This window comes from Manis pentadactyla, chromosome 6 (genome assembly GCF_030020395.1).
Source record: "Manis pentadactyla isolate mManPen7 chromosome 6, mManPen7.hap1, whole genome shotgun sequence".
Classification (NCBI taxonomy): Eukaryota; Metazoa; Chordata; class Mammalia; order Pholidota; family Manidae; genus Manis; species Manis pentadactyla.
The window spans coordinates 144,572,652-144,644,740 of record NC_080024.1 but is presented as its reverse complement, the minus strand read 5'-3'; the positions used below and the strand labels follow the sequence as shown (position 1 = coordinate 144,644,740).

At 36.9% G+C, this 72,089-nt stretch overlaps 1 protein-coding gene across 1 annotated transcript; it reads right to left on the bottom strand.

The window, feature by feature from the left end:
• Positions 1 to 26,294: 26,294 nt before the first annotated feature.
• On the bottom strand, positions 26,295 to 58,509 carry LOC118907770 (glutamate decarboxylase 1-like; the record flags this gene model as incomplete). Its single annotated transcript, XM_036876720.2, is given in 14 exon segments — positions 26,295 to 26,468; positions 29,140 to 29,229; positions 30,056 to 30,163; positions 35,192 to 35,341; positions 46,420 to 46,455; positions 46,457 to 46,499; positions 46,602 to 46,662; positions 47,421 to 47,541; positions 48,076 to 48,130; positions 49,335 to 49,414; positions 51,115 to 51,230; positions 51,562 to 51,674; positions 55,928 to 56,018; positions 58,251 to 58,509. Coding segments are annotated over 14 exon segments (1,497 nt in total), but the record flags the coding sequence as incomplete, so codon positions are not given.
• Positions 58,510 to 72,089: the final 13,580 nt, after the last annotated feature.

Sequence of the window (72,089 nt, the reverse complement as noted above, 5' to 3'; positions counted from 1 at the left end):
CTGAAGCAGCAGGGGTTCATCTGACAGAAGAGGCTACACGCTATGCAGAGAGGTTTGGGAAGGCAGGTCTCGGGGGCCAGGACACTTAGCCGAGGAGCCAGAAACACCAGGCTTTACAACTAAGGACCAAGCTCCAAACTAAAGGAAATGTGCCCTTGAACTAAGTTGGAAACTGAAACAGATCTGCCATGGTAAAGAATAAACCCAAGCCCTACAAGATCCACTAACCTAAGGGGTTGTCCGCACAAAACCCAGCAGGCTTTAAATGAAGATGACATAGTCCACTCTCCTTACATGTCAGAAGCCTTGAGGAATTCAAATTCATTTATGAGGATTGCAGTTGAGAAAGAAAACTATTTGAATCAGTGCTGAGTTTACCTTCTCAGTTAAAGCCATAGAATCTGAAAAAAATTGAGAGCCCACGATCACTCACCCAGTCATCCAATCCCTAGGGGAGTTTAGGTCTTACGTAACAATTACAATCTGAGTGAAGCAACCAGGGAGCAGTATAGGCAAAACACTTTTGTTTTGCCAGGTCTGGGTGCTCAAGGTACAGAATTTGAGGAACAGAGATGGAGGAAGTGGACAGGAGAGTTGGAGATTCTGGGTTGGAGAGGATATTAAGGAGCGGGTTAGGTTGCAAATTGGAAAGATTATTCTGAAGTCTTATTGCCCTTTTCCAAATGCATGGGAGGGATGCAGATAATTAATTGGTCAAGTCGTCCTTACTCTTTCCATGGAAATATTGTCTAAGCCCGCCCTTTGCCCATTTTTAACTGACCATGCTAAAGCACAGCTCTTAGAATTTCCCGGAGGGTAACAAGAAATCACTACTCTTGCTAAGAAAATGATTAAATCAGTTTTGCTTCTTACTAAATCCCCACTTAACTGCCCTGGTCAGTTAGTCAGCAAACACTCAGAAGGTTAAGAGCATAGAGGTTAAGTAAGGTGGTGGCTTTGGCTACTTCAACTGTGCCGAATGTGGAAAAGATGGTTCGGGAAGTCAGCAAGACCAGCAGTGACTGATAAACCTTGATAAAGGCCTTCTATTCAATACACAGTTGGAGTCCAGCCAGGCCAGTTTGCATTCTTTTGGATGGAACCCAGTATACATGTACTGTTTTCCCACAGGGATGTTTGAATTTATGGGCATTTGCCGTAATTAAGTGAGGATGGATTGGAAACAACAGCATTAAGAACCAGTTAGTGCATTACAATGATGATATCATAACTGCCTCCTGGGAGGAATAAGCCGGAGGGTTAAGAACTATAGTCACCTATCTAACAAATGCAGGCTGACTGATAAATCCAGCTAAAATTCAAAGCACACTGAAATTCCTGGGAATTACATGGGTTAGAGCAGCCAGGGACATTACCTTTTGCTGATTAAGGGCACAGGTTGTGATTTCAAAGCACGTATCTGGTGGCTTTGTTTTATAAATGAGAAGACTGACAGTTAGAAACAGTTAAGTTATAGAGGTAATTAAAGGCTGAGGAGGGGCTAAAGTTCAAGTTTTCTAAGTGAGGTTTAACTTTCTCAACTATACCAAATGAATTTTTCATTTGTTTAAATGATGAAATGCTTCAATCACATAGAAGTGGAATTAACAAGTATCCATTCACCCATCATTTAGATGAATAAACCTTAATATTTTTTTTACATTTGTTTAGGTATACTTTCAGAAATGTAACTTTCCATATTTTGTTGAAATGCCGTTTTAACTATTTCTCACCTCCCTCTCTGTCAAGAAGGAAATGATTAATCCTGAAATTGGTGTGTATCCTGCTTGCCCATATTTTTACTTTTTTATTACGTATGTGTGAATTCACATTTTCAGTTCAAATCACTGAGCAATTTGTTCATCTACTCCTGTGCCAGTACCCCAGTGTGTGAAATACTGACTTATTGAAAAAACTCGAGTTTTGCAGAAAGTTTTGATCTTCTGTAGGGCAAGTTCTTCTTCCTTATCCTGGGACTTCAAACGGATGTGGCTATACTTGGCTCTTTATTCCTTTTATAAGAAATTTGAAATCAAGCTGTGAAATTTTGAAAAATAAACAAAAAACACCCTGTCAATAATTCAATCGAAATTACTTTGAATTTAAGATTAAGAGAGCACTCTGTTTTAAGATATGAGTCTTTTTTTAGGTGAGCGTATATTCCTAAATATGATTTGATGGCATTTTGTTTATGATATACACCTCAGTGTTCACAAAGGAGTTTGGTATAAAGTGTCAATGTTTTTACACTGTTCTCTTCTGGTTTTAATTTAAAGACTACATGTATAAAATAGATTGGGGTGTCTCTCTTTTTTTATTCTGTGATAAAGTAGTTTGTGTAAAGTTGGGATTGTCTGTTCCTTGAGAATGTGTAAAACCCTCTCTGCCACCCCAGGCCCTGAGGTCTCTATTCTTAGTGCAGCAAAGTTATGGAATCAGTCCTTTAATGTTTTCACTTGCTTCTATTTTTCTATTTTTTTCTTGAGAAACTTATGGTAATATATCTTTCCAAACTCTAGCATTGGTTTTTTTCTTTGAATTTTATTATGATTTTTAAAATATTTATAGACTCTATATCTGATACCCTGTTTCATCTCCAGTATTAACTTGAACTCCTAAGATTTCATTCAGCACTTTGCCAGAGGTCTGCTTCACTTACTAAGAATATCTGGAGGATACTTCATTTGATCAGAAAATTTCATTTTTTTTTAAATATTAAACTCATGTCAGCGATAGTTTTGACCTCTAGATAGAGACAGATTATACACCTTTCAGACTCATTTAGACTCACTCAGACGCAATGTAGACTCATTCTTCATACCTTCAAAATAGAAAGACATTTTCCTAACAAGCTCCTCTCACTGTACTTAGTTGAAATCAAAGATTGGAGTGAGGTAGCTCGTGGGAGGTTCTTTCACCTGGTCAAAATAATTCAGAGGAAAGAGATCAAGGGTGCAGCTCTCCCATGAGAAACCTATAGTTCTCAGGAGCCCACAACTAAGTCAAAAGCGAGGCAGAGACATATATATCTGGGGAGAGATTCCGAAGTAAGAATACAGAGAAATATAGGAAACCTAAGAAGTGAGTCTAGAAAAGAACTGTGGATGAAGCTACCCACGCCAAACTATTGGAACCAAATACACAAGCAGCCGACCGTCTGTGAGAAAGATGCACTGGCAGAAGAAGGGCCAGCTTGCACGGTGGAATGTGCCTACCTGGTGGTTACAATGAGCCTTGGGCCCTCGAGCATTTATAGATGTGAAGTGGGCTGAGAAAACTGCTCATCTGCAAGGAGGTCATATTCTACAAATTGTAACTTAACTGTGGCAAAGCAGACAGTAGAAAAATAAAGGTCTCCAAATGGCAGAGCCAAGGACCCTGGAGAGCAGTGGACTGGGGAGTCAGACCAAGGAACGACTTTGGGGCCTAATCAAGGGATATCCCTGTGCTCATGGAAGAAGGTCCTCCTGATACTTTCACAGTAAGATGTTTAAATTGCAATGTGCTGGTAACTGATAAGTACCCCCCTCTTTACTCTTTCTGAAACAGACTTTTACAGTGGTAATTGTATCCCTATTTTATCACTCTGGATTTTTTCAGGACAGATGACTGGCCTTTGATTTCATTATCTCTGGATCAAGAGACATCACACCTGGTTCTTGTTTACAACTGATAGCTTATCACTCCTCAGACTAAAAACCACCACATATTACCTAACAATTGAGAACTTTGATCTTGAGTCTGTAATGTAACTGGGGTGTTTAATTACCTTTCTGGAGATAGGGTATGCATATTTTGCTCAAAGAAGTGAGATACAGTCAAATTTGGTGACAAGATGTTCAGACATGGTAGTAGTTAGTGTTATTGAACACATATTTCCATGCTTTTGCTTTCCAGACACATGTTAATTTTGTACTTATCTGCTCTTTTTGAGATTAGGCATTAACCATGTAACTTGGTTTCACCAACAAACATGAGTAGAAGAAATATGCAACTCCTCCAGGGAGCTTTAAGATCCCATGCGTGATTTATCTCTTTTCTGCTACCACAGTGCCCATTACCAGATAGTGGTTTTTCTGTGACCTACAACATTAGGGATATTGGTTGTTCTATCAGCCTGGGGCCTAGATTAAGGACTTGGAGACCAGATACCCAAATAATCTGCAGCAGAAATGTGGTATAAACAAGAAATAGAACTTTGTTATTATAAGCCACTAAAGTTATGGGCTTGTTTGTTATCATAGCATAACCACCTATCCTATCAATGGAGATATTTGGCAAGATATAAAGCTGTAAGAGTCAGCACTGCTGAGAAGTTAAGGGCAAATGGAAATTCTTATAACTGTCTTAAAATGTTACATGTTCTTTAATATACATTCAAAATTTGAGTTCGTGAAAATTAACTTGCTTGTCTATTAACATATTTATGGAAAACTGCAAAGAGTTCTGCCATGGAAGATAAGTATAAGACTAGCCATTAGCCTATGTGAAGGAAACTTCCAGGTTAATCATGAAGGCAAATAGTACAAAACTAGTAAAATAAAAATATTTGCATTAAGATATTAAGTATATTTTGATTCAAATCATTTAGAGGGTCACATTAATTTATAAGGGTCAGAATGAAGAGTCCATAAAAATTGTTTTGTTTTTTAAATTATACTGTGATTTTTCTAAATGGAATACAGTAGTTGATCCAAAAGTAATATAAGCTCCTGAAAACAGCTATGGCTCCCTGCCACATACATCCGATGCCATCTACTGGATAAAATAAGTCCATGAGTAACAAGCTGCTATTATTTCTAAGGGGAGCAATGAATGTGCGAACCATTAAAAAAATGGTTTTAGTTGTAGCCAGAACAGCCACTGTACAAATCCCAGGTGAGTCCATTCCTTCAACTCTTCCCAGATGAGAAGTCAATCTTCTTACAGCTGAGCTTTAGTCTATGGGGTCCACTAACTCTTCATTGTCACTTGCCTGGTCCTCCATCAGGAGAGAACAAACACTCTGAGGCCACCTTACCTGGTGAATAGAGTTACAAAGAGGAGTGAGCACTTTCTTACTCTTTCCTGCACCTGAATAAGTCAACCTCTTATTTCTTTTAAGAAGTAGCTAGTTTTACGTTTTCTCAAGTTAGTTGATACACTTTAGTAGACCATGGGAAAATAAAATAGGCTATCTGCAATCCCAGTAACAGAACTGGAAGTCATTTACATTACATCTGCAAGTATCCTTATGATCATTTTTGCTTATATTCTACAGTTTGACAAATCTCATGCTTCTTTTTGAGTAAGGGAGAGGTATGAGTAATGTAGATTCTGCTACTCCCATTCCAGATGAATTATTGTTTCTCTCAATATCATAAGGCCTTCTTAAACAATCACATAGTTTTCTACTTTGAACCTATATCCAAATATCATAGATCATAGTATTAACAGATAAAATGCTTAGATAATGAACATTTTCAGCAAATTGGATACTTTATTTAGGCTCAAAGTAAATACTTGATCTTTAATCAGTCATTATTGTATTCAATATATTGTATACAGTAAGTACATAAATTCATTCTTTCAAGAAACCACCCAACGTCTTGACGGCTATTCTGGGGCTAGAACTCAGTGAGGTGAGACTTTTCTATTTAACTTTACTGGGTTATAAACCAGTGATTTCACTTTAACTGCATTTTAGAATCCCTAGGATGATGCCTTTATAAAAATACCAGTATTCTGATCACAACGTCAGAAACTCTAATTTCATTTATCTGGGGTGGGTCCATACATTTGCATTTTTAAAAAGCTTCCCTGGAAAATCACTGGATTGTGTCAACATGCAGGGGTCATGACCCAGAGTTAAAGAACCACCAGAGACAAAACAAGATTTGAACACCCAAAACACTGAATTCCAGCCAAGTAATCTTTCTCTAATAGCACACTATAGAAAACTGCTGAATGATTGCCATAAAAACTTTAGCAAGACAACATGGGGAAATTAATCAGATAAGGTCACTATATTTAAAAATTCTGATTTTGCTTCATGATACATCCACCTAAAACCTTCGAATTTGGGATATTAAATGACTTGTTTAGGGCCATAACCAGTTGATGAAAGAATCTACCCTGATTTTATATATGTATAGTAATTTTGATATAAGTATAGTTATATACTATATTCTGTTTGTATTAAATTATTCTGCACCCCCTTCTCTGCCATTTCTCTACTGTGAACAGGGGATGAGAAATGACATATGCTGTATAAAGAAATGTAGAAAACAACTCTAAATTCGACTGTCTTACAGTATTATTAAAACCTTGAAATATTACCTTGGTACAGCTGACTGAGTGATACTCATTGATATACTAGGCTTCATTCTCCTCCTTTTTTTTCTTTTGCCAAGAAAAAATAAATCATCCTTATTTGGCCCAGAAGAAGTTGCTGTCCAGTGAAAGAGCCAGTCTGTCAAGCATATCATTTCAGTGCAATGTATTCAGGGTATCATTCAGTAAACATATTGATTGTATTCTTGATGCTCATGTCATTAGCACAGGTTATAGAGTGGTATTGCAGAGATAGTCCCTGTCCTTGTGGCACTAGTAGTCTAACTGAATATGAGAAGTGTCTGTTATTAAAAGAGGCATTATTATTATTATTATGAACAATTCTAAGGAGTCACCCACACCCGCAGCCACAGATATGTACGTAAAGACAGAGTTAGGCGTCACTGCTCAGTGAATTGTCCCCACAGGCCCGCTGAGCAAGAACTTTATCTTCTGCTGCAGATGAACAAACGTCAGAACTATCAACCTGGTGATAAGTGTGTACTGGGCACAACAGTGGTTTCCTCAGTGGAGAGTATTGTGGAAATTGATGTGGTGGGATTGGATCAAAAGCAAATGGTTCACCAGGGCTTGATATCATCAAACTTGATGGGATGGTTAGGAAGAAAGCTTGCTCTGAAGAACTCACACTGACCTTGTGGAGCAATCTGTTGCACTCTCATTTTTTATTAGCTGCGCTATCCTGTCAAACATGTAATTTCTAAAGAGCCATTGTTAATAGTTTCTCTATTTCCCCCATCTCTGTTGTCATGGCAACAAATAAAAGACCCGCTGAGAAATCAGTCATTTGAAATTAAGGAGAGGAACTCTGATATAAACTTCTCTATTTTTCCTTGCCTGAGAGGAATCAATCAGAAACCCATTAAATGGGAATTTATGAAACACTGATTTGGCCCACATTTTTGTGACTCACTATTTCCATGCTTCCAATCATCTGTCAAAGTAGATGCTCAGATCTGCCAAAGTATAAAATTTCCATGTGGCTCTAGTTGTAAAGCATAGGCTCTTTTAATTACATTTGTAAAATCTCTTTCTCTCTTTGATTTACGTCTAATGAGCATGTTCAAGTCAACTATGTGTCTCCATATATCTGATCATTAGTGATTCTACTATGAAGGAATACCAATCAATAGATTTGGGTGGGAGGGTTAAATTTTGTTTTTTATCAATAAAAGCAATTACAGATGTCTTTTCTGCAAACACAACGGAAATGGCATCTAAAATCCAAATGACTTCTTGGATGATACATTTTTGGATTCTAACATTTCTTGCATCTTGAGGTTTTTGCCTATAGAACAAAGTAGACATAAAGTCCATCCATGTTATAAGCCACAACAATTAACATACCTGGTGAAAGAACTATAACAAACATAGTGAATCTCCAAATTTCAATAGCATAGTAGCAGGACATTTTTTAGATATTTATTGGTGCATCATATTTTGTAATTCCCAGTTATCTCTAGTTGACCCTCTAACTATTGAATCAAATCATTGTATTGTTTCAGAGGCAGGGAGAGTGAAACCTAGAACAAAATAGTGATTACTTTGCCATAATTTTGCAAATCATCATTATTTTTTTAAGTTACAGACAGTAAAATGTCCTTTCGGTGGCATACAGTTCTATGGCTTTTGACAAAGGGATAGACTAATGTAACCTGCCATTACAATCACTGTGGAATAGTTCCATCACCCCCAAATTCCCTCATGCTGCCCCCTTAGAGACAACGCCTCTCGGCCCACCACCTCCAACTACTGGGAACCACTTATATGATCTTGTCTCCATAATTTTGCCTCTTCCTACAATTCCTGTATTCTTTCACTTAGTAAAATGTATTTGAGAGTCATCTGTATTGTTGCAGAAATCATTAGTTTGTTCCTCTTCCTTGCTGAGAGTAAACAATGGATTATATACCACAGTTTGGGTATCCATTTACTGGCTGAAGAACATTTGGTTTGTTTCTAGTGTTTGGCATGAAGAAATAAAGCTGCTATACATAAACATTTGCATGCTGGATTTATAGGAATATAAGTTTTTATTCCTTCTAGATAAACACCTAGGAGTGTGGAACTTGCTGGGTCTTACAGCAAGTCAGTGTTTAACTTTATAAGAAAAGTTAAAAGTGTTTTCCAATATGCCTGCAATATTTTGCTTTCCCAGAACAATGTATGACAGTAACAGTTAGTCTACACTCTTGTCAGCAAAGGTAGGATGATGAATGGAGAAAGCAGAAATATTTCCAAGAGAAGAGGGCTGAAAAACAAGTGTTTCATGTCTTGTTACGTTTGAATTCTCCTAGAAAGTCCAGCACCCCTAGCGTGGTGTGGGAAAAGTAGCCGAGATTTTCCGGGTCTGTGTAAGTACTTACTGGATACAGGAGTACAGAATTATGGAGCCTACCAATAACTGGAAGCATGTCAGTGTGAGAGCCAATACAAGCAGAGGAAGTCAGATCAAACAGAATGAGCAGAGCCTAGAATATTACATGTCAGCCACACCCCATGGCAGAATAACATAATATTGTCACCACTAACTAAGAGCACCTCCAGAATAAGTAAAACCAGAAGGAAACTAATATATTAAGCTTTTACCTGGAAGTGGCAATATTAAATTATTAAATTAGAGATTGTGTTTTCCATCAGCTGAGGAAATGGAGTACAAGAACAAATTAAAAGAGTTACATCATACAACACACATTTACGACTATGAAATTTCATATTTCATAAAATATCATCACTTCTGGATAATCCATAGTAACTGAAGACAGGACAGCGAGGATGGCAGTGCTTAGCAGGGTAAATGTGTGTCAATGGTTATGGTTTACATGGAAAAAGCAGCTCTCTGGTGGTTGGGATATGGTCCTGCGTGGAAGCAGGAACTCAGATAATTTGAGGTTACAAAAATTATTAATTTTGTCTATTAAGATGTCTGTGTGATGAGTCTTATCTTCTTATTGCTTATCAGTCTCTTGTTAGGCCACATGAAAGTGGGATTTCCTCCCTTCCATTTTGTACAGGAGTAAAGAAACAATGATCAAGTTTGCGTATCTGCTTAATTTTATCAAGAAATTGGCAAATTAAGTAAAATTCACATTCTATTACTATGTGTTTTTAGGATTATTTAATGCAGTTATGCATGCAAATGACATAATTCTGGCAATGAGTAAAGGACTATAAAAGCACACGCACAGCCACTTAACAGAGACAAGGCATGGTGCAGGTCACCCAGCATGCAGTGGTCACAGTGGATGGTGGCAGAAGGAATTCACATTACCAAGGCCCATGTCACAACTGTGCTGAGGATCCTCTTGTACTTCCAGTTGGCTGAATATGAGGCCACTGTTCCTCTGCCATGCTTCTGCTACCAGAGAGCCCCTTTTGCATGTTTGACACACTGATCCTAGACAAGCACCCGAGAACCCATTTCAGTAGATTCTGTACTGATCCCAAAAGCACTTCTCTTAAAAGCTTCAAATAATTTTGATTTGAAAGAAGGTTGGGAAGCATTGTGCCAGATACTGAGATGTATCATGAAATTCTCACTTGCTAAGGAGCTGGGTGTTAAGGGAAATGAAAAAACACAAGTTGAACCTTATTTTGAAATTTATGCATATAATGTGTTCCATTAACCTGCTCAAGGACTTTCTACTCAAAGATCTTCCAGATATTATTTAAACTTTTCTAGCTCTTGAAAATGAAAAAAAATCCATAGGTAAGTTCAAATTAAAGCCAAAATAAATCACCACTTTACTCATATTAAAATGTCCAAAATAAAAATACTGAAAATTCATAGTGTTGATAGGGGTACAGAGCAACTGGAACTCTCATGCATTGCTTACAGGAGTACAATACAGTGTAGCCACTTGGAAAATGGTTTGGTAGTTTCTTAAAAAGTTAAACATGGGAGTGGGGCCAAGATGGCAGCGTGAGTAGAGCAGTGGAAATCTTCTCCCAAAACCACATGTATCTATGAAAATATAACAAAGACAACTCTTTCTAGAATAAAGACCAGAGGACACAGGACAACATCCAGACCATATCCACACCTGCGAGAACCCAGCACCTCGTGAAGGGGGTAAGATACAAGCCCTGGCCCGGCAGGACCCAAGCGCCCCTCCCCCCAGCTCCCGGCGGGAGGAGAGGAGTCGGAGCGAGGAGGGAGACGGAGCCCAGGACTGCTGAACACTCAACCCCAGCCATCCGGACCAGAGCGCAGACACAGTGCATGCGTGGGGTCCTAGATACTAGGGAAACAGGGCAGCAGGACCGGTGAGCGGGTACCGGAGGCCAGCACCAGAGGGCAAAAGAAAAGCGAGCGGCCATTGTGTTGTTGTTGTTGTTGTTGTTGTTGTTTTGTAGTGGCGAGTGCTTTTTGGAAGTCTTAAAGGGACAGAGACCCCAATACTAGGGAAACAGGGCAGCAAGACTGGCGAGCGGGTGCCTGAGGCTAGCGCCAGAGAATAAAGAAAAAGGAGCGGCTATTTTTTTTTTTTGGTCCTTGTTGTGTTTTGGCAGGTGCATTTGGCAGTCTTAAAGGGGCAGGGTGGGACACTTAGTTCAGGGGTAGGGAATCTGGGGATCTATGGGCACTCTAATCCCCTGGGCAGCAGGGAGCACAGAGGCCCCTTAAGGAGATAAATACCCTCACGGCCGCTCCCCCTCCAACGCGACTCCACCACTTTGGAGCAGCTGCCTGAGCCAGGCCACGCCCACAGCAACAGCGGAGATTAACTCCATAGCAGCCGGGCAGGAAGCAGAAACCCTGTCTGCACGCAGCTGCCCAGCACAAGCCACTAGAGGTCGCTGTTCTCCCAGGAGAGGAAGGCCACAAACCAACAAGAAGGGAAGTTCTTCCAGCCATCACTCGTCCCAGCTCTGCAAACAATTCCTATCACCATGAAAAGGCAAAATTACAGGCAAACCAAGATCACAGAGGCAACACCAGAGAAGGAGACAGACTTAACCAGTCTTCCTGACAAAGAATTCAAAATAAAAATCATAAACATGCTGACAGAGATGCAGAGAAATACGCAAGAGATATGGGATGAAGTCCGGAGGGAGATCACAGATGCCAGAAAGGAGATTACAGAAATGAAACAAACTCTGGAAGAGTTTATAAGCAGAATGGATAGGATACAAGAGGCCATTGATGGAATTGAAAGCAGAGAACAGGAACACATAGAAGCTGACATAGAGAGAGATAAAAGGATCTCCAGGAATGAAACAATATTAAGAGAACTGTGTGACGAATCCAAAAGGAACAATATCCGTATTATACGGGTACCAGAAGAAGAAGAGAGAGGAAAAGGGATGGAAAGTATCTTGGAAGAAATAATTGCTGAAAACTTCCCCAAACTGGGGGAGGAAATAATCGAAAAGACCATGGAAATACACATAACCCCCAACAGAAAGGATCCAAGGAGGACAACACCAAGACACATAATAATTAAAATGGCAAAGATCAAGGACAAGGAAAGAGTGTTAAAGGCAGCTAGAGAGAAAAAGGTCACCTATAAAGGAAAACCCATCAGGCTAACGTCAGACTTCTCGACAGAAACCCTACAGGCCAGAAGAGAATGGCATGATATATTTAATACAATGAAACAGAAGGGCCTTGAACCAAGGATACTGTATCCAGCACGACTATCATTTAAATATGATGGAGGGATTAAACAATTCCCAGACAAGCAAAAGTTGAGGGAATTTGCCTCCCACAAGCCACCACTACAGGGCATCTTACAGGGACTGTTCTAGATGGGAGCACTCCTAGAAAGAGCACAGAACAAAACACCCAACATATGAAGAATGGAGGAGGAGGAATAAGAAGGGAGAGAAGAAAAGAATCTCCAGACAGTGTATATAACAGCTCAATAAGCGAGCTAAGTTAGGCAGTAAGATACTAAAGAGGCTAACCTTGAACCTTTGGTAACCACGAATTTAAAGCCTGCAATGGCAATAAGTACATATCTTTCAATAGTCACCCTAACTGTAAACGGACTTAATGCACCAATCAAAAGACACAGAGTAATAGAATGGATAAAAAAGCAAGACCCATCTATATGCTGCTCACAAGAAACTCACCTCAAACCAAAAGACATGTACAGACTAAAAGTCAAGGGATGGAAAAACATATTTCAGCAAATAACAGCAAGAAGAAAGCAGGGGTTGCAGTAATAATATCAGACAAAATACACTTCAAAACAAAGAAAGTAACAAGAGATAAAGAAGGACACTACATAATGATAAAGGGCTCAGTCCAACAAGAGGATATAACCATTCTAAATATATATGCACAAAACACAGGAGCACCAGCATATGTGAAACAAATACTAACAGACCTAAAGGGGGATATAGACTGCAATGCATTCATTTTAGGACACTTCAACACACCACTCACCCCAAAGGGTAGATCCACTGGGCAGAAAATAAGTAAGGACACGGAAGCACTGAACAACACAGTAGAGCAGGTGGACCTAATAGACATCTATAGAACTCTACATCCAAAAGCAACAGGATATACATTCTCCTCAAGTGCACATGGAACATTGTCCAGAATAGGCCACATACTAGCCCACAAAAAGAGCCTCAGCAAAATCCAAAATACTGAAATTCTATGAACCAATTTTTCAGACCACAAAGGTATAAAACTAGGTATAAATTCTACAAAGAAAACAAAAAGGCTCACAAACACATGGAGGCTTCACAACATGCTCCTAAATAATCAATGGATCAACGAACAAATTAAAATAGAGATCAAGGAATATATAGAAACAAATGACAACAACAACACAAAGCCCCAACTTCTGTGGGACGCAGCGAAAGCAGTCTTAAGAGGAAAGTATATAGTGATACAGGCACACTTGAAGAAGGAAGAACAATCCCAAATGAATAGTCTAACATCACAGTTATCGAAATTGGAAAAAGAAGAAGAAATGAGGCCTAAAGTAAGCAGAAGGAGGGACATAATAAAGATCAGAGAAGAAATAAACAAAATTGAGAAGAATAAAACAACAGCAAAAATCAATGAAACCAAGAGCTGGTTCCTTGAGAAAATAAACAAAATAGATAAGCCTCTAGCCAAAATTAAGAGAAAAAGAGAATCAACAAAAAATCAACAGCATCAGAAACGAGAAAGGAAAAATCACGACAGACTCCACAGAAATACAAAGAATTATTAAAGACTACAATGAAAACCTATATGCCAACAAGCTGGGAAACCTAGAAGAAATGGACAACTTCCTAGAAAAATACAACCTTCCAAGACTGACCAAGGAAGAAACACAAAAGTTAAACAAACCAATTACGAGCAAAGAAATTGAAACGGTAATCAAAAAACTACCCAAGAACAAAACCCCCAGGCCGGACGGATTTACCTCGGAATTTTATCAGACACAAAGAGAACACATAATACCCATTCTCCTTAAAGTTTTCCAAAAAATAGAAGTGGAGGGAATACTCCCAAACTCATTCTATGAAGCCAACATCACCCTAATACCAAACCAGGCAAAGACCCCACCAAAAAAGAAAATTACAGACCAATATCCCTGATGAATGTAGATGCAAAAATACTTAATAAAATATTAGCAAACCGAATTCAAAAGTATACCAAAAGGATCATACACCATGACCAAGTGGGACTCATCCCAGGGATGCAAGGATGGTACAACATTCGAAAATCCATCAACATCATCCACCACATCAACAAAAAGAAAGACAAAAACCACATGATCATCTCCATAGATGCTGAAAAAGCATTCAACAAAATTCAACATCCATTCATGATAAAAACTCTCAGAAAAATGGGAATAGAGGGCAAGTACCTCAACATAATAAAGATCATATAAGATAAAACCACAGCCAACATCATACTGAACAACAAGAAGCTGAAAGCTTTTCCTCTGCGATCGGGAACAAGACAGAGATGCCCACTCTCCCCACTGTTATTTAACATAGTACTGGAGGTCCTAGCCATGGCAATTAGACAAAACAAAGAAATACGAGGAATCCAGGTTGGTAAAGAGGAAGGTAAACTGTCACTATTTGCAGATGACATGATACTGTACATAAAAAACCCTAAAGACTCCACCCCAAAACTACTAGAACTGATATTGGAATACAGCAAAGTTGCAGGATACAAAATCAACACACAGAAATCTGTGGCTTTCCTATATACTAACAATGAACCAACAGAAAGAGAAATCAGGAAAACAACTCCATTCACAATTACATCAAAAAGAATAAAATACCTAGGAATAAATCTAACCAAAGAAGTGAATGACCTATACTCTGAAAACCACAAGTCACTCTTAAGAGAAATTAAAGGGGACACTAACAAATGGAAACTCATCCCATGCTCCTGGCTAGGAAGAATTAATATCATCAAAATGGCCATCCTGCCCAAAGCAATATACAGATTTGATGCAATCCCTGTCAAACTACCAGCAACATTCTTCAATGAACTGGAACAAATAAATCAAAAATTCATATGGAAACACCAAAGACCCCGAATAGCCAAAGCAATCCTGAGAAAGAAGAATAAAGTAGGGGGGATCTCACTCCCCAACTTCAAGCTCTACTATAAAGCCATAGTAATCAAGACAATTTGGTACTGGCACAAGAACAGAGCCACAGACCAGTGGAACAGACTAGAGACTCCAGACATTAACCCAAACATATATGGTCAATTAATATTTGATAAAGGAGCTATGGACATACAACGGCGAAATGACAGTCTCTTCAACAGATGGTGCTGGCAAAACTGGACAGCTACATGTAGGAGAATGAAACTGGACCATTGTCTAATCCCATATACAAAAGTAAATTCAAATTGGATCAAAGACCTGAATGTAAGTCATGAAACCATTAAACTCGTGGAAAAAAACATAGGCAAAAACCTCTTAGACATAAACATGAGTGACCTCTTCTTGAACATATCTCCCCAGGCAAGGAAAACAACAGCAAAAATGAACAAGAGGGACTATATTAAGCTGAAAAGCTTCTCTACAGCAAAAGACACCATCAATAGAACAAAAAGAAACCCTACAGTATGGGAGAATATATTTGTAAACGACAGATCCGATAAAGGCTTGATGTCCAAAATACATAAAGAGCTCACACGCCTCAACAAACAAAAATCAAATAACCCAATTAAAAAATGGGCAGAGGAACTGAACAGACAGTTCTCCAAAAAAGAAATTCAGATGGCCAACAGACACATGAAAAGATGCTCCACATTGCTAATTATCAGAGAAATGCAAATTAAAACTACAATGAGGTATCACCTCACACCAGTAAGGATGGCTGCCATCCAAAAGACAAACAACAACAAATGTTGGCGAGGCTGTGGAGAAAGGGGAACCCTCCTACACTGCTGGTGGGAATGTAAATTCGTTCAACCATTGTGGAAAGCAGTATGGAGGTTCATCAAAATCGTCAAAACAGACTTACCATTTGACCCAGGAATTCTACTCCTAGGAATTTACCCTAAGAATGCAGCAATCAAGTTTGAGAAAGACAGATGCACCCCTATGTTTATCGCAGCACTATTTACAATAGCCAAGAATTGGAAGCAACCTAAATGTCCATCGGTAGATGAATGGATAAAGAAGATGTGGTACATATACACAATGGAATACTACTCAGCCATAAGAAGAGGGCAAATCCTACCATTTGCAGCAACATGAATGGAGCTAGAGGGTATTATGCTCAGTGAAACAAGCCAAGTGGATAAAGAGAAATACCAAATGATTTCACTCATCTCTGGAGCATAAGAACAGAGGAAAAACTGAAGGAACAAAACAGCAGCAGAATCACAGAACTCAAGAATGGACTAACAGGTACCAAAGGGAAAGGGACTGGGGATGATGGGTTTGTAGGTAGGGATAAGAGGGGGGAGAAGAAGGGGGGTATTAAGGTTAGCATGCATGGGGGGGTGGGAGAAAGGGGAGGGCTGTACAACACAAAGAAGACAAGTAGTGATTCTACAACATTTTGCTATGCTGATGGACAGTGACTGTAAAGGGGTTTATAGGGGCGACCTGGTATAGGGGAGAGCCTAGTAAACATAATATTCTTCATGTAAGTGTAGATTGAAGATAACAAAAAAAAAAAAGAAAGAAAGAAAAAAGGGGGATTACTCCCTGATAGGATAAAACTAACTGCAAATCAACGATTAATGTATGCTTTAAATATCCTTAATTTTGATCACTTAAAGGGTGTCAGATGATCGGCTATGGAGGTATACTTTTCTGATAATATTCTTTTCTCTTAAAAAAAACAAAAAAAAGCAGTTCGTGTGTGGTGACCTCCAATGAGTTCTACACAATGGTATAAAGGGCAGATCAAAGTGTGGGCAAAGGGTCTGTTTGTGTTTATACAGAGGATCAAAGACTAATTTGGCTACCCAGAAAATGAACTAAGATACGATGTGAAGGAGAACTTCCAACATCAGCACTCTCTGGAAGAGTCATACCAGAAGATGATCATCAAAAAATCTCAACAAAGATCCAGGCGATGCTGCAGTTGTAGCTGCATTCATCCCACCAGTTCCTGGACTTGCCATTGGAATGAAGAAGGAGATATCTAAGCTGGCCTGTGCATACAGTAAAACAACAAATTTGACTGGATCTATACTGTTGGAACTCAACCAAGAATTAGGAGAAGTGCAAGTTGCAGTGCTCCAAAATCTTATGACTACAGACTATCTACTGTTAAAAGAACATATGGGATGTGAACAGTCCCCAAGAATGGGTTGTTTTAATTTGTCTGATTTCTCTCAGACTGTTCAAGTTCAGTTGGACAATATCCACCATATCATAGATAAGTTTTCACAAGTGCCTAAGGTGCCTAACTGGTTTTCTTGTTTTCACTGGAGATGGCTGGTAATTATAGGTCTGCTTTGGTTATGTAACTGTACTCCTATTATGTTAATGTGTGTGCACAATTTAAGTAGTAGCTTAAAACCTATACATGCTGAAGTTACTCTACAAGAAGATATGTCAAAGAAATAATCAATCTTCCCATGTTTTCTTCCGCCTGCTACTTCTATAGCTTTTCTTCTTCCTTCCTAATTACAACCCTTAAATAGAATTCGTGCCTCAAATCGAATTTACCTAGTATCATAATTCTTCCAAGTGGTAAAGATACCTCAAGACAAATGCTGGGCATAGAAGCCACAGGGCATTAATATGCAAAGAAGTAAAAAGATAACCTTTTTAAACAATATTGCCTCTCTCTCACTTACCAACTTTACATTTCCCCGTATGGCCCCGGAAGATGACTGGTTAGCCAGAGACGGGTAAGATTCCTCAAGGGCGAAACAACCTAAGACAGGCACAGTCGCAGGGGGCCATCAGGTGAGAAACTGGGGATCAACAGAGGTGAGGCTTAGAACCTCACCCCCCCTGTTTTGAGAGAAATCTTCTGCATCCGTGGATGTTTTGTTGCCCTTGTCTAGTTTGGATTAATACTTAGTCTATTGGCACACACCTGATCATCTACATTTGCCCTCTTACAGCACTAAGCTATGTTTTCTACCTTTATCTTGTATCTACCTACCACTTCAGCATTTTATTTAAAAAAAAAAAATAATAATAATGATAAGGGAGAAATGTGGGATTCACATATAAATCAAGTATAAAAATCAAACTAATATTCATATTTGACCTGATTGTTTACAGTTCATAATGTGTGATCAAAACCGAAAGTTTCTGTGATGACTGTCCTTGTACTGTTCACCATGTAAGAACTTATTCACTATGTAAGAATTTGTTCACCATGTGAGAACTTGTTAGTTATGCTTCAGAAGATTGGAGACTGACGAGAATTAGGCTTGGGGTGGATTAATGACTGTGCATTGAGCATTGACTCCCCTATACAGAATTTTATTGTTGTTAATAACCATCTGATCAATATGTATGAGAGATGCCCTCTTAAAAAAAAAAAAAAGTTAAACATACACATATGACCCAGGAAACCCACCTCTTGTTATTTACCCTAAAGAAATGAAGATTTATACTAACAGAAACTTCTGTAAAAAAAAAAAAAAAGGCATTTATATATTACACGGGTATGGCAAGCTGCTTTTTTATTTATCTGTTCTATTATTTTTATATACATGTAGATACATGGTCTTTACTCCTTAGTGCTATTTCTTAGCTACCTCCAAAATCAGTCTGGCTTTCTTTCATAAAAAATTTTTGTTGCAGTTAATGAGTAACTTCTGAGGATCTAATGTACAGCATGGTGACTATAGTTAATAATACTGCATTATATACTTAAAAGTTGCTAGGAGAGTAGATCTTAAATGTTCTCACCTTATACAAAAAATGTAATTATGTGATGAGGTGTTAACTAACCTTATTTTTTCATTTCTTAATATACGTGTATCAAATATCATACTGTACACTTTAAGCTTATACAATGTGATATGTCAATTATATCTCAATAAAGTCTGAAAAAATTGAGGTTTCTTAAATAACAGTTGTATTGAAGGCGAATTTGATTGTTATAATATTCATCTTTTTAAGTGAACAATGAATGGTTCAAAGAGTTCAAAGAGTTGTGTAATCATCACTATCTAATTTTAGAACATTTTCTTCACCACCAAAACAACTGTAGCCACTAGCAGCCATTCCCTGTTCTCTACTTTGAAAGCCACTTTTTCCCCACCTGCTGGAAAACACATTTACTTTGTGTATTTGCTTATTCCACATGGTTCATCTAAATGAGATCACATAGTATGTGGCCTTTCATGCCTTGCTTCTTCCACTTAGCATAATACGTTCAAGATTTTTCCATGTAGTAGCATATATCAGCTCTCTATTTCTTTTTAATACTGTTCCATGAAGAATTCCACCATTATTGTACCATATTTTGCATATCCATTCATCAGTTGATGGACATTTGAGTTGTTTCCATTATTTGGCTATTATGAATAATACTGGTATAAACATACATTATTCATAATACTGGTATAAACATGTATGTTTATAAATTATGTATGTTTTCATGTATATATATGTTTGCATTTCTCTTGGTTATATACCTAGGAGTGGAATTGCTGAGTCATAAGGCAATTCTATGTGTAAGGTTTTGAGGATATGCCAAATTGCTTTCCAAAGTTGCTGCACCATTTTATTTCCCCACCAGCAACACATGAGGATTCCAATTTCTCCACATCCTCATCAACACTTGATATTATCCATCTTTTTTACTTTAGCCATCTAGGTGGATGTGAAGTGATAGCTCATTATGGTTTAATTTGCATTTCCTTAATAGCTAATGATTTTGAACAACTCTTAAGGAGTTGTTCAAAATCACTGGCTATTTATCTTCTTTGGAAAAATGTTTGTTCAAATGCCTTTCCCATTTTTATTTGGATTACTCGTCTTTTTAATATGGAATTCTAAGGGTTCTTTATATATTCTGGACACAAGCCCTTTATCAGATAGATGATTTGCAGATATTTTCTTCCATTTCATTGGTTGTCTTTTAACTTTTTTGATGATCAAGAAACACGAGTTTTTAATTTTGATGTGGTCTGATTTATTTATTTTTAAAAATTTCATCACTTGTGCTTTTGGTGTCTTTTCTGAGAAACCATTGCATAACCTCAGATCACAAAGGTTTACTCTTGTTTTCCTCCAGCAGTTTGATAGTTTTAACTCCTATGTTTAGGTCTTTGATCCATCTTGGGTTAGGTTTTGTGTATGGTGTGAGGTAGGGGACCAACTTTATTCCTTTCCATATCCAGTTGGATACCTGGTTGTCTCAGCATCATTCATTAAAAAGAAATCGTCTTGGCATCTTTGTCAAAAATCAATCGACCATAAATGTAAGGACATTTTCCTGGACTCTCAGTTCTGTTCCATTGACCCATGTGTTGATCCTTCTGCCAGTATTGCATTGTCTTGATTGCTGTAGTTTTGTAATAAGCTTTGAAAGAGGAAGTGTGATTTCTCCAACTTGGTTCTTTTTCAAGATTATTCTGGCTATTCTGAGTCCCTCACTTTTCCATAAGAATTGTAGGATCAACTTGTCAAGTTTTGCCAGGAAAAAAAAAAGTCATCTGGGATCTTGATAACGACTGTGTTGCATCAGTTGAACAGTTTGGGGAGTACTGCCATTTTAAACATATTCTTTTAATCATGAATGTGGATTTATTTCTATTTATTTAGGTCTTTAGGTTCTTTCAGTGATTGTTTTACATTTTTTCAGTGTACTTGTACTTTTTTTGTTAAATTTATTTCTAATGATTGGATTGTTTTTGATGTTAGTGTAAGTGGAATTATTTTTAAATCTCATTTTCAGATTGTTAATTGCCAGTGTATAGAAATGAAATTGTTTATGTTTTGATATTGTTTTGTCTTTAAATACTTATAAATCTTCATGCTTCCTTTAAACAAAATTGCCTTCAGTATCTCTGTATCCCACACTTTTATTTGAATTAAGGTAATACAAATACTTTTTAAAGATATTAAGAAACCAATAAATAAACATTCATTCATTTGAATAAAATGCCTGCAATATTTTGACATATTTTCCTATGCCAATTTTAGTGTGTGTAAATCTACAAAGCACATACCATTCCACAGAAAAAACTTATATTTCTGTGATTTTCATAAAATAAGTTCTAAATGTAACAATAAGTGGTTAACATTTAGCCAGGTCCAAAAAAAGTATCTGTACTTGTATGTGATATAACTTGGTGTGGACATACAAATATACAAATCAATTACCAAATAGTTAAGCTCCTCTTGGTCCCTGCCATATACCAGGTCCTGACTAGGGCCCTGCATCATAATATTCAGTTAGGAAGTTTCTACCTATAATGTCCTTGGAGCTAGAGGGTGAAAGGTAAGCATAAAACTAAAAGCAAAATGATGCAAAATTGCTCCTCTTACATAATGGAAAAAAATTTCACACAGAAACATTCTTCACTTTGGAAAGCCAGGAGAAAGTAGAGCCCAAATTTACCAAAGCTATTAAGCAACTCTATATAATTGACATTTTCAAATTTCTGTCATCTTATTTCCTGAAGGCATTTAACTTTCAATACAGAGTCACTATAACAAAAAAATCAAGTGTGGTTGAATTAACATAATAAATCATCTGTTCAAAGGAAGTTTCAATTTATAACAGTTACTGAATGCATTTGCTGTAATTATACAAGGATCAATCCATAGGATATGAGAGGGGCTTGACTACTGATGATTTTCAAAGTTATCCATAAATCACTGAAACGGAGTTTGTGCGCTAGTGTTTACTGTGTTGAATGATGTTTTTGCACTTTTAATTATGCCAGTTATTCCTTGAGATATGTGATTTGGGCAAAGGGAATTAACACAAACTATGAATTATGTCATACCACCAGCCAATTAACACAAACTATGAACTATGTCATCTTCACTAAGCCAAGGATAATTTGGGTATGGCTCCACTTCTATTTCTATTTAGCTTTAAATGATTTGAGAAATGGGAATAAGGGAGCTGAGACCTGGAAATGCTGTGTTTACTATCTGTGAAAGATTAAATGTGTCATGAAATACTCCCAAGGGACCACAGTGGTAAAATGCTCCCAGATGGGATTGCTGGATTGCCAAGGGAAAATTTGAAATCATGGGTCATTTCCAAGTACAAGCTCCAAATACATGTGAGGTCTCTGCAGCCAGGATTATTCAGTCTGCCTGGAAATACAGGACCAATCTTAGCCAACATAACATGCATTGTTTTGACCCAAGTGCTTTGCTTGCTGCCTCAAAAATTTCTGAGTCTCGAATTAATTTTTCCATTCATCTCTTTATATTGGTAAACAGGGAGTAGGAGCCTCAAAAAATAACCTTTATTCTTGCTGTTATCTCATTAAGAAACAGAACAAGCTAAAATAAAATAAATTATGCCAAGGTGATTTTAAATGAGAAAATGGCTATCAAAGGTTAAGTTGTCTTATTAGCTATTATCACATTATCAACAAATGTTTACATAAGATTTTCATTATGCAGCTAACCAGTGACTCTAACTTAGGAGACTGTAGAACCCAATTCAATTATTTGTTTTTACCAAAATAGAAATAGGAAAAATATTTATAGCCTTCCAAGGACCTGTAACCTCATAAAATATTGCTAGAAGCTATTGTCCAGAGCCAACTTAGTGATTTTATATTAAAAGCATAGTAAGGTTTGCAACTAGAGGTGCCAAAGCTACTTCTTTAAGACAACAAAAAGTCATTCTTAACAGGAAATTTCAGAATACTGAGCAGAAGGTGGAAGATGGTAAGACTGTTAAATACCCAAAGAACTGCTGAATTTAAGGCATATCAGTGTTCTTTATAAATGATTCATTGGTTTGAGAGTGTATGGATATGATTTAACGGATTATCTACTATTCCTATATATGGTTTAAATAATATATCAGCATAACCACTATCATAACTTTATCAAGGAAGCTTCTAACAAAGTTTTTCTAGGTGAAAGGAAATGCCATGTGGGAGTGAAGATCAGAAAGATGTAATGGCCTTTAGTTGTATTTGTAACAGGATAGCTATCATGGGGACCTAGAGATAAGAAGTCTCACATGATATTGGAGGAATAAATTCCAATAATCTTGCAAAATATTGGTTTGTACCCATGTTCCATAGTGGGGGTTTGGGTTAGGAAAAAGAATCAGGAACGAGGAACCTTGGGCTGTCCTTTGTAGGATAGGTACACTTTTGATGGGAAGACTTGAATAGCATTCAGATGAGAGCCAACAATGAGGGTGACAAGTGAGGCAGAGAGCTTGGCTGGGGCTGACACCCCGAACTCCTGCTGTGGGCTGGTGGCCAAGGGTCTGGCTGGTTGGGCAGAATGAACATTAAAAGCTGTGTCATAGATGGAAGACTCATGTCAAAGCCAGACACTTGAGGGGAGAAAATCACTCTCCAATCAGAGAGTTAAGGGACCAAGTGGGATGAGAAAAAAGCCAGACAGAAAATTGAAGAATCCAAGGATATAGAGCAATACGATTCAGCAAAAGAGAGAGTGTTTAGAGTCCAGACCAGTGCCCCAGTGGCTTTTCCCTGTTCAGGGTCCATATCTGTAGGGCTGCACTGGAAAATGTAAGGTTCACGTAGACCAGTCTTCAAGCATTCACTCCATCTCCTGGGTTAGATAATCACCGAGATAATTCACAGGATCTGACTGTCAAGTCAGAATCGAACCAGAGATCTTGTCCAGTACGAAGCTTTACTAAGAATTTCACAGACATAACTGGGAAGCACAAAGCAGGGGGAGGTTTGGAATTGTCAAATAGTTCCCCAGGTCCTCTTTTGCTCATTCAAGAGGTTCTGTGACCTACATTAACATATGAAATCTCAAAGTAATGTGTAATGCTACATTAATTACGCAGAAGGGAACTTACTCAGTTATGAAACCTCTCCACTGTATACTCAGATAGTTACATAGCTTATGTGAGATTTTCCAGAGAGCTGAACCCTATAAATCCATAAATTCCAGTTTGTTTACTCTATGCAAAATAAGTGGACTAATGACATTGTGCTCATATGCATCTTGCTTTTGGTTTTCTGTGCTTTGAAGATCTAACCTGTCTTTCAGGCTAGAAACTTCAGGCTCTTTGAACTTTTCTTTATCTACCAGTGCATTTTGGAGATTTTACTTCCTAAATAGCTCTTAATTCTCTACTGCCTGGTGCTGCTAGTCCCTTATCCCTCCTTGGTTTATTGCCATAGCCTGTATAACTAGTGTTCTCAGATCAACGCTTGCTCCTCGTCTCATCTATCCCTGAAACTGCCTCCAAAAATCGATGTCCATATGTTGTGCACAATTCTATGGTAGTTCGTTGAATTGAAAAAAAAAAATTCTAATACATTAATAAATTTTTTTGGTCTACCCCATTTTGCCCTAAGTTTTGGAGATTCTCTGCTAGTAATTTCTGCTGGTTAAATAAATGCTATTCATTGTTTTAAAAATATATTGTAATATTTGGGGGAAAATTTCAAAAGAAAAAAATGAACTTAGTAAATCTCTTTAAGAATTTTATATTAAGTTATTTCAGCAGCAAGACTCTTTTTACAGAATTCTTATAAGTTACAGAAGGTAAATTCAAACATTATTTCATGTAATACAAGGCTGATGCCAGACCCTTGATTGAGAGAACAGACATGGGAACAATGGTTCTGTGCCAAAAATAATTTTGATTGACCAAGAAATAAAAAATAATCCAAGTTCAATGGGGGAAAGGCTGACCTAGGTTAATGAATATTATCTTTTCCTTAAATGTCGCAAACTTTCAACAATGTGTAAAACAGGTATCCAAATAATTAAAATGCTGCAGACCTCAATAAAGGAATACTTCTTATTAGGTTCCTTGTGATTCACAGGGCACCACTGAATAAATCAAATTTGTGGATTTCTAGAAACTCTACAAGATACACTTACTTAATTCATAGACGTATATTGGAAGAAAGCACTGTTTAAACTAGTTTATAAAACCACTGAATACACAATTATATTAAAATGGTATTATGATTTAGTATATTCTTCTTTCAAAGTGCTTATTAAAAAATAAAAGCAATAACTAAAATTGTGAATATAGGGACAAAGAAACTTAAAAGAGCACTTATGGTAAGGAAATGTTTAATCTGTGATAACTTTCATGTAATGATAGGCAACTAATGATAGGCAACTATGAATAATGCATAGGGAAGACACAGGTTTATGTTTCTGACAAACCAGATCACATTTGGAATAAACCTTCCTGTCTAGAGCAGTAACTCTTATCAAAGGATACACTGCACTTAGACAATTAACTGCTATTCCTTATATTTCACAAAAATGCAGCCTATCAAAGTCGGTAGTTTTAGATTTCCTCTGAGAACATGAAATGTCTAATTTATTTGATAGAAGCACAATTAAAAATAATTTCTAGCCCAATTTGTGTGTCTTTATTTCTAAAATATGAAAGTTCTCCCACATTTAATTTGAATGAATGCAACATAGCTTGGAAAACAGAAAGGTACAAAGTTCTCTGTATTGGAGAACCATGACAATATTTAATTGTACCCTGAATGATTAATAAAGAACTTTAATTTTGCTTAGTGTATTTTTTTTAATCTCTGGATCTGTTTGACATAGGAAATGATTAAATATTCAGGACTAACATTAATTATACACTGAGCCTCTACAGGGCCAAGACTACAGGTTTCTCACTGGGTACATGCTTCTCTTTGTCCATTTGTGGAAAGTATATTGTTAATAGGCTATAAAGGAGATATACATATGTTTAAATTCTTTCCTTCTTCATATTTTTCTCTAAATTCAATCCTATATCTCCTTCCACCTTTCCTATCATGAGACACTCATTTTTAAGATTTCAGCTTTCATTGAGCTTATAGAATCATTTGCTTTTTTCTATATCTAGAAAATTTTTTTTTCAGCTCTATTGAAGTATAATTGACAAATAAAATTATAGGATGTTTGAACTGTACATCATGATGATTTGATCTATGTATACATTGTGAAAGAAAAAACCTAACACATACAGAGTGATTCAAATTTTTTAAAAATACTAAGTTACAATCGTTTTTTAATTTTTTAAATTAAATAACAACATTGTGAAAGTCCACAATGGAACTTTCCCTAACTTTATAAGATGAGGAATTTTTCTCTTTCTTATTTACTGATGTATTCTAAACCCACCCAGAAAAGTACCTGACATTTAATGATTTTCAGCAATTTCTATTAAATAGCAAGTGCATGAATAAACTTGAACCTATCTATCTATTTACTTATGTTCAATGAACTGGCTCGCCTCTCCTCATCTTAGATAGCATAGGATAAAAGAGAATAGAAGTTCTAAAAGAGAGGCTATCACATAGTATTCCTTGTCATCTACAGTAGTAGATTTTTTTTAAGTTAGCATTTACATTTGTTCACATTAAGTATTATATTGAAGTTCATATTGAAGTATCATAAATCCTTCCTAAGTCTTTCAATTTCATCAATAAGGTAGTCAACATCTGTTTGTCTTGTGGCAGGATTAAAAAAGATCATTCGAAAAAAATTTACTTTGTCCCCACCTGGCTGGTAGCTTATCATGGTTGTGCCTTCCTCTAGCGTCTGTGCTTCAATCAATGGAGCAATCTGTGTGTAAGTGCAAATACTATTAAAAGGGGATTTTCAAGTATACACACTTCCACATTCTAGATGGCTACATAACCACCCATCAGTTTGAAGCAAACTGCAGGACACATAAAACTATCAGGCACAACTTTTATAAAGCGGCTTAGTATGGAAAAAACCCCAGCATTCTCTGTATTCATACTGTGGCTCTCATTACTCAGCGATTCACAATTACCAAATGCATAAAATACTGCATGTATGCTAGAATGCATTAAAGAAAGTTATGTGACATTTTGCTTATTTTATATAGCAATCAAATAGAAGTATCTGGGAATGAGGTAAGATAAAATAGGGAATAGAAAAATAGCATATTAATGAAATAATAACTTTCATTATTTGAATTATATATATATTGAGGCTTTCTACCAGGTCACCTGTTTTGCATCAAAACAGAGTTTCTTCATAAATGTCAGAGACAAACTCTGCTTCATTGTCCTGTGCAGCTCCTAAAACAATACCATGCCTGTAGCCTTGTGCCATATTTGTATATTATTATTATAGGGCCAAGTGGCACTGAGACATGGGAAAGCCAGAGGAGAGCATTCTGTAGCTACTCAACATGCTCTCCTTCTCGAAACTTCTGCTTCTGCATACAGTTTACTTTTAAAACACTGCAGATGCCATCCATTACTTAACTTTCCCTTTATATAATGGCAGGGCAGAAGCAAATGTTTACATATCACCTTTAATCAGCATTTCATTTCATGTCTTTCCTTATTTAATATTTTAATGAATCAACATGACTATAAAATAACAAATATTAGTTATTGACTGCAATAGTTTAAAAAACTGTTTCATGGTTCCCCCTTGCCTTTCATCAGGAACATGTGCAGAGTCCTAAAAGGGACCCTAAAAGGGACTGTTCTCTGGTAGATAAGCTGTGTGTACCTCTAGGAACCAGCTTGCAAGTCTGTGTAAATGCACCTAACTCACTGTCAGCTGGTAGTAATTAACCCTAGTGAAGGATAACACTTATGTGTCTAGAAAAAAATTAAGAGCTTCACCTAATACTCCCCTCAAATCATAAAATATTTAAATAGGGGGTATTATGACAAGCAAAACAAAACAATCTCTATTTTCTCTCAGCACTTATGAGCCCAGTGACATTTTCTGATATTAAAAGTTGATAGTATTATGCTAAGTGAAATAAGCCAGGCAGGGAAAGACAAATACTATATGATTTCATTTCTATGTGGAATCTAAAAAAAGACAAAGCAAAACAGAAATAGCCTCACAGACACTGAGAAGGCAATGGGTGATTCCCATGGGGAAGGGGTTGGGGGTGGGTGGGTGAAATAGTCGAAGGGGATAAAGAGCACAAAATCTCAATCATAATATAAATTAGTCCTGGAGATGAAATTACAACATAGAGAACATAGTCAATAATACAGCAATATGTTTGTATGTTATCAGATAGTAACTACACTAATTGGGTTGAGCATTTAATAATGTAGATAACTGTCCAATCATTATGTTGTATACTTGAAACCAATATAATATTGTATATCAACTATACTTCAATAAAAATAAAAGTAAGAGTTGATGCCCTTAAACACTGATATCAGATAGTTTTTGTTCAACATATCCTAAGGCACCTCACATTACCTAAGTGGTTGTGATGTTGGTATAACTCAAAAGTAAAATATATATATATATATATATTTTGATATATTCAAATTGTTGTTGACCCATGAAAAGAATACAGGTTCGAACTGCACAGGTCCACTCATATGAGGATTTTTTTCAACAAATACTGTATGGTACTATAAACGTGTTTTCTCTTCCTTAGGAGTTTCTTAATAACATTTTCTTTTCTCTGGCCTTTTTTGTAACAGTACAGCATTTCATACATATAACATGCAAAATATGTGTTGACTGTTTATGTTATTGGTAAGGCTTCCAGTCAACAGGAGGCTATTAGTAATGAAGTTTTGGGGGAGTTGGAAGTTAAAAATAGGTTTTGAACTGCATGGGAGGTCAGCACTCCTAACCACCACATTGTTCAAGGGGCAACTATATATGATGCCTGCATAAGATAGGTTAAAAACTTACAATAGATGTATGTGATAAATAATATATAATGGTAGTTATCTTTAATATATATGCACCATTAATATATCCTGTTTGTTATGATATTCATTTGATATTTTTGTTCAGTATTGTTCCTCAATCCGTAATAAAATCTCTCTCAAATTTTTGCTCAGATGACCTTATAATAAGTATTTCACAGTCTGTTCTACTGCTCTTAGGAACTGTAATTATTTATATTCTAATCTTTTCTCCCATTAAGCCTTCTAGCAAACTCAAGACTGGGATGCTGTCTTATTTGCTTTTATACCTCTAACTCTTATTGGAACACCTGACAAATATTAACTGAAAAATTAAGCCAAGGGTAGGAAACTCAGCTTGCATATTAAGCATTCAATAACTATTTTCCCATTATATAAATTACAACTGGATTAACTTGCAAATAATTGATGGGCTGAGATTTCACTTGCTCCATGCAAGTATTAAGCCAGTGGCTTAGGACCACATGACTGCATCCACTAACCAATCACACTAACCAGACACATTATTTAAAAGACAATATCAAAATGAAAAACAACACACACACACACACACACTGACTTACCTTTTGGAGTTCTTGATCTCTTTTAGAACCTTCTGGAATATGTTTAAGTCTTGGTGGGAAGTACCAGAAACAGACATTGGTGAACTCAGGCTAAATTCAAGATAAAAATTTTACAAGTATCCTTTAAGCCTTATTTAACTCCTTAGTGATTTTACAAGTATCCTTAAAACCCTACCTAATTCCTAAATAAACGTTCATTTCAGAGAGGAAAACAAGCTATCAGTGGGTGTATAGTATTGAAAACAAACTCCTTTACTTCTAATTTCCACTTAAGACTGTGGAAGTCTCACAAAAATTAATAGAGTCAGAGGGAGATAATTTAGAAGATAAACATCGCACCTTTGCTTCCTAATTGTTACTTTGGTTAGCCTGACTTCATACCATTGGATAATTCACTGGGCCATGGAAAGGAATGTGGATATAATGCTAACAAAAATCTCAACTTTTTTCATTAGTATCTACTTAGTGCCTTAATAACAATTTTTACCACAGACTATCATGTAAATTAAAGCCCACTTTCTCTTATATCACCTACTATACACTAAACCCAACTGTATATTCTACCATATAAGAAAAGACCTAGGAACAATTAAATTACTCTTGACTCAGTACCAGAGAAATCAGAAAAGCAGTCATAACCAAATAGTTTTAATTTTGTCTTAAAAATGAAAAGATAGAATATAATCATAAAATTAAAGGGATTTTTTGGCCCCTTGGCTTATAAGACATAGAACTTAAAAGGAAAAGCTTTTAAACCCTAAATGATTTGCATTTAGATAAAATAAAATATTTATACTAATATTTAAGAATGCTTTTAAAATTATCTCAGGTAAGATTAAGGTAAAATATTCAGCAAAGAAAGTATAGATCCATTAAACTATCTTTAAAATAAAACAACAGCTAAAAGAGTCCTTACCTCTGTATCACACACAAGCTTAAAGTTATCTTTTTTCTTTAAAACCTTATAAAAGTATTTTGCAAGTTCCATATAACTGTTGATCTGTGCCTCAAAGCCACAGATTCCCTGTGACTTAAAAAGAAAATCAAAGTTTCCATTCAAATAAGCTCCTTTAAATTGCATTGAAATTTATTAAATGTATTTAAATGTACTCAGTTAAAAAAATAATATGTGATTATCTTACCTGTAGTAGGAGTTATCTATTATCACTGCAACTTTATTTCCAGATCTTCAACCTTCTTTGACCCCCTACATCTTGAACTTAAAGCCTGATACCTAGCCTTTCTAAGCTTCAGTTCCTAGATCTACAAATGTTTGCTAAATATTTTGACATAAATTTTTTATCTGTCAATATGTAGAGCAAATTTTTAAAAATTTTATATAATGTTGTGTGGAGTAGGAGAAATACTACACATAAAGCCCTTGGCATACTTGTCGGCATGGTGTATTTAAAAATTAACAACTTTTGGGTTTCTGCTATATTCCAGGCTTCAGTTTAGAGCTTTGTACACTTTAATTTACTCTTAGAAGGACCTATAAGTTGGTTAACTGAGGCACAGAAAAATTGACCGTTTCTCCATGCACCTCCCTTCCCTTGATGGTTTCTGCTTGTCTCGTGGCTCTAAGTACTACGTGTACAGGGGGATGACTCTCCCACTTATATTTTCATGTGAGACCTCATTTCTGAACCTCAGACTTCTATATTTAATTGCTTATTCAAATCTCCACCCAGATGAATAACAAACACCGCAAAATGACATGTCCAAAACTCAACTCCTGATCATTGCTTACAAACTTGTTACTCGCACAGTCTTCCCAACCTCAGTAACATATCAGTTTTATCCCTCACATGCTAAAGCCCAAAATACCAAAGTTTTCTTATCCTTGATCCTCCTCTTTTTCCCACCCTCCACATTTAATATTTTAGCAAATTCCATTGGGTTTACCTTTAGAATCTAATATATCTTAACCTATTCACTGCCACTATGCTGGCACAATTGCCCTGTCCTGCATTATTGAAATTGCACCCTACCTGATCTCATTGCTTCTGTCCCTACACCTACTGCACGTGCTGGGGATGTACATTCCCAGTTATTCTAAGCTTGTGTAGTGTAGCGCCTTAACAACCAAATGAAGTAAGTACTTCAGTGTATCTTAGTACTTCAGCCTTTGCGATCAGCTGGCTGCATGAGCATGCTGCCTGCACTATCACACAGGGCCCCGTACTCAGAAGGGTTTCATGCTTAATTTAATTCCCCGCTATGGCTGTCCTGAAATTTAACTTGAATTTGAGTAAGTGGAGTCCAGTGGGATAATGGATCATGTGTGTGAGCTAAGGATTTATATGCAACATACATGTTTATCATTCCTTGCCACCCCATCCCCTCACAGCCTTTGCAATGCTCAATGAGCTCAGAATTCCACTGGTCATGTGATGCATGGGCGATCAGGGACTCCCAAGTACAAGGTGAACAGGGCACATCTACAGCTGAGTAAACAGTGATGGTGACACCCCCAAGATGCCACACTTTCTGTTTAAATCAAATATACACATGTATCTTCCATATATATATATATATATATGTATAATTGTTATATTTAAGATGTTGCATATTAGATATACAATTTCAAAATGTGTTAAAAAATTGCAATTATAAGAATATATGGTTCAAAGCAACAACTCTCACAATTTTAAACAAACATAATTTGGAAAAGGCAGTTAGTCTTTGAAATGTAGCAATAACTAAATATCGATGGACAAATTTCTTGTGATAAGCACTTGATCATCTGATATCATGCCATAAATTTTTCTCTGAGAGCAGTCTGGTTTAGGGGTACGCTATAAATAGTTAAAAAGGAAAGAAGAAAAACTTGCAAAAAACTTCATAGACATTACTGGTGATGAATGCTCCTACTGTTGATTCTGAAGAAATGGGGCTAAGGATCATGGAGGTAGTTGCCACAGGGTTTATTATCCATAAGAGATTTCCATATAGAACTTTTGGTGGCATTCGTGCATACTGAACTGGCAATGAAAAATATCAATACATGTCCATATTACAAATGCATCTTTAAGTTTTGTCAAAAAACTGCAAAGATTGAATATTAAAGATGATGGAACTTCTGGTCCAAGCTTTATTGGACGCTATTAGACCACGTCCTCCACAAGCTGAAATGAAGATGAGAGTGAAGATGCAAGGTTTCTTAGGGGAAGTATCTATGTGACAGACAGTGGGAAGGAGCCAGTTAGACTGGGACAGATGTCAGACTGTGTGAAGGGGAAAGGCAGGCAGAGTGGGAACAGAAGCTTCCTAGACTGCCACGCAGTTGAAGGAAAGTTCAGAAAGACCACTGGGGAGTCTTCACACTAAGTCAGCTGTCACAAGAGTTTTGTCTCTCAGGAATGAGAATGGCTTAGAAGCCCTGCCATGCTCAGTTATTGGCCAGGAGAAAATTTGGAAAACACAGCCTCAGAGCAAATGCAATTATGAATTTAAGAGAAGCATATGGGGTTTTTGGACAATTAAGCTCCCTATTGCATTCCATTGGCCAAAACAGATTCATTTTATGAATCTACAACCCGTCCAACTGATGGAGAAAATCCATCCAAAAAGGGAGCTTCTGCATTATATTTACTTGTGCATGCATAATCTTATATTATTATATGATTTTCTTCTTACTTATTTTTATAATCTACCACAGTATTTTATGGAATTAATTTTATTTATAGGAACTATGAATTTCATAATGATGGAGCCTTTTCAGGCATCAATGAAGTATTTATTGTGTAATTAGAACAAATGAGGACAAAGTAGATTTTTTAAAATTTCTGTCCTCAGGCTTGGATCTTAATGCCCATTATTGTAAAGAATGCTGGTGGAGGCTCCCATATCAAATGTTTAAATATTAAATAGTTACATATTGTGCTAATAAACTTGCAAGTTTACTCCTTTTCAAGCCTGTCGTGGCTATTTACCTGAACCTAATTTCCAGGGGATAGAAATGGTTTTTTAATGGGAAACACGTTTCCCTTGCATTGCATACTGAGCTTTTGTGTAATCATCTGCTGCCATTGACAGGGTAATAAAATCTTTATCTCCCCAGAAGCAACTGCTTTCATTCTATGGTAGAGTGGGATAGAGACCTTTCTTTCCTATGCCAAAAGAAGATTCCTTTGCATTTGGAAGTGAACACAAGCTCTCTCTCTTCCCTCTACCCACAGGCCCTGTCTCTCAGAGTGGGTGTGTCGGCTCTTACATGAGATTCCAGTTTCCTAATTTCAGGGTCCCTCTCCCGTAGTGTAAGTCCCCTTGCAAATGTAGGGTGATGTGACCTGCCGTCATCATGTTGCTTGAAGAGAGAAATGGGTTTGGAGAATTGACACTGAGATATTCTGTAAGTAAATAATTCATCTCCTCTGGAAATCTTATGCTTACTGCAGGGATGAAATAAATAAATATGGGTACTAAAAATTCATTGCTCAAGTCTGTTTTATAAAAGGCCAAATAAGATGGTCCAGCTATACGACTCTGGCGGTCTGGCTTTATCCAGGTTAAACTTGCTCATTTGTATCTGTTGAAATACAGGTCATAGCCCACCAAGTGCAGAATAGAAACAACTGAGTCAGTTATAACCAGCCTTCTTTCAATGAGGTAGAATAGAATAGAAAATATTAGAGCATATCATATAAGGTTTTTTCTTGAAACTTGTTTTAATCACCTTGTGTATGTGCCTGGGTGTGTTATTGAGCCACTATAGAAAATGTATTTCTTACTATAGATTGTGTTAAAAAGTTTGAATGCCACTCCTTTACTGCACAAAAGAATATATGAACTATACAATTTTTCATAATGCTTTATATATATGTATTTCTTTTTTAAATGTTTTGATACTTGTTGAGCATTTGCAAGTTCAAGGATAAACCTTGGGACAAGCATCTAGGTGTATATACTCTGATGAAGACAGGTTTATGGGCTTTGATTGATGGCTAAGTTGTGGGAGAATGACTTCCTCCTAAAAGGCTGAGGAAGTTCATGAAAATATTTACATAAATAAAATTGGCATAGAATCAGCTTGAGGGATATTTGGATTATTGGTAGTGAAAGATCTACACACAAGTTTGAGCTTTGTGTTCGCAAAATTTTGAACTTTGATTTTTAAAGCAAGTTTAATGAAATTTCCCAATTGGCTAGTTAACATTTTTCAGGAAAAGAACTTACAGAATGCCTATCTTTGAATAAGGAAAATTATCGGTGAAACCTCCAAAATGAACTAATTGCCAAATGTCTTCCTGAGTAATTGATATTCCTGTATCAAAGTGTTGGCTATACATCAGGTTATTCCTGAGTGACTTCAATGAAAAGTGGTGTCTCTGATTTTGGAGTAGATTTCTGACCAAACAAACAAACAAAAACGACTTCAAATTAAATAGATAGCAGTGTCAGTAACATATTAAACAATGCTGTTAGTTCATGTCAAAGATTTCATCTGCACAGAACCTGATGTCCATCTTTCTATAGGAGATTGGGAAGGGGATGATAGAAATAGCTTCCTAAAAGTGTGCCAATTATTTAAGCTAAAAATTATAAATATGGGGCAGGAGAAGGGTACAGAACATGTCCTACTGTTGTCAAAATCTTTGGGGAAACTGTATCTGTTGATCTTGACTCTAAGGTAGATTGAACATTCAGGCAATAAATAAGTGTTCACATCTGAGACTCTATATTAACTTCGAGTAGCTCTGCCTCTTACCAATTCTAATTACTAGACAGGAAAAAGTAGTTTAAAAAACTTTAAGTTTTGAAAAACTGCAAACATATTTATATTCCTAACAGATTGTTACTCTTGTAATTTCATAGAACATACAGTGATGGTGGAACATGCCAAATTGTTTTTCCACCTCAGAATTTTGACCTGGGATAGCAAGCTTACCATTTGCAATTAGAAATATAGTGGTTTCCTTGAATAATTTTTGGGAAAATAATGGGGTTAGCATTTGGAAAAAGACACCTAAATAGAGCTTTTAAAAATGGAATAGTCTATGTTTTGTATCCAAATAAATAGGACCTAATAAATGAGATGACAGATCCCTACCTTTACTTTCCACATTAACCATAGTTTAAAGATATCAACATGTCTGCCACACTGAATGGTTTTATCCCCAGTGTCAAAGTCAACATCATAGAGTTTATCGGGCTGGAAAAGATACCCAGCTTGCATCTGGTTGCATGCTTCTGGAAGACCCTAAAAAAGGAATAATATACCTGCTATGTAAATCATATACATTTCAATAACAAATCACAATTATTTATTTCAAGTAACTTAACATTTCTACTCTACATGCACTTTTAAATAAAATTTTGTTTATTTTATATAGAAATGTGTTACTTTCTCATGATTTTAATACATTCAGTTATTCTTTGTATTTATCTAGAACAGAATGGGGTATAACTGGATTAATACCTGTCTGTTTTTAACTTTTCTTAGAAGCATTGAAGTTTTTGTTGTTTTTTTGAAATTATATAACTGTCACATGTTGAAGTTAATGAGAAGTGAGTGCCTAATTCACTTTACCTAAACTCTCCCATACATCAACAGTATACATGCCAGTCAATAAAATGCTCTGATGGCCACAGTAGGTAGAGAATAAAACAACCCATTCATTTAATTTTGTGCTTTCCTAACCATTTCTTCTCATAAAAGATATTGAAACATTCCTCCTCAGTGCTGAAGAATGAAGAAAACATTTGCTTTGGATGGTTAAGAATCACTAGAGGAAAGAAATGTTTCCCATCAGGCAATGAAAGAGAGGCTTTGCTAAAAGGGCATGTGCTGTTCAGCCTAGCAAAGGATAAATCTGTGCACAGTGACAAGGAACAGTTTAAATACATACTGAGCATAAGTATTTGTACAAGAAGTGAATTACAATTTACTTAATATGTGTTTATTATATACTGAACACTTCACAAACATTATATAATTTGAACCTCACAGAAAACTCATAACATAAGCACTATTATTATATCATTATCATTTTTATAGATTGGAAACACTGGTACTGTAACACATGAAGTAATTTTTCAAGGTCAATATCTATACAGGGATGAACTTGGGATCTGACAAAAGAGCAGTTTGTCTTGAATTTGTAGAAATCCAACTTCCAAAGGAAAAAACTCACACTCTATTTTAGGAGAGGCTATGGACCTGGGGCAAGCAGCACAGTGTGTTGGTCAGTCCTGAAGTACTGGGAGAAAAAAGAAAAGGTATATACACAGACATATAGGTATGTGTATCTTCGGTGTTCTGTTTGCACATTTAATTATTTTCTCTAGTCTATTTCAAACTCTCCTTTTAATTTTGTGTTAGATAAGAGTTGGAGACTATTTAAAATATTTTAAGACAGGGGATCGGAAGATGGCGGCATGAGTAGAGCAGCGGAAATCTCCTCCCAAAACCACAGATATCTATGAAAATATAACAAAGACAACTCTTCCTAGAATAGAGACCAGAGGACACAGGACAATATCCAGACCACATCCACACCTGCGAGAACCCAGCGCCTCACAAAGGGGGTAAGATACAAGCCCCGGCCCCGCGGGAGCCGAGCGCCCCTCCCCCCAGCTCCCGGCGGGAGAAGAGCAGGCAGAGCGGGAGGGAGACGGAGCCCAGGACTGCCGAACACCCAGCCCCCGCCATCCAGGCCAGAGCGCAGACACAGTGCATGTGTGGGGTCCTGGATACTAGGGAAACAGGGCAGCAAGAACAGTGAGCGGGCACCGGAGGCCGGGCGCCAGAGGACATAAGAAAAGCGAGCGACAAATTTTTTTTTTTTTCTGTTTTGTTTTGGCGAGTGCTTTTTGGAAGTCTTAAAGGGATAGGGACCCGAATACTAGGGAAACAGGGAGGCAAGACCAGTGAGCAGATGCCTGAGGCTGGCGCCGGAGAATAAAGAAAAATGAGCAGCCACCTTTTTTTTTTTTTTTTTAATTTAAAATTTTTTTTTTTTTTTTGTGGTCGTTGTTTTGTTTTGGCGGGTGCTTTTCGGAAGTCTTAAAGGGGCAGGGCGGGACACTTAATCCAGAGGTAGGGAATCCGTGGATCTCTGGGCACCCTAACCCCTGGGCTGCAGGGAGCAGGGAGGCCCCTTCTGGAGATAAATAGCCTCCCAGCTGCTCCCGCTCCAACGCGACTCCACCACTTTGGAGCAGCTGCCCGAGCCAGGCCACGCCCACAGCAACAGCGGAGATTAACTCCATAGCAGCCGGGCAGGAAGCAGAAGCCCTGTCTGCGCGCAGCTGCGCAGCACAAGCCACTAGAGGCCGCTGTTCTCCCAGGAGAGGAGGGCCACAAACCAACAAGAAAGGAAGTCCTTCCAGCCGTCACTCGTCCCAGTTCTGCAGACTATTCCTATCACCATGAAAAGGCAAAGCTACAGGCAGACAAAGATCACAGAGACAACACCAGAGAAGGAGACAGACCTAACCAGTCTTCCTGACAAAGAATTCAAAATAAAAATCATAAACATGCTGACAGAGATGCAGAGAAATACGCAAGAGAAATGGGATGAAGTCCGGAGGGAGATCACAGATGCCAGAAAGGAGATCGCAGAAATGAAACAAACTCTGGAAGGGTTTATAAGCAGAATGGACAGGATGCAAGAGGCCATTGATGGAACTGAAACTAGAGAACAGGAACGCATAGAAGCTGACATAGAGAGAGATAAAAGGATCTCCAGGAATGAAACAATATTAAGAGAACTGTGTGACCAATCCAAAAGGAACAATATCCATATTATAGGGGTTCCAGAAGAAGAAGAGAGAGGAAAAGAGATGGAAAGTATCTCAGAAGAAATAATTGCTGAAAACTTCCCCAAACTGGGGGAGGAAATAATCAACAGACCACGGAAATACACAGAAGCCCCAACAGAAAGGATCCAAGGAGGACAACACCAAGACACATCATAATTAAAATGGCAAAGATCAAGGACAAGGAAAGAGTTTTAAAGGCAGCTAGAGAGAAAAAGGTCTCCTATAAAGGAAAACCCATCAGGCTAACATCAGACTTCTCGACAGAAACCCTACAGGCCAAAAGAGAATGGCATGATATATTTAATACAATGAAACAGAAGGGCCTTGAACCAAGGATACTGTATCCAGCACGACTATCATTCAAATATGATGGTGGGATTAAACAATTCCCAGACAAACAAAAGCTGAGGGAATTTGCTTCCCACAAACCACCTCTACAGAACACCTTACAGGGACTTCTCTAGATGGGAGCACTCCTAGAAAGAGCACAGCACAAAACACCCAACATATGAAGAATCAAGGAGGAGGAACAAGAAGGGAGAGAAATAAAGAATCATCGGACCATGTTTATAATAGCTCAATAAGCGAGTTAAGATAGACAGTAAAGATAGTAAAGAAGCTAACCTTGAACCTTTGGTAACCACAAACTTAAAGCCTACAATGGGAATAAGTACATACCTTTCAATAATCACCCTAAATGTAAATGAACTGAATGCACCAATCAAAAGACACAGAGTAATAGAATGGATAAAAAAGCAAGACCCATCCATATGCTGCTTACAAGAGACTCACCTCAAACCCAAAGACATGCACAGACTTAAAGTCAAGGTATGGAAAAAGATATTTCATGCAAACAACAGAGAGAAAAAAGCAGGTGTTGCAATACTAGTATCATACAAAATAGACTTCAAAATAAAGAAAGTAACAAAAGATAAAGAAGGACATTACATAATGATAAAGGGTTCAGTCCAACAAGAGGATATAACCATTATAAATATATATGCACCCAATACAGGAGCACCAACATATGTGAAACAAATACTAACAGAATTAAAGGAGGAAATAGAATGCAATGCATTCATTCAGGGAGACTTCAACACACCACTCACTCCAAAGGAAAGATCCACTGGGCAGAAAATAAGTAAGGACACGGAAGCACTGAACAACACAGTAGAGCAGATAGACCTAATAGACATCTACAGAACTCTACATCCAAAAGCAACAGGAAACACATTCTTCTCAAGTGCACATGGAGCATTCTCCAGAATAGACCACATACTAGGCCACAAAAAGAGCCTCAGAAAATTCCAAAAGATTGAAATCCTACCAACCGACTTTTCAGACCACAAAGGAATAAAACTAGAAATAAACTGTACAAAGAAAGCAAAGAGGCTCACAAACACATGGAGGCTTAACAACACGCTCCTAAATAATCAATGGATCAATGACCAAATCAAAATGGAGATCCAGGAATATATGGAAACAAATGACAACAACAACACTAAGCCCCAACTTCTGTGGGACACAGCAAAAGCAGTCTTAAGAGGAAAGTATATAGCAATCCAAGCATATTTAAAAAAGGAAGAACAATCCCAAATGAATGATCTAATGTCACAATTATCAAAATTGGAAAAAGAAGAACAAATGAGGCCTAAGGTCAGCAGAAGGAGGGACATAATAAAGATCAGAGAAGAAATAAATAAAATTGAGAAGAATTAAACAATAGCAAAAATCAATTAAACCAAGAGCTGGTTCTTCGAGAAAATAAACAAAATAGATAAGCCTCTAGCCAGACTTATTAAGAAGAAAAGAGAGTCAACACAAATCAACAGTATCAGAAACGAGAAAGGAAAAATCATGACGGACCCCACAGAAATACAAAGAATTATTAGAGAATACTATGAAAACCTATATGCTAACAAGCTGGGAAACCTAGGAGAAATGGACAACTTCCTAGAAAAATACAACCTTCCAAGACTGACCCAGAAAGAAACAGAAAATCTAAACAGACCAATTACCAGCAACAAAATTGAAGCAGTAATCAAAAAACTACCAAAGAACAAAACCCCCGGGCCAGATGGATTTACCTCGGAATTTTATCAGACATACAGGGAAGACATAATACCCATTCTCCTTAGAGTTTTCCAAAAAATAGAGGAGGAGGGGATACTCCCAAACTCATTCTATGAAGCTAACATCACCCTAATACCAAAACCAGGCAAAGACCCCACCAAAAAAGGAAACTACAGACCACTATCCCTGATGAACATAGATGCAAAAATACTCAACAAAATATTAGCAAACCGAATTCAAAAATACATCAAAAGGATCATACACCATGACCAAGTGGAATTCATCTCAGGATGCAAGGATGGTACAAGATTCGAAAGTCCATCAACATCATCCACCACATCAACAAAAAGAAAGACAAAAACCACATGATCATCTCCATAGATGCTGAAAAAGCATTTGACAAAGTTCAACATCCATTCATGATAAAAACTCTCAGCAAAATGGGAATAGAGGGCAAGTACCTCAACATAATTAAGGCCATCTATGAAAAACCCACAGCCAACATTATATTGAACAGCGAGAAGCTGAAAGCTTTTCCTCTGAGATCGGGAACTAGACAGGGATGCCCACTCTCCCCACTGTTATTTAACATAGGATGGAGGTCCTAGCCACGGCAATCAGACAAAACAAAAAAATACAAGGAATCCAGATTGGTAAAGAAGAAGTTAAACTGTCACTATTTGCAGATAACGTGATACTGTACATAAAAAAACCCTAAAGACTCCACCCCAAAACTACTAGAACTGATATCAGAATACAGCAAAGTTGCAGGATACAAAATCAACACACAGAAATCTGTGGCTTTCCTGTACACTAACAATGAACCAACAGAAAGAGAAATCAGGAAAACAACTCCATTCACAATTGCATCAAAAAAAAATAAAATACCTAGGAATAAACCGAACCAAAGAAGTGAAAGACTTATACTCTGAAAACTACAAGTCACTCTTAAGAGAAAATAAAGGGGGCACTAACAGATAGAAACTCATCCCATGCTCGTGGCTAGGAAGAATTAATAACGTCAAAATGGCCATCCTGCCCAAAGCAATATACAGATTCGATGCAATCCCTATGAAACTACCAGCAACATTCTTCAATGAACTGGAACAAACAATTCAAAAATTCATATGGAAACACCAAAGACCCCGAATAGCCAAAGCAATCCTGAGAAAGAAGAATAAAGTAGGGGGGATCTCACTCCCCAACTTCAAGCTCTACTATAAAGCCAGAGTAATCAAGACAATTTGGTACTGGCACAAGAACAGAGCCACAGACCAGTGGAACAGACTAGAGACTCCAGACATTAACCCAAACATATATGGTCAATTAATATTTGATAAAGGTGCCATGGACATACAATGGCGGAATGAAAGTCTCTTCAACAGATGGTGCTGGCAAAACTGGACAGCTACATGTAGGAGAATGAAACTGGACCATTGTCTAACCACATATACAAAAGTAAACTCAAAATGGATCAAAGACCTGAATGTAAGTCATGAAACCATTAAACTCTTGGAAGAAAACATAGGCAAAAACCTCTTAGACATAAACATGAGTGACCTCTTCTTGAACATATCTCCCCGGGCAAGGAAAACAACAGCAAAAATGAATAAGTGAGACTATATTAAGCTGAAAAGCTTCTGTACAGCAAAAGACACCATCAATAGAACAAAAAGGAACCCTACAGTATGGGAGAATATATTTGAAAATGACACATCCGATAAAGGCTTGACATCCAGAATATATAAAGAACTCACACGCCTCTACAAACCAAAAACAAATAACCCAATTAAAAAATGGGCAGAGGAACTGAACAGACAGTTCTCCAAAAAAGAAATACAGATGGCCAACAGACACATGAAAAGATGCTCCACATCGCTAATTATCAGAGAAATGCAAATTAAAACTACAATGAGGTATCAATTCACACCAGTAAGGATGGCTGCCATCCAAAAGACAAACAACAACAAATGTTGGCGAGGCTGTGGAGAAAGGGGAACCCTCCTACACTGCTGGTGGGAATGTAAGTTAGTTCAACCATTGTGGAAAGCAGTATGGAGGTACATCAAAATGCTCAAAACAGACTTACCATTTGACCCAGGAATTGCACTCCTAGGAATTTACCCTAAGAATGCAGCAATCAAGTATGAGAAAGATCAGTGCACCCCTATGTTTATAACAGCACTATTTACAATAGCCAAGAATTGGAAGCAACCTAAATGTCCATCGATAGATGAATGGATAAAGAAGATGTGGTACATATACACAATGGAATACTACTCAGCCATAAGAAAAGGGCAAATCCAACCATTTGCAGCAACATGGATGGAGCTGAAGGGTATTATGCTCAGTGAAACAAGCCAAGCAGAGAAAAAGAAATACCAAATGATTTCACTTATCTGTGGAATATAAGAACAAAGGAAAAACTGAAGGAACAAAACAGCAGCAGAATCACAGAACTCAAGAATGGACTAACAGGTACCAAAGGGAAAGGGACTGGGGAGGATGGGTGGGTAGGGAGGGATAAGGGGGGGGGAAAGTAGGGAGGTATTAAGATTAGCTTCATCATGGGGGGGTAGGAGAAAAGGGAGGGCTGTACAACACAGAGAAGGCAAGTAGTGATTCTACAACATTTTGCTATGCTGATGGACAGTGACTGTAAAGAGGTTTATAGGGGGGACCTGGTATAGGGGAGAGCCTAGTAAACATAATATTTATCATGTAAGTGTAGATTAGTGATACCAAAAAAAAAAAAAAAGGCAGTTCCTGTGTGGTAACCTCCAATGAGTTCTACACAAGGGTATAAAGGGCATATAAAAGCATAGGCAAAGGGTCTGTTTGTGTTTATACAGAGGATCGAAGCCTAATTGGGCTACCCCAAAAATGAACTAAGATATGATATGAAAAAGAACTTCCAACATCAGCACTCTCTGGAAGACTCATGCCAGAAGATGATCATCAAAAAACCCCAACAAAGATCCATGCACTGCTACAGCTGTAGATGCACTCATCCCACCAGTTCCTGGACTTGCCATGGGAATGAAGAAGGAGATATCTAAGCTGGCCTGTGCATACAGTAAAACAACAAATTTGACTGGATCTATACAGTTGGAACTGAACCAAGAATTAGGAGAAGTGCAAATTGTAGCACTCCAAAATCTTACAACTACAGACTATTTACTGTTAAAAGAACATATGGGATGTGAACAGTCCCCAGGAATGGGTTGTTTTAATTTATCTGAATTCTCTCAGACTGTTCAAGTTCAGTTGGACATTATCCTCCATATCATAGATTAGTTTTCACTAATGCCTAAGGTGCCTAACTGATTTTCTTGGTTTCACTGGGGATGGCTGGTAATTATCTGTCTGCTTTGGTTATGTAACTGTATTCCTATTATGTTAATGTGTGTGCACAATTTAAGTAGTAGCTTAAAACCTATACATGCTGAAGTTACTCTACAAGAAGATATGTCAAAGAAATAATCAATCTTCCCATGTTTTCTTCCGCCTGCTACTTCTATAGCTTTTCTTCTTCCTTCCTAATTACAACCCTTAAATAGAATTCGTGCCTCATATCAAATTTACCGAGTATCATAATTCTTCCAAGTGGTAAAGATACCTCAAGACAAATGCTGGGCATAGAAGCCACAGGGCATTAATATGCAAAGAAGTAAAAAGCTAAGCTTTTCAAACAATAAGGTTTCTCTCTCACTTACCAACTTTACATTTCCCTGTATGGCCCCGGAAGATGACTGGTTAGCCAGAGACGGGTAAGATTCCTCAAGGGAGGAACAACCTAAGACAGGCACAGTCGCAGAGGGGCCATCAGGTGAGAAATTGGGGATCAACAGAGGTGAGGCTTAGAACCTCACCTCCCCCTGTTATGAGAGAAATCTTCTGCATACGTGGATGTTTTATTGCCCTTGTCTAGCTTGGATTAACACATAGTCTACAGGCACACACCTGATCATCTATCTACATTTGCTCTCTTACAACACTAAACTATGTTTTCTACCTTTATCTTGTATCTACCTACCACTTCAGCATTTTATTAAAAATAATAGTAATAAAGAGAGAAATGTGGTATCCACATATAAATCAAATATAAAAACCAAATGAGTATTCGTATTTGAACTGATTGTTTATAGTTCATAATGCATGAGCAAAACCAAAAGTTTCTGTGATGACTGCCCTTGTACTGTTCACCATGTAACTTATTCCCTATGTAAGAATTTGTTCTCCGTGTAAGAACTTGTTTGTTATGCCTCAGAAGATTGGAGACTGACGAAAATTAGGCTTTGGGTGGATTAATGATTGTGCATTGAGCATTGACCCCCCTATACAGAATTTTATTGTTGTTAACAACCATTTGATCAATAAATATGAGAGATGCCCTCACAAACAAACAAAAAAAAAAGTTCACACTTCCAATGGTAAAATAAATAAGTAACCGGGATGTAATGTATAGCATAAGGAATATAGTCAAAATATTGTAACAACTTGGTATGGTGATAGCTGGTACCTAGAGTTATCATGTATATAAATGTTGAATCACTGTGTTGTACACCTGAAACTAATGTAATTTAATACTGTGTGTCAACTACCCTTCAATAAAAAATAATTATCTACAAAAAAATATATATATATATTTTAAGACAGTATAATCAATATGAGATTTATCTATTCCTTCTGCAGTTAGTTATTAAGGCAACAAATACTTAGAACACCTACAATCTGTCATATGCTGTGCTGGGGCAGGGGATCTGTGGGAGGAAAGGGGGGAAAAACTGCCCCACTGAGTTTACAGTCTGGGTTGCAGGAGGCTGGGTAAGTAAGGGCAGGCTGGACACTTAACAAAATTAAGCATATTACAATTTCAGCAAAGTATGTATTAATAAGTGCCTTTTCAGCATCAGAAAAACATATCCATTAAATATTGAGTATACTCAGTTTGTCCTACTCATCAAGGCAGGAGTCAGATGTCTGCGTGCAACCTTGGGCTCTTAGATGCCTCAACAGATAAGAATCAAATGTTCATCTTAATTTAAGACTGTACCAAAATAGGCTTGCTTTCCAGAGATGATTTAAAAAGAGTAAAAGCTTAGTAGTTTGAGGACTGTGCGCCACCTCCATCAACCATCTATCTCTAAGAAAAGACAAAAAGGATGTATAAAACCAAAAGCAAAAATTTAACTTCTTCGAGAAACACATGATAAATGATAATAGAATAAGATGTACTATTTCAGCATACTCTTTATGGGTGAAGAAATCAGGGAAGACTGCAGAAAATCTGTACTTGTGCCCTAAACATAAAGGTATCAGAAATCTGAATGTTGAGTATAGACCTGTTAGCAAGAGGGAGACGGACCAAATTCAAAAGCCTCTTTAGGAAAACAAATGCAGCCAAGCTTTAATGTCTGGGTCCTGGACACACCAGAGTGGGCAGGAAGGATTAGCCTGTTAACCTGCAGGCTCCAAATGCAAGGCAGCTGTCATTTTACTGATGGGATGTTGAGGGGCTACTGATGCCATTCAGCCAACTGAGCAGATCCGAAGCAGAGCTAATAGTTCCAGCCTGACTTGCTGAGAACAGCCGAGGCTGGGAGAGAGTAAAGACTCTCAGAACTAGAGAAGATGAAGTGGGCATTAAGTACTCAGGTAAGTGAGCTGTGCCAGTTAATGCAGTTTATAATAGGAAGAAAGACACTTTACTTTTATATCCAAACCCTTGGGATGGCTTGTGAATATGAGGGAAAGAAAAAAAAGCTGAAGTGACATTACATGAAATGTGTTTGCATTTCTGACAAAGACAGAGAGCTAAGAATTCTCAAGTCGACCTTTATAATTGCATCTCTTCTTGGAGGATACATAGGCTTATCTCCTTGAATGGCTTCACATCTACTACGGAAGGAGATAAAATACAAACACATGAGCAGGAAATAATTTCATACAACCCACAAATTTGTGCTTTGTATGCTAAAAATATATTGCAGTTATTCATGGTTATCCACTTGTAAAATGAACTGCATTTTGGGCCCTATATTCTGAGATAACAAATTAGCCAGTGGGCCAAATTTGATCCCTAAAATATACTGTTTGCTCGTGGTGTTTCTAAGAAGAGCCAAATGAAAGATCAGGTTTTCTAGAGGCCGCATCACTGTCTATCAACTCATCCCAGATCATATCCACACACTGAGGTGCTATGTGTGCCCTAGAGTCATTCGATTGTGTGGCCCCTCAATTACCCAGTGGCTACTGCTTAAACGTCAAGGTAGAAGCATCAGTTCTCCCCAGTAGGACAAATGGTGCTGCACTCTGTTCATATCAATGAAGACACAATTATTTTGATTTTAAATATTCACAATGAAGCCAGTCATTAGCAAGACATTTATTGATGTCTTAAAAATAGATATCACTTCTTTAAAAATAGAAATCATTAACTTTTTCCCAGATCAGAATAGCAGAGCACTGAAGGGGGAACGCCCATGAGTTTATGTGGATCCCAGGTCACAGAGTTGGCGCTAGGTGATAAAACAGCTCCCATGAGTGCTCACAGTCCAGTGAAAAAGAGTATCAGCATAAATTGGTTCTTTTGCTTTTACAAGCAGTGACCCAGGTCTTACTGTTCAATGCCACTCAGTTTAAAGGAATGATTTCTTGACATCAACAATCCACCTCCCCCTGCTGCTGACAACAGATACAAAGGATATGTGTCCTTATATTATTTCTTTTTAAATAGCATCGATTGCTTTTTCCTATGTTAAATTTATTTCAAAAGTTGATGAAGATTTAATTGCTATGCTAGACAATTATAAACTTGGCTATAATTATCCTACTTACAAGAAGAATGCATTTTAAAACGTCCTCCTATGAATTCTCATTGTCTATTCATGACACAGTGAAGTCTTCGGTTTCTAATTAATTCAAACAGACACCTTCTGTATCTTTAGAGACAGAAAAGCTGGCATCAAAATGGCAATACTACAGAAAAATTAAAATATCTGCCATATTAAATAACTTTAAATTTGCTCAATTCTAATCAAAGCCAAAGAAGTATTTGTCCAGAGTCATTGTACTAAATTAATATCATCAAAAGTTTTGATTTCCTTAATAGGTGCTAATGAAGAAACATAGATTGGAATAAAGTGTTAAATCATCTTTTGATTTAAAATCGGGTTTAACTCTTTCTTCAAATTGATTTTCTAAGCTGTTTGCCTGAATCTTGATAGAGGTGTAGACTTCTTTGAAACACTTGATAAGACTACTCTTTTTCTGTATTTATTCATTATAAATATTACAAAATGAGGTTTATAAATTAATATAAAAACTAGGCTCCAGAGAAATCGTCGCCTTGCCTGCAATGCCAGCTAAGACATTTGAGAATCGTTCACAGAGTATGTTCGTTAAAAAGGGGACCTATGGGCCAGATGAGAGGATGGGACTCAGATCCACATGCGGCCAGAGTGTGCGAGCCTCACAAGTACCCGCGATGCCGTGGAAAGGGTCAAGCGCCCCGAGCACCGTGCTGCCGGCCGTGGCAGCGACACAAAAAGGAGTTTGGCCCTGGCGGTGACAAAAGCTGGATCCTTCTTACAATCTCGTGAGCTCGTAGCGCCCACAGGGGTGCTAATCTTGTTACTTAACTAGTACATTTCTGGACATCGGGGAGCTGGCTAACCTGGACCAAGGGCATTAAGCATCTAATGATTTCAAATATTCTGAGGGACGTACGGCACTGGCAGCTGTAAGAAGGTAGCTGAACCCTCACTCAGATGAACTAGGATCACTGCCTCTGAGTTTCATTTCGGAGTATTTCTATCTGAATTTATTTTCAGAAAGTAATACCACCAAAATAGAGATGACCAGATTCCTTCATTTAGTAAAGGGCTTGGTAACATTGCCTTTGATTTAACAGAAAATTATTAAAGAAATATTGTTACTTAAATTATTTCACTTCAATTTTATAAGCAATTTCTTATGTTTAGGGATTATTTTATTGCTCTTAGCAATTACCTTACCAATTATTTTCTACTAATGAACACAGGTCAAGCAAATAAAGATGTATTCACATATTAAATATGCAAGTGTGGGACTTACCTTTCTTTTAGCTTGTAGTATATTTTTCTCTAACTCAGCTGGAATCGTCTTTCCCCTTAAAAAATGCATATACACATTGATATATTATGAGCTAATAAACATACTGATTCTACCAATTAGAAGAAAAAATTATATGTATATGCAAGATTAAAAATACGAGGTTTTAATGTTTCCCAAAGAAAATCAAACAGCTCAAGATAAAGTATTGCATAATAAACTTACAAAACATATTTGCAAGGTATTTTATATTCATATGCTTTATATATATCAGAATTTCTAAATATATAGAGATTTCTTACAAGCCCATAATAAATTACCAATAAAAAATGGACAAAGAACGTGAGTAGACAACCTGTGGTAATATATAGTTGGCTAATCAGTACATTAGAAGACATCAATTGTTTTAAACAATGAAACATTTTTGTCTGTCAGAGTTTTCAAGTATAAAAGAATCAGTAATATTCGGGTTTCAAATTGTAGATAAGAGTATCAATTAACTCAAACATGTTTGAAGGGCAAATGAAAGATCTTTTTGAAACTATATTCTTTGAACCAATAACTCAGTTTCTAGAAATTCATGTAAGAAATAATGAAACACAGACACTTGAATATATTTACATAATTATATTCATTTAATCATTGTTCTTAAATATGAAAATCTAGGGAGAACCCTTAAAGGTCTTTTTATATAAGATTTGTGAAATCATGTTACATTTATAAAATGGAAAACTCTGAATTAAAAAAGAATAAGGAGGGTCTATATAAGTTCCTGGGATAAGATTTCTAAGATATGTTCTAAAACCAAAAAAATTAAGATAGCAAGTTACAGAATACAACACAAAATTGATGTATGAATAAATTTGATATGCCTAAAAATGATCTTCCAGAATATATGTAATATTTGTAATACTGTTTATTTCTGAAGATTGGGATTCATGATAAATGGTAATATATTTTCACATTGTAGATTTTTTAAGCAGTTATTTTTTACCTCTAAATATCATTATATTGATAATCAATATACCTAAAACAGTGAACAGATATATGGCAATCCTACTTGTATAGACTGTATTTAGTAAATAAATTTTAACAGTAGGATAGGATAACTTTACTACTTTTTTCATAATTTCTTTTAGTTAAAAGTTACTCAAACCAATCTTGGAGAGTGTTCTTGCTAAAAATCAGAATATAAAAATGGTATTTTAATCTATGAAGCATAATGATAATATAAATTTTTGACAATATGTTAAGACACCCACCTTTCATCACATTTTACTTTGATTACATTATCAGCTCCTATTCCAAGGATCGCTATGGCCTCTTTTACTGAATAACGACCCTTGGGCAAAAAATGAAAATAGGAAAGGCATTAATTGTCCCACACTAAGTCATCATGTACACTAGTGCTTTGAGGAGCACAGATACATAGCTCTGAGTAGGTTCATGCATGCACACAGGGTTCCCTTGCTCTCCCAAAGTAGAGTTCCTAAGAAACCTTTCCTAAACTGAAATGGCGTGAAGCAGAGAAGATGTTACCATTAATTCATATGGTAAATCTTTTTAGGATTCCAAGACCCAAAAAAATAACCTCTTGTAGGCTTTTCTGATACCTTAGGAAACATCTCACTAACAGGTACACAAAATAAATCGATACAAAGCACTGATGGTTACAGCCACAATTCAAAGCTCTGGCGGCCTGGTGCGGAGATTCTGAGTGTAGCTCCTGCGAAGGGGCTGGGCAGTCCAGGCAGGCAGCTCAGGGCACGCTGTGCCTCCAAGAGACTCACTCCAAATCCAACACTGAATGCTGTGTTTGCTTTTTGCCTTTTTTCCATAAAAGCAAAAATTCGATTCGGATTTCTTTCCATTAGTGTAAACAGGTACTATTGTAGTTCTTTCATAAAAGTTAAGTGGCACTGTGGAGCATAAAAACAAAGCAAAAACTGAAGGAACAAAACAGCAGCAGACTCAAAGACCCAAGAATGGACTACCAGTTACCAAAGGGAGAGGGACTGGGGACAGTGGGTGGGAAGGAAGGGAGAAGGGGAATAAGGGGCATTATGATCAGCACACAGAACGTGGGATGGGGCACGGGGAAGGCAGTATAGCCCAGAGAAGACAAGTAGTGACTCTATAGCATCTTACTACGCTGATGAACAGTGACTCTAATGGGGAATGGGGGGACTTGATAATGGGGGAAATCTAGTAACCACAATGTTGCCCATGTGATTTTATATTAATGATAACAAAATTTTTTTAAAAAGTTAAGTGGCAAATTGCAAACTTTCAAACTTGGGAGATACCTGTATATGTTTAGACACAAGTACCTGTCTCAAGCCCTATTTTCAGACCCTATCATGGCCTTTTATGAGTTCAAGAAAGCTGTAACACCTCTCTTAGAAAGCACTATCACAGAGCACAACTCTTGCCATGGACTACTATTACACTGTATTTCATGAATATTGCTGTGGAAGAAAAGAAAAACTTGACCATTGTTTTTAGAGGGAAGAACTGATTCTTTTTTTAAGATTATGCACAATACTGGAACATTAAAACAAAAGGAGACTTCAGTGAATATATAAAAAACATTTGGCTTAGGACCTAGTCCATAAAGATAAACTTTTCAACTGATTCCTTTGGTCCTAACTGGAAAAATAAAACATTAATCACATCCTTGTTCTCTTCATTCAATGTTAAAGAGAACCATTAAGTCTTTAAAATTTTTACAGCTTGATTTTTTTTGGCAAAGATAGAATGTTTTATATTTATAGACACATTCTTTCTGTTAGTTCTTCATATGCTGAAGTTAAATTTTAATTCTCATCTCTCTGTGCTGGCCATCTACAGGGCCTATATTGACTAGAAAGTTGTTTTTCCTTTTCCAGTATCAATACAGCCAGACCAATGTCTGGATCCAGACCCAGAGATGACTGAATATTTTAAATGTAACAGTGAAACTAACATTCTCAGTCTTCAAACTACTTTATAGTTTATTTTAGGAGATTTTTTTAAGTTGGAAAAATTTAACCTTGTACTTACTTGTTCAGAAACAAATAGCACGATGCCTGGAAGCACCATCATGCCTTTTCTTTTTCTCTCTGGATACTGCTTATAACATGCTACCAATATACCCCAGAGGTTTGATATACTCCCACCTACGGAAGGGAAACAGTGACTGTTAATCTACTCAAAAATCAGAAGTGTTCCCTGAAATCATGACAATCTGAGAGTTTTCTGAAACTGAAGTGGTGCCAAATCACTGATGCTATTCTTAAAATACCCTTTCTTAAAAGTATGGAGAAGGAAATCAAATAACACAACTCCTAATTTACCGATTTCTGGAAACTTTGCTTGCAACTATAACTAATACAGAGGCTTGTGGACATGTATCTCTTAACAATAATAGTAGTAGTTGGAATGTGTTTTGAGTGTCTCCTAATAGATACTTCATTTAGCTTTTAGAAATGATTTCTTGCTTTTTCTTACCAGGTGCAAATATTCCATCTGCTTCTTTTTCTCCCTAGCCAATAATTTCATGCATTTTCTTGAGAAGAATTCTCTCCATGATAGTAAATACTGGAGCTATTTCATATGTAAACCTAGAGTCCATATATAGAAATTCTACTATGAATTGTACAAAATGGAAGAGGATAAAAATCATGTGCTAGATAAGATTATACACATTTCTGTGTTCTATAGTAGACTGTTCAAGAAACATTTAAACTTTATATGCTATAAATTATCCTTTCCAGATTAAGAGCATATTAGTTCTACAAAGAAAATATCATGGCTTCTATTGTGCAGTAGCTGGAAATTTCTTTTTCACCAAAAAGAATTTTGAAAGAAACCCCTACCCCCTCAGCACACATTCAATACTCTTAGGGCCAGAAATGCTCAGGTACCAAGGAAAAAAATCAAATTAAATTAAATTAAAAACGTATCACCACTAGTGGGCAAGTTAAAAAGACATCTAGAGCTCCAGATAAAATTTTGCAAAACAAGGAGATAGAAAAAGCCTTTTCTAAAAATTGACTGACAAACATTTTCTACCTAAAGACTGCACTTTAAGCAAACACATTTTTTAAAAGACTATTGTGTTTTCACTAATGGCTCAAAACAAGGAAATGGTACAAGACAAGAACAAAATGAGACCCATGGGCAAGAATTCCATCAGCATGGTGATGGGACTCTCCTCTGGGTCACACTGAGGGGTTAGACTCAGCTCCACAGACAGCAGCTGGGATGAAAAAGAAAACCATAACCTTTCCTTTACACAGACCATATACAATAAACAATGAAGTATTTACAATAAGCTCTGAAATCAAAGAATGGGTTCAGTTATTCTTAAGAATCTTTTTATTTGTCCTCAAAAGAATTTTGACGACCTCTTGAAATGTTCTGATATATAATATAGATGACCTGTATCACCTACCACTTCTGTGCCACTTCAGGTGCTGTCCATTTGCTCTGTCTCTATGGTTACTGAGGCCCAGCCACCACTGTGACCAATTCCACTCAGACATACCCACAACCCAACAAAGAACTGCCTTCCACCCACACCACAGTTGCTGACCTCCAACCCCGAGCTTCTTTTTTGTCCCCAGGTATGACAAGTCATGGAATCTGATGGGAGTCCCAGGATTGCCCAGCCATTATGTATGGGGAAGTTAACTATCCCACAGTGTGGTCATTTGGCCAGAGGAGACCTGACTGGGAATAAGGTCTTTAACCTTGCTCCCTACAGAAGCAGTCATTTACAAGGGGGACACTACATCCCAGGAGATGAAGCACTCACTTCTGCTCACACTAAGTGCATCTAGGTCTATAATGCCCTCTTGCAGCAACCAGAATGCCCTGCTCCTCCAGATGGCATGCCCTAATAAAGTAGTGTCACAGAAGATCTTGCACAGGGCTCTTCAGAGAGTCTCAGTAAAAACAACCTCCATTGCCTCTTAGAATTACCATTCTGTTCTAAGAGGAACAAAGTACAAATCAAGCCTTACAGACTTTTATTTCAATGAGGCTCATTTCCTCCAGGATGTGCTGTGCCGATTTCCACTTCTACACCCATTACCTTTTTGATCCTGTTTCAGTTCCATGGAGAGGGCATTATTATTCTCAGACAACAGAGACTCGCACAAGTTCACATCACTCCAGAGCCATGAAGGTAGGAACTGAATCTGATTCTTTCATTCCATCTCACATGCTTTTCCACTATCTCAGATGATCATAAGTGACATCCATTCATTAAAAATAAGGAAACATGAAAGATAAAGAACTCTCTCTTAAATCCTTTCTCTTTCCATCTCCCACATGTTCTTTCCACTATTTTGCTGTTTAAACCAAGAATCGGTTTGCCTCACAGAGAAGATGAAGACTCATAACAATGGAATTCTAAACAATGGAAGGAAATGTAAACTCCATAGTATGTAAGAATTTATATAACATGTAGAATATAAAGGAGCCATGGACATACAATGGGGAAATGACAGTCTCTTCAACAGTTGGTGTTGGCAAAACTGGACAGCTACATGTAAGAGAATGAAACTGGATCACTGTCTAACCCCATACACAGAAGTAAATTCAAAATGGATCAAAGACTTGAACATAAGTCATGAAACCATAAAACTCTTAGAAAAAAACATAGGCAAAAACCTCTTAGACATAAACATGAGTGACCTCTTCTTGAACATATCTCCCCAGGCAAGGGAAACAAACGCAAAAATGAACAAGTGGGACTATATCAAGCTGAAAAGCTTCTGTACAGCAAAGGACACCATCAATAGAACAAAAAGGTATCCTACAGTATGGGGGAATATATTAATAAATGACAGATCCGATAAAGGGTTGACATCCAAAATATATAAAGAGATCACACACCTCAACAAACAAAAAGCAAATAATCCAATTAAAAAGTGGGCAGAGGAGCTGAATAGACAGTTCTCCAAAGAAGAAATTCAGATGGCCAACAGACACATGAAAAGATGCTCCACATCGCTAGTCATCAGAGAAATGCAAATTAAAACCACAATGAGATATCACCTCACACCAGTAAGGATGGCTACCATCCAAAAGACAAACAACAAATGTTGGCAAGGAGGCAGAGAAAGGGGAACCCTCCTACACTGCTGGTCGGAATGTAAATTAGTTCAACCATTGTGGAAAGCAGTATGGAGGTTCCTCAAAATGATCAAAATAGAAATACCATTTGACCCAGGAATTCCACTTCTAGGAATTTACCCCAAGAATGCAGCACTCCAGTTTGAAAAAGACAGATTCACCCGTATGTTTATCGCTGCACTATTTACAATAGCCAAGATATGGAAGCAACGTCAATGTCCATCAGTAGATGAATGGATAAAGAAGATGTGGTACATATACACAATGGAATATTACTCAGCTATAATAAAAAAACAGATCCTACCATTTGCAACAACATGGATGGAGCTAGAGGGTATTATGCTCAGTGAAATAAGCCAGGCAGAGAAAGACAAGTACCAAATGATTTCACTCATATGTGTAGTATAAGAACAAAGGAAAACTGAAGGAACAAAACAGCAGCAGAATCACAGAACCCAAGAATGGACTAACAGTTACCAAAGGGAAAGGGACTGGGGAGGATGGGTGGGAAGGGAGGGATAAGGGTAGGGAAAAAGAAAGGGGGCATTACGATTAGCATGTGTAATGGGGGGGCACGGGGAGGGCTGTGCAACACAGAGAAGACAAGTAGTGATTTTACAGCATCTTACTACGCTGATGGACAGTGACTGTGAAGGGATATGTGGGGGGGACTTGGTGAAGGGGGGAGCCTAGTAAACATAATGTCTTTCATGTAATTGTAGATTAATGATACCAAAATAAAAAATAAAAATTAAAAAAAATATGAGGGGAAAAAAATAAAATAAAATAACATGTAGAATATATCATTTTTGTTAAGAGATATGGTTTTATTTTCAAGTATTACTCTATGCATGCTTAAAGGGCCATAATCAAGCAATAAAAGTTAAAAATAGCAGTAAACTATGTGAGCCCTTTTTATTTGCATTTCACATCTATAAAATGCTGTTTACTCCACATGAACTATGCATCATTAAAATCCCAATGATAACTAAACAGTTAAAGTAAACCTCAGTTTTTCCACGTAGCAAAGCAGTCCCTCCTCATAAATGTTTAGTTCTTAGTGTTAAAGTTTAAATTTCTACCAGCTTTTGATTGCTAGTTAAATTATATTAACATCTGACACAAACTGTTCCTTTCAATTTCACATCCAATTATTTCTCTGTCCCTTTTAGCCTTGAAAACTGTTGCCCTAAAATTAACTTGACTTCAAAACACTGCATCAGTGCATCTCATTTTCATATGACAAACAGTTTTGCTGTGGCAAAGGTCAAAACTTTAAAAGCATCACATTTAAATGAGCTGGATTTAACTTTTCTTTAACAGTTTACTTTCTTCACCTTAGATCAGACTGAGGTTCTAGTTTACATTCAGACAACTTTCATATACCTGTGGGTATCTTTCAGACTGCTCTGTGCTGTGCGCTGTTTTGGATAGTGTTGAAATGACTCTAATCTTAAAACTGGATTTAGCTCAGAGTAGTCAACTGACCTTTACTACTTAGCAGGGAATTCAAACCCTGAAAGTTTCTGGAGAGACTGTCCAGTGGACCAGGTACATCTCAAATATGTCACCCAATGAACAGGTAGCTGCTTCTTGGCATTTCCATCAAAGTATCAACTATTTGTTTTTGATAGAGCAAACATCCTATCCAGCAGAACTTCCACATTGTACATCTTCACTCTTGCTTACATGTGTTTAGTCTCATATTCCTTGGGCCCAGAAGGACACTCACATGTTGGTGTTTGCAGTGGCTGTCAACCATTCCCCTGCAAGTCCAATCACATCTAGCCCACTGGAGAGCTGGCTGAAAAATAGAGGATGTCCTAGAAAAAAGACAAATGGGCCAAAATAAAAACCCAGGTCTACAAAGTGATTACATTGTATAGGAGGTTCTCAGTTAACACGTATTCATGGATCAAGCACATTTTATTTCAGATGCTAAACATTATTGAGCAACCATCATATGCAGGGAGAGTGCTCAATATTGGAGTTTCAGGGGTAAATGAGGTGGACATAGTGGCTACCACATGGATCTTATTGACTGATGGGAAGAAAAATATATTAATCGAATGTAACACAAATGTGTTTAGCTGCAATTGTAAAAAGAGCTACATAGAAAAAGATCAGGATGCATAAGACTATTCCTAGTGGACCTCAGGCAGTCAGGGGAGCAGGAGAGGCAATCTTGAGAGAAGGCTTCATGGAAGAAGTGATCTTCCAGGTCAGATCCAAAGTTAGTTTCCAGACAGAGTGGAGGAAGCTCATTAGACTATTAGGAGCAGCTTCCGAGAAGGTGCTGAGCTGAGAAAAAAGCTCCCATGCTGGAAGGGGAGGAACCTATCCGGTGCCAAAACTAGGAAGACCCAGGATGGGGTATGTAAAGCTGCTTCAGGGAAAGGGGGAAGGACCACCCAAAAGATTAAGTCATTTTTCACTCAAAAGTAGCATATACATTTTTTGAATAAAATATCAGGTCCCTCTTACAATGATTTCTTGAAGATTTATTTTAATAAAGAATCGTCGAGCATTAGTTGTCAAACTGAACAATCTATATTCAACTCACTTTAATCTTCCCCTCTTGGCGGCAAAATAGATTGTTCTTTGCACTTTTTTGACAACATGTCTTAAAGACGATGCACGTCATAGTCCTCTGAGTCTCTCTTTTTCCTGTAGGAACTTACTCACGTTTTCAGTGCCCCCACTCCTGTAGCACCTGCATAATTTCTTAACAAGCAGGGGCTCAATAAATCTTCATTAAGTTGGATGAAATGGAATGTCTGTGATTTGTGGCTGTTAGTGAAGTGTTCCTTGTTATTCTTTACTTTTCACTTAATCAGCATCGTTGCCTTTTCTCTCTGCACTTGATACCAGAAATGTGAACATGGGGGATGGACCCCTACAATTCTTTCTACACATGCAATGCTAGATAAGGGAAAATAACTTGATTTACACCTGTTTGAAGTGCTTCCAAATTGCCCCACTTTTTAAGAAAGTCTTTTTGATATTTTTATTACTAGCTAAAACTTATTTCAACTTTGTGTTTACTTTACATGACTGAATTTGAGTCTTTAAGCATGCCTTTTATTTTGGAATCCTAGAGGCTTTCCTTTTGTCTTTAAGAAGATTTTTCTAGCTGTAAATATAATAAGTGTTATAGATAGATGTACATAGACTAGAGAACAGTACATACAGAATAGTAATTTATGCATGTAGAGACAGAGACTGTGCACATATCTATCCAACTATTTGGAATAAATACATTGGCAAGATATAACTTAAGAATGTATTTATTATAAATAGTTTTGCATGTTTGTGTACATACAGTTTCACACAGAATTTAAAATATAATTAAGTACAATTAAAATCATATTGTGCATGTTATTTGGTGGTTTATCTTTTTACAATGATTAAAATCCAATGAGCAATTCCCATGAATTTCCTAGGTATTTACATGGTAACATTACATAGTATCTCTTCAAAGGCTATCCATAGTTTATATAAGATAAATGTCAAAATGAAGATACTTTTAGGTTTTGTTATTCAAATTAATTCAGCAATGTACATTCTCAAATACAAATCATATTTGTTTGTTGGCGTGGTTGATTGGTTTGATCTGAAGATAAAATATTTGTGGTGCTTACAGTTGTTGGGATGTCAAAATGACATTATTGGTAAGTGTCAGTTTATTTGAGTCAAACATATAGGATATATATAATTATACATATATTAATTTTAGGGCTATATATTTTATTGATATAGAAGGATACTCAATTGAGCATAATAATGAATATGGTCAAATGAAATACATAAATGAGAAGAGGTAAATAAAAATTGTGCATTTAGTTACCATTGCGATATAGCTTCCCAAACCAAACCAAAACCATTCTATTTACTTTTCTTTGTTAACACAATTCATATGGTAACACCAGCTTGAAAATAAGCTAGACAAATGTTTTAAATAAAAATGAATAAAACTGGATCATTTTTCAACACAGATGTAAACTCAAGGCTAATCATTCAGTCTCCAGCTCATGCATGCCAATTCAAAAAATCACCTGTTTTAACACCATATTTTAAGGTATCTGTACAGTCAACAAGTAACTGCTCCGGAGATTCAGGGTGGTCAGACAGTTCTAAATTAAACCCATCCAAACCTTGAAGAGGCTGATGAGGATGATGAAAGTCCAATATTTTACTCTTAACATCAAAGGTTTTTTCAATGTGATGCAAAAAAATATTTACCACTTGTAGCAGAAAACACTGTGTTAAATCTTTGCAATCCTTAGATGGCAACAAATCTACAGAAAAAAAAGAAAAAGAAAAACAGCCAGGTCAGTAACTACAGTGCCAAAGAAAATCACCATAGCATACAGTTTTGATCCCTGAAAATTAAAAATATTAAAAGACCATGTTAAATAGCAAGTGTTGTAGCATTTGCCCAAATCCTCCTAATAATGTTGATTCAATGTCCCATTGGATTACAATTTTCAGCAAAAATAAGCCATATTAGATTAACACCACTGGAATAATTGGCCCTTCAGCATCTCCGAGATAGATCTTATTTGATTGTCTTACCAAAAAACAAGCTGGTAATCGCACTTTTAAAAGTAAGTTAAAGCATCAGATTTAAGGATATTATAATTGCTTCAAAAAATATGTAGATGACATAGAATTTTATAAAAAAGAATACAACAAATAACATGTGTTGATGACATCATACCTGAAACATAAGCATTTGATAAGTTAGTCATTAAATTCTCATGTCAACATCTTTTTTCATTTCATGCTCAGTTGATTGAAAAGTATGAACAGATTTTTTTCTCATCTCTTACTTATCTAAGTTTATAAAAAGGAAATATTTTGTGATTATTAAAACATACTAATAATATATATTTACTGCTTTTATCTGTAATTAAATAGATGTCCCCAAGGATTTCATGATTGAAATTTTTATTTATATTCACATGTGATCTCTGATGGATAGGTACAAACTGGAGAGAATCATCAATCTCACTGAAATTATGTAAGGCTCCTTTATAACCATAGAGAAAGCAAATAATACAATTTTTTATTGTTATTTTCATATCAGTTTAGTGTACAGGTTTAGGAATTTAGTAATTAAGATTTATATTTAACTATGCATAACAATGTCTACTATATGCTAAGAACCCTAAAGGCCTTGCACACACTTTAATTCTTATAATAATCATAGAATATAAAGACATTTTTTCCAGTCTACAGATAAAGAAACAGATTTTTTAAAGTTCAGTGATAGTAATAACATTTTTTGAGCACTTATTATACACCAGATACTGTTCTAAGTATCTCATGTACTCTGTTCAATCCTCTTATATAGGTTTCCTTCTTACATGGTGTAGATATTATTATTATTAACAAAAATAACTTTATATGGTAGAACCAGAATTTGTAGACAGAAATTCTAATCCAAAGGCCATTAAAGTGTCCTCTTTAAAATTAAAAATTGAAAATAGTAAGTCCTGAGATCCTCCTCAATAAAAATACTAAACCAGACATCCAATCAAGCAAAAAAGTCATTCTTTAGTATCTTTAATTTTTTAGGCAATGTGGGGGAAAAAAGGAAGTATAAACTATAATTCATAAAATTAAGGTGTTTACCTATAGCTATATAGGCACATATATGGTATATAAGTATACTTATATTTGAAGTAATCAGTAGTGATTTGTGGCTAAATTTTGCAGCTTTAATTTTCTTTTCTTTTATTTTTTTATCATTAATCTACAATTACATGAAGAACATTATGCTTACTAGGCTCTCCCCTACCCCAAGTCCCCCCCACAAACCCCATTACAGTCACACAGTCACTGTCCATCAGCATAGTAAGATGTTGTAGAATCACTACTTGTCTTCTCTGTGTTGCAAAGCCCTCCCCTTTCCCCAATCCCCCACATTATACATGCTAATAATAATACACCCTTTCTTTTTCCCTGCCCTTATCCCTCCCTACCCTCCCATTCTCCCCAGTCTCTTTCCCTTTGGTAACTGTTAGTCCATTCTTGGGTTCTGTGATTCTGCTGCTGTTTTGTTCCTTCAGTTTTTCTTTTGTTCTTATACTCCACAGATGAGTGAAATCATTTGGTATTTGTCTTTCTCTGCTTGGCTTATTTCACTGAGCATAATACCCTCTAGCTCCATCCATGTTGTTGCAAATGGTAGGATTTGTTTTCTTCTTAAGGCTGAATAATATTCCATTGTGTATATGTACCACATCTTCTTTATCCATTCATCTACTGATGGACACTTAGGTTGCTTCCATGTCTTGGCTATTGGAAATAGTGCTACGATAAACAAAGGGGTGCATCTGTCTTTTTCAAACTGGAGTGCTGCATTCTTAGGGTAAATTCCTAGAAGTGGAATTCCTGGGTCAAATGGTATTTCTATTTTGATCATTTTGAGGAACCTCCATATTGCTTTCCACAATGGTTGAACTAATTTACATTCCGACCAGCAGTGTAGGAGGGTTCCCCTTTCTCCACAACCTCACCAACATCTCTTGTTGTTTGTCTTTTGGATGGTAGCCATCCTTACTGGTGTGAATGATATCTCATTGTGGTTTTAATTTGCATTTCTCTGATAACTAGCGATGTGGAGCATCTTTTCATGTGTCTGTTGGGCATCTGAATTTCTTCTTTAGAGAACTGTCTGTTCAGCTCCTCTGCCCATTTTTTAATTGGATTATTTGCTTTTTGTTTGTTGAGGTGTGTGATCTCTTTATATATTTTGGATGTCAAGCCTTTATCGGATCTGTCATTTACGAATATATTCTCCCATACTGTAGGGTACCTTTTTGTTCTATTGATGGTGTCCTTTGCTGTACAGAAGCTTTTCAGCTTGATATAGTCCCACTTGTTCATTTTTGCTTTTGTTTCCCTTGCCCAGGGAGATATGTTCAAGAAGAAGTTACTCGGGTTTATGTCTAAGAGGTTTTTGCCTATGTTTTTTTCTAAGAGTTTTATGGTTTCATGACTTACCTTCGAGTCTTTGATCCATTTCGAATTTACTTTTGTGTGTGGGGTTAGACAGTGATCCAGTTTCAATCTCTTACATATAGCTGTCCAGTTTTGCCAGCACCATCTGTTAAAGAGACTGTCATTTCGCCATTGTATGTCCATGGCCCCTTTATCGAATATTAGTTGACCATATATGTTTTTGGGTTAATGTTTGGAGTCTCTATTCTGTTCCATTGGTCTGTGGCTCTGTTTTTGTGCCAGTACCAAATTGTCTTGATTACTGTGGCTTTGTAGTAGAGCTTGAAGTTGGGGAGTGAGATCCCCCCCACTTTATTCTTCCTTCTCAGGATTGCTTTAGCTATTTGGGGTCTTTGGTGTTTCCATATGAATTTTTGAACTATTTGTTCCAGTTCATTGAAGAATGCTGTTGGTAGTTTGATAGGGATTGCATCGAATCTGTATATTGCTTTGGGCAGGATGGCCATTTTGACAATATTAATTCTTCCTAGCCAAGAGCATGGGATGAGTTTCCATTTGTTAGTGACCTCTTTTAATTTCTCTTAAGAGTGTCTTATAGTTTTCAGGGTATAGGTCTTTCACTTCCTTGGTTAGGTTTATTCCTAGGTAGTTTATTCTTTTTGATGCTATTGTGAACGGAATTGTCTTCCTGAATTCTCTTTCTATTAGTTTATTGTTAGTGTATAGGAAAGCCACAGATTTCTGTGTGTTAATTTTGAATTCTGCAAGTTTGCTAAGTTCCGATATTACCTCTAGTAGTTTTGGAGTGGAGTCTTTAGGGTATTTAATGTACAATATCATGTCATCTGCAAACAGTGACAGTTTAACTTCTTTACCAATCTGGATTCCTTGTATTTTTTTGTTTTGTCTGATTGCCGTGGCTAGGACCTCCAGTACTATGTTGAATAACAGTGGGGAGAGTGGGCATCCCTGTCTTGTTCCCGATCACAGACGAAAAGCTTTCAGCTTCTCGCAGTTCAGTATGATGTTGGCTGTGGGTTTATGATTTATGGCCTTTATTATGTTGAAGTACTTGTCCTCTATACCCATTTTGTTGAGAGTTTTTATCATGAATAGATGTTGAATTTTATCAAATGCTTTTTCAGCATCTATGGAGATGATCATGTGGTTTTTGTCTTTCTTTTTGATGGATTTTCGAATGTTCTAACATCCTTGCATCCCTGGGATGAATCCCACTTGGTCATGGTGTATGATACTTTTGATATATTTTTGAATTCGGTTTGCTAATATTTTGTTGAGTATTTTTGCATCTACATTCATCAGGGATATTGGCCTGTAGTTTTCTTTTTTGGTGGGGTCGTTGCCTGGTTTTGGTATTAGGGTGATGTTGGCTTCATAGAATGAGTTTGGGAGGATTCCCTCCTCTTCTATTTTTCTGAGAACTTTAAGGAGAATGGGTATTATGTCTTCCCTGTATGTCTGATAAAAATTCCGAGGTAAATCCATCTGGCCCGGGGATTTTGTTCTTTGGTAGTTTTTTGATTACCGCTTCAATTTCGTTGCTGGTAATTGGTCTGTTTAGATTTTCTGTTTATTTCTGGGTCAGTCTTGGAAGGTTGTATTTTTCTAGGAAGTTGTCCATTTCTCCTAGGTTTCCCAGCTTGTTAGCATATAGGTTTTCATAGTATTCTCTAATAATTCTTTGTATTTCTGCGGGGTCCGTCGTGATTTTTCTTTTCTCGTTTCTGATTCTTTTGATTTGTGTTGACTCTTTTTTCCTCTTAATAAGTCTGGCTAGAGGCTTATCTATTTTGTTTATTTTCTCAAAGAACCAGCTCTTGGTTTCATTGATTTTTGCTATTGTTTTATTCTTCTCAATTTTATTTATTTCTTCTCTGATCTTTATTATGTCCCTCCTTCTGCTGACCTTAGGCCTCATTTGTTCTTCTTTTTCCAATTTCGTTAATTGTGACAGTAGACCATTCATTTGGGATTGTTCTTCCTTCTTTAAATATGCCTGGATTGCTATATACTTTCTCTTTAGACTGCTTTTGCTGTATCCCACAGTAGTTGGGGCTTTGTGTTGTTGTTGTCATTTATTTCCATATATTGCTGGATCTCCATTTTGATTTGGTCATTGATACATTGATTATTTAAGAGCATGTTGTTAAGCCTCCATGTGTTTGTGAGCCTTTTTGCTTTCTTTGTACAATTAATTTCTAGTTTTATGCCTTTGTGGTCTGAAAACTTGGTTGGTAGGATTTCAATCTTTTGGAATTTACTGAGGCCCTTTTTGTGGCTTAGTATGTGGTCTATTCTGGAGAATGTTCCATGTGCACTTGAGAAGAATGTGTATCCTGTTGCTTTTGGATGTAGGGTTCTGTAGATGTCTGTTAGGTCCATCTGCTCTTGTGTGTTGTTTAGTGCCTCTGTGTCCTTACTTATTTTCTGTCTGGTAGATCTGTCCTTTGAAGTGAGTGGTGTGTTGAAGTCACCCAGAATGAATGCATTGCATTCTATTTCCTCCTTTAATTCTGTTAGTATTTGTTTCACATATGTTGGTGCTCCTGTATTGGGTGCATATATATTTACAATGGTTATATCCTCTTGTGGGACTGAGCCCTTTATCATTATGTAATATCCTTCTTTTTCTTTTGTTACTTTTTTTATCTTGAAGTTTATTTTGTCTGATACTGGTATTGCAACACCTGCTTTTTTCTCTCTGTTGTTTGTATGAAATATCTTTTTCTATCCCTTGACTTTAAGTCTGTGCATGTCTTTGGGTTTGAGGTGAGTCTCTTGTAAGCAGCATATGGATGGGTCTTGCTTTTTTATCCATTCTATTACTCTGTGTCTTTTGATTGGTGCATTCAGTCCATTTACATTAAGGGTGATTATTGAAAGGTATGTACTTATTCCCATTGCAGGCTTTAAGTTGTGGTTACCGAAGGTTCAAGGTTAGCTTCTTTACTATCTTACTGTCTAACTTAACTCGCTTATTGAGCTATTATTAACACGGTCTGATGATTCTTTATTTCTCTACCTTCTTATTCCCCCTCCTCCCTTCTTCATATGCTGGCTGTTTTGTTCTGTGCTCTTTTTAGGAGTGCTCCCATCTAGAGCAGTCCCTGTAGGATGCCCTGTAGAGCTGGTTTGTGGGAGGCAAATTCCCTCAACTTTTGCTTGTCTGGGAATTGTTTAATCCCTCCTTCATATTTAAATGATAATCGTGCTGGAAACAGTATTCTTGGTTCGAGGCCCTTCTGTTTCATTGCATTAAGTATATCATGCCATTCTCTTCTGGCCTGTAGGGTTTCTGTTGAGAAGTCTGATGATAGCCTGATGGGTTTTCCTTTGTAGGTGACCTTTTTTTTCTCTCTGGCTTCCTTTAGTACTTTGTCCTTGTCTTTGATCTTTGCCATTTTAATTATTATGTGTCTTGATGTTGCCCTCCTTGGATCCCTTGTCATGGGAGTTCTGTGTACCTCTGTGGTCTGAGAGGCCATTTCCTCCCCTAGTTTGGGGAAGTTTTCAGCAATTATTTCTTCAAAGACACTTTCTATCCCTTTTTCTCTCTCTTCTTCTTCTGGTACCCCTATAATGCAGATATTGTTCCATTTCGATTGGTCACTCGGCTCTCTTAGAATTCTTTCATTCCTGGAGATCCTTTTATCTCTCTCTGCATCAGCTTCTCTGCATTCCTGTTCTCTGTTTTCTAGTCCATTAATGGTCTCTTGCATCTCGATCATTCTGTTATGAAGTCCTTCCAGAGCTTGTTTTATTTCTGTATTCTCCCTCCTTAGTTCTTGCATATTTCTCTGCAAGTCCATCAGCATGGTTATGACTTTTGTTTTGAATTCTTTTTCAGGAAGACCGGTTAAATCTATCTCCCCAGGTTCCTTCTCAGAGGAAGATGTAGAAGATGTCGAAGATGTCTGGGTTAGTCTTGTCTAGATCAAATTATTTGACTTTTCATGTTGATAGGTGCAATGGTGAGCTATTGTCTCATCTGTCAGCTGGGAGAGTCAAATCTTTCCACTTGCTCCTGGCCTTTCCTTACTGGGACAACTGCGCCCCTAGTGGCTTGTGTTGGGCAATTGCGTGTAGACTGGGTCTCTGTATCTTGCCCGGCCGGTATGGAGGAAGCTCCCTTGCTGTGGGTGTGGCCAGCCTCAGGCGGCTGCTCTGCTATGGCGGGGCCCCGGAGGGGTAATAGATGGGGGGCTGTTTGGCTGTTTACCTCCGTGAGGGGTCTCAGAGCTGTTTCCCAGGGGATTAGTGCGTCTGGGTTTCCCTGGAATTCCCAGCTGCTGGACTGTGACCCGGGATGCTTCCATCCAGCTGTGGGGTCCCTGTCCCTTTAAGACTTTCAAAAAGCACTCGCTTTTCTTTGTCACAGGGGCGCCGGCTTCGGGACCCGCTCAAGGGTCTTGCTATCCTGTTTCCCAAGTTTCCAGCACCCCACGCATGCATTGTGTCTGTGCTCTGGTCCAGATGGCTGGGGCTGGGTGTTTAGCAGTCCTGGGCTCCGTCTCCCTCCTTCTCTGACTGCTCTCCTCCCGCCGGGAGCTGGGGTGAGGGGCCTCGGGTCCTGCTGGGCTGAGGCTTGTATCTTACCCCTTTCACCAGGTGCTGGGCTCTCGCAGGTGTGGATGTAGTCTGGCTGTTGTCCTGTGTCCTCTGGTCTCTCTTTTAGGATTAGTTGTATTTGTTGTATTTTCAAAAATATATATGTTTTGGAGAGGAGATTCCCACTGTCCTACTCATGCCGCCATCTTGGCTCCACCCCTCAGTATTATTATTCTTATTCTGTTTCACATCTCTCTTTATTTCAATTTACCATCCATAAAGTGGGCATGATAATAATACCTAGTCATGGCTTTGTGGTATCAAAAGAGATAATGCCTCTTATGTGTTTACAATAATTTATAATTCTTTGTATACAAAGAGTTTCTTAATTCTTTGTATGTTACTTTTCTCTGGCTATCCTGGCAGAGAAAACAAAAACAAACAAGACTGCTACTTTCACGCACTTTTCACCCACAAGGCTAGTTCATTAGCATTGTATCTGAATTCTAGACAAAGGAATGGAGGAAAAGGGAGATAAGAGAAATCAGACTACTTCTTAAGGTGTGATACAGAACTTGTGCACAGCTTATTGGCCAGAACTTAGTCATGTGACAGATAGCTGACATGGCCGCATAGAATTGCTAGGAGACTAAGATAGAAATTACAGCCTCTGGATGGACATCTTCCCAACTGACACTTTGTGTATAAGGCAGGGAGGAGGAGAGGCTTACTATTACTAAAACAAAGATGAGGAGATGAATATCGGGAAAAATTAACAGTCTATGCCATTCACAGATACTACTGCAGCATGATATTTCAGAAAAGGGAAAGGAAGCCCAGGTTATGTCCCTTGCCCACATTTATACATTTATTAACTACAAGGTTGAAAGAAGTATAAGTAGTCCATGATATAAAGGATGTTTGGAATTTCAACATGTTAAATATATGAGGTTGTGACCATTGTTATCTAACATTTTATTATTTTTTAGCTTAATCTATGTTGATACCTGTAGCCCTTAGATTGCATAAACTTTGAAGCTAGGAAAATATATCATTCAATTCCTTAGACATTTTCACAGTGCTTACTATCAGTCAAGTTTGTACACATCTTTCTGCTGTTTAGTCACACTGCAAAATTCAAAGAATTAAGTCATCCTTTTAACTTAGGTCATATGCACTAGCCTTTCTTTCCACATTCTTTCTGATTATCTGGGTTCCAAAAGAAGGATAAATTTTAAGATAGAGTAAATAACTTAAGCTGTGGAATGGAAAGACATGATAACTCAATATACACCCAGAAGACATATTGATATGTGTTTACTTTGTAAGGTTTGACTTCATCTGCTTTCATAAGTATTTGATCTTTTCAGGGAGAATTTCTTTTCATCTTTGAGAAATTGTTTTTTAACAATACCATGAAGCATGATATTCTAAATATACAAGGTACAGAGAAAGTAGCTCATGCTTTTATCTGGTCCTTACATTCATGTGATTCTTTCATCTTTTATTTCCCATAAGCACTTGCAAACTGATTGTTTCCACATATTGAAAAGAGAAAGGATCGCAATCATATAATATACTCAAAACGATACATTGTTCTTTGTAGCTATTGCTCTAGACTACAAGATATCCCTCTTTTATTAACTTGATCTTTAAAATAGAAAAAAAAGGGTTTTGTGGGTAGTTAACTTACTTGTGGGTCAGCGTTATCCTTTCAAGTCTTAGTTTTAAACACCATTAGGACCAGAGTAACCTTTTTAACAGGACTACTTTTTAAAGTAAGTAAATCATACTTTGTGTCTGATCTAATGGAGCAATCTAATTAAAATTTTAATAATCTTAGTTGTTAAAATGCTAATAATGTATTGTCAATTAATTTATCAATTGTTAAGATTTTAAGAATTTATTAAAATCACATTTTGTATGATATCTCATGATTACTTTTTGAGATGGATATTTTTTAAATTTGCCTAATGGCCATTTACATTTTTTCCTCCTATTTCTTGTTTTTGCAAATCACTGTTCACATTATACAGATACATAATTCTAACAAAATGTCTACAGTATAGAAGCTATTTTACAGAAAACTTAAGGAGTTTGCCCTTAAAATTACAGCCAGTTAACTGTCAGGGGAAAGATCTGACCCCATACCAAAACAACATCTTCCAACATTAGTCTCTTCATTTTGCTAAAACAACAAAACATACAAACTGTTAATTCCTACATGGTGACATTCTAAATAGACCCTGTCATGTTACCAATATTTGAAATTTTTCCAGGCAATGAATGTTTTTATTTAAACATAAGATATTAATATGTGAAGCAATACTGATTGTCTGCTTTCAACATTATTTCAATTATCTAGGTTAGTTGAGATATTTCTAAATGGCTCTCTACATTGAGGGAATTGAGTTGCCATTCATATCTCTTCACTTTATTTATTGACACATGTAATTTACATTTCTTTTCTCCAAAACTCCCACATTTTCTCAAAGCCAACTTTGTGAAGAATGATTTTAGAAGATGGGCTAACAGGAACAAATAATTCCAAGTTGAATTTCACAGGTTTTAGTGTTACTTGGCCTAAACCATACCTATAATATCTGTGCTAATTTACTGACAACAGCCTTGGAAAATCATGGCAAATGTTAGGTTATCCCAGTTACATAAACTGAAAAACAGCAAAGTATGTAGCTCATTACAAATGGTTGTTAGAAGGAGACAACTTAATACATATTTGGAATGTATGTAATACATATATGGTAACTGAATGAAATACGTATATGGAATTTTTAGCAATTAAACTGACCTATTTTCTTATATTTTAGGAACTAAGGATTCGCAGCATATAGCAGGTCATATAAACTGGAATCAATCAGTCCCTCCCAGCCTAGTCAAGTCACCAAAGCATGAAGATACTATGAAGGTTGAAAACAAGAAACTGGAGAGAAAATGTAAACGAAGGATGAATGTGAAGGATGAAATCTATATACAAAACAACAAAAAGTTCACAACATCCACCATCCAATAAAAATTACAAAATAGACATAGAAGTAGAATAAAAAATGTGACCCACAACCAGGAAAAAAGATCAGTAAATAGAAACAGATTCAGAAATGATAGATATCATGGAATTAGGAGTTAAGGACTTTAAAAACATCTACTACAAATATATTCAGGGATTTTTTTGAAAGAAAATAAGGACATAATAAGATAAATGTAAACAAAACTAATCTAAATAGAACTTCAAAGTTTGAAAAAATAAAATGTCTGAAATGAAAAATTCACTAAATTGGACTAATAAAAGAGTAGATGTAATAGAAATAAATAAATAAATAAAGACAAGACTAATGAATTTGGGGGGAAAAAATGGCCAAAAAAAACTATCCAAACTAAAGTACAGGTATAAAAATGCTGAAAAAATATGACCAGAACATAGTGATAGGTGCAGCAAAAAATGCAATTTAATGTAGGCTTAGTTGGAGTTCCAGAAGGAAAGAAGCTACAGAAAATATTTGAAGAAAAAATGGCTAACATAAATTTCAAATTTGATGAAAATTATAAACCCAGAGATTGCAGAAAGCTCAACAAATCTCAAAGTGAATCAACACCAAGAAACCACAGTCAAACACATATATCAAAAGCTGAAAAGGATTATTGTTTTAAAATTATAGCTGCCGTAAAAAAATTCCTTATATATAAGAGGATAGATGATAACGACCAAAGACTTCTTATCAGAAACAGTGTAAGTCCGAAGGCACTGAGCAGACTTTTTTAACGTGCTGAAAACAAACAGACACTCAAAACTGGAATTCTACATCACATTCTCTATCGCAAACAAGAGTGAATTTGTTGACAGCACTACCAGATGCTTTAGAGGATGTTCTTAAGGCTAAATAAAAATGATGAAAAGATTTTTTTTTAAACTTGGTTCTACACAAAGGAACGAAAAATTTGGAAATCATAAATGTGTTGGTAAAGGTAACAGAGATGATTTTTCTTATTTTTAATTTTTTAAAAAAACAATTCAATGTTTAAAGTAAAAATGAATAACTAAATACCTATTCTCCTCAGATACAGGAGAGAAAACTAAAAAAATAAGAACAAAAAGACAAGCAGTACCTGTTGGATTGGGCAGAATAGAGAATATGAGTTATCCTTGCCAAAAAAAGCAATAAAATACTAAGAACAGAAGCCAATCTGGTAGGTTGACACATAAATGATATCACTATTTTTATTTTAGTTTTGGAAAATAGAATTTTTAAAAATAAAACCACAGTATTAAGGTTAATATAATTGGTTTGTAATGTTTTTTTAAATATATTTATAAATATTTTTAAATTTACCCATTTGAATTTATAGTATTTCTAATATAGCTAACATTATTAGATATAACTGAGACAGGAGGTAGTCACTGGGGTAGGTAGAACATGACATGTTGCCCTGGTAGAGAACAACCAAGCAGAAATGCTGACATCCAACATTGTGGTCAGTTAGCCAAGCAGGACATGTGGATCACTTCCTGGAATGGCCAGCCTAAGAAACAAGGATGTTTTCTGATCCTCCAGTCCAGCCCTAGCAACAAGTCCTAGGCAACCATATGGGCTTCCCAGCCTGTTCCTAGCAACAGGTCCTAGGCAACCAGGTGGACTTCCTCCTTGATATGTTTATAAGCCCTAGCCACTGCAGTCCTAATGGCATCCGCCTTGGAGTCCCTCCTCCTGCATAGCAGGGGCCCTTTTTGCTTCACTTCTCATTAAAAGCTTTGCTGGTTGCTCCACACTCTTGTCTGTTGGCTTCATTTTTCGTTACCTCTGAGACACGATCCTGGGAAAAACAGCATCTCACCTGGTAACATAACCACATAAAACAAATCCTTTGGGGTTTTTTCAACAATGTTTAAGAATGTGAAGGGAGGATCCTGAGACCAAAAAGTTTTAAAAGTATTGCATTATAAAATGCTGCCTTCATAAACACAGATGTTGTAGACATAAAATTATTCTGAAGTAGAAAATAAGATTCCCAATGGTACTGACTTATTTAAAAGAAGGCAATAAATTAAATGCTTTTTCTTATGGAGACTTATTCATTTTTTAATGATATACAAGTATGACAACTATAACTACTGTTTGCATTTGAATCTCAAGTGATCATTACTGAATACAAAGAGAAAAAAAATAACATCTGGATATCACAAAATAAGCCAATAACATAAATTGGCTCATGAATATGAATTCACCTACAGATAAGCAAGACTTGCAAAACAAATGAATAAACTCATAAATATTCCCTGAATTATGTATCAACTTGATCTTTTGTAGAGGATGTATTATGCAAAAATTCGGCTTCTTAAATAAATGACATTTGAATAGGTGAAAAAATGCTCTCCCATTATAACTGGACACTGCCCTGCTAAAAGCAAAGAGAAAATGGAGATTTATATAATTGAACAGCATCTGAAAATGAGATACCAGCTTGATTCTGTTTACACATTAGAAAACTTGAAAACTGTCAGAGATGAACTAGAAAAGAACAAAGACTAGTATATCTCTTATCTCTGTAGTTTTTATGGGAATTAAGGGTGGAGTTCACCTATTAACTCTCATTCACTTAGCTTCCTGTGTGATCTATGTGCACAAGATAATAGTGATGCCAGGGTTCTTGTTCATGAAGCCAAAGAATGAGCTTCACAAACACTTAAGGTAGGAGAGCAAGGCACGGGCTTTTATTTAGAAATAAAGTGAGAGAATAGAGCTCCTGGCTCATGCCAGGAGGGGACAAGAGAGCCTGTACTGGTGGGCTGTCTAGGGGGTTTTATAGGCAGTTGAGGATTTTTTGAGAACATGAAAAAACTTAGGGGTGTGGACTTGCATCACCTGCCCTGTCCTCAGGGTGGGCTGGGTCATAGTCTGATTGCCAGGGCTGACAGCGGGGCCACGGGTTATGCTGATACCCTTGCAGAACACTCCAACATTCCAGACCAAGGTGCTCATGGCCTTTTGACCTTAACTGATCTCACTGAAGATGTCTATATTCTTAGATATCTTTCCCTAGAGAATTAGTGTTGTAAAGGAATGCAGGAAACACCCTAGAGCGAGAGCCACCCAGTTTCCATAAGATAAGGGGGATGAAACTCATGGGGACGAAACTCCTGACAAGACGTTAAGGGATGCTCGTGCAAAGGTCAGGCAAGCAGCGGGTTCCCGTTTCAACTTTATTGGTAAAAGCATGGGGTGTGTTTTAACTTTATTGGTTGTGGTGATGTATGGGCATTGGTGTAAAGGCTGTGGAAATCCTATATAATCTATACCTAAAGTTGCTTGGGGGTCGACAGCTCGGACTCGACCTGCATGTCA